Source organism: Lonchura striata, chromosome 6 (genome assembly GCF_046129695.1).
Source record: "Lonchura striata isolate bLonStr1 chromosome 6, bLonStr1.mat, whole genome shotgun sequence".
Taxonomy (NCBI): Eukaryota; Metazoa; Chordata; class Aves; order Passeriformes; family Estrildidae; genus Lonchura; species Lonchura striata.
In genome coordinates this window covers 18,152,993-18,225,081 of record NC_134608.1, presented here as the reverse complement: position 1 = coordinate 18,225,081, position 72,089 = coordinate 18,152,993, and the positions used below count along the sequence as shown (strand labels likewise).

General features: G+C 38.6%; 1 long non-coding RNA gene across 1 annotated transcript; it reads right to left on the bottom strand.

Moving 5' to 3' along the window:
• Positions 1-12,444: 12,444 nt before the first annotated feature.
• Positions 12,445-69,883, bottom strand: LOC116183669 (uncharacterized). The gene is made up of 3 exons (XR_013340094.1): positions 69,829-69,883; positions 23,377-23,480; positions 12,445-12,522 (listed from the first exon to the last, which is right to left on the bottom strand). It is a non-coding gene; the product is annotated as an uncharacterized LOC116183669 (long non-coding RNA).
• Positions 69,884-72,089: the final 2,206 nt, after the last annotated feature.

Genomic DNA, 72,089 nt, shown 5'->3' with positions numbered 1-72,089 from the left:
GCTGCAATATCCCTGCATAGAGGCATGTCTAAATGCTGCTTTTCTTTTCTTCCTTATCACTGACACAATGTGTTGCTGAATTCTGCATCACAGCCACAGCAGTTGCCCCCCCAAGAACAGTGAAAAGAGTCACAGGATTTTTCCCTTTAATTACTCTAAAGAGCAAAACATCCCAGTTTCCCCTGGTGGTATTATTCCTTTGTGATGAAGTCTAGATTGGATTTATGCTTTTGCTCCAAATGGCAGATTAAGAAATGTATGAATATTAATTTGCAGTATGTTTTGTAGACTATGTTTACAGTAATTCTGTGATTACTCTCTGGTAATTGTATACTAATAATGCTAGTTGTTTATATACAACTTCAAAAATAAATATGAAGCAATTTCATTAGCAATGGACTCTCAAGAGATATTCTATAATGAGGATAAATTTCCTGTATTTAATATGGAGAGGCTGCAGATATATTCAGATACAAACAGGTGTAACATCACTAAAGCAGACAGATGCAATAAAAACTCACAAGCATTTAGGCTGGATTTGTATCAACTACCTTTTTAGGCATTTAACTGAGGCACATAAATTAGACATCTGGCCTTGTTCTACAGTCAGCATAGATCACTATAAGACAATTTAGGCTATGAAAAATAGGCAATAAAATCAGAGAACAGAGCAGAAATTAAATATTCAGGGTGCAGGTCAAGACTTTGTTTTATCATTGTGGTCAATTCCTTTAAACACCAGGAAGAATACAAAGAATTCTCAGGGTTAGTGTGAATGCCAACCTTTAGCAGGAAATTATGACAATGGTAGCTCTGAACACATCACATATTTCTGCACCAGTGTGTCAGCAAGGACCATCTAACTCAAGTGGCATGTAAAATCACAGCTTGTAAACTGAGATTCATAAATGAACCCAAAGAAAAGGTGGGGATGCTATTACATGACCAAGTTCATCTTGGAGTGATACCCACACCCCCTCACCTACTTCTTTTTGACCTTGGACACACAGCAAACTCCTTGCTTTCTGCACCAATCTGATTGCTACTGAGTAGTTGCTATGTAGTGAACAATTAAATAGCTGTCAGGGGTGGCAATGCATAATGATGGATTAGGCAATTTTGACAATTCCTTACTGTTGGCAATTTTGGTCAGTGAAATTTGGAAAGAACTTCAGCATCTTTGGCTGCAAATGCCTCTATTAATGCCAGTGATTAATTATTAGCAATTGTGCTGTTATTATTTTAATAAGCCTCTCAATATGGTTATTGAGCTGTGAAAAATCTCACAACTCTCTTAAAAAGTTTGCTTCAAAATACAGTCACTCATTCTGTTTCCAGAATAGCCTGTATCCATCCCAAGGGGATCTGCTGTGCCCAGATGACAAGCCCCACAGTGTGTCCATTTTACAAGAGCACCATGAGAGGTCACAGCACAGCAGATACAGTCACCCTTTCCAAGTGCAGTCTGGAGGTCTGGATACAAACAATTTATCCACACATACCTCACCTATTGTGTGAGGATTTAAAAAAAAAGCCCCGAGATGCTTTTCACTCTGCCAGCAAGGAAGGTCCCATTTTCACTGCCAAAGGGATCTTGAAGCAGCCAAAGAGATCCAGCTGCCACAGACTGAGCACCAGATTTGCTGTGCCTGAATTCCTCCATCCACCTCCTGCACACAGGAACTCTCACACGCACCAGCAGGAGCCAAAATCACACACTGCAGGAGAAGGAGCAAGGCTAGGCACTACACTCACCTCTATCCATGACATTTTTCCTTGAAAGAGCCCATCCCTTCCCAGTTGGTGCTGACTGTCTGCCAGCCACTGGCATCCTCAGCCCAGCCACCTGCTCATTGCAGAGGCCATTCCTGAGTGCCCAGCCATGTTCTGCTTGTTCTGCTGAGGGGTCTGGGGGCTCAGCATGGCCCTGGCAGGTCCAAACCCATGCAACAGGGCTCCCCTTTGTGCACAGCCCTTGGGGTGGGCTCGGGAATGGGCAGGAGCCTTGTCCTGGAGCAGCCCCATTTGCTGGGAGGCTCCAGCAGGAGCAGAGTCAGGCACGAGGCACTGCTGGACTGAAAGCTCTGAATATGTGCAGCTGTCCCAGGCTCTGCTGCCCACTATTCCTAGAGCTGCAGCAGGGCTCATGGATGATGTTCCCTCACCAAGGAAGGACAGGCTCACAGGGAAGTTAGGGTGATAGAACAAATAGTACCAGAGGAATTTTTATTTGGCTCCCAAGCAGAGTGTGGTTGACTTTCCCCCTCTGCATTTCATCAGAATCTACATGTTTAAATTGAAATCCACCAGCAAAGGTTATCCTTTAAATATTTCAGGCCATCTTGACCCACAATACTCTGCTGAAGTCTCCATGAGGCATCTTGGAAAGGCCATCATGTTTCCCAGGATGCATGCACCCAGTCCTGCTGTGAACAGTGCTGACTTTGACTCAAGTGTTAGCACCAAGTACCTCTTTTGCACAAAACTCTGCAGACACCATGGTGAGTGACAAAGGCTGCTTGCCATGAGGACATTCCTTAGGACTCAGCCATACCACTTTAGTCCCAGTGTCCCCCCCAAACATCTAGCCAGTACTGTTATCTTCCTTAGAAAATTACAGGCATTTGATTGATCATTTTGGCCAGTTCATCAATAAGGACACAATAAAAAAAAGCTCAATAATTTGTCCAATGCCACAGACAAAAACCCCAGTGTTTTGGTGAAGATTAAAATTCCCCGGAAAGTAATGTTTATCTTGTCCCTTTCCACTTACCTTTAGTTCATCCAAAACTCCATCCAAAATTCATTAATATTTCTAGCTCATCACTCCAACTACATGTTACTCCATCCTTTCAGTAATTTTATCTCTCCTCTCTTGTGTATCAGCTAATTCATGGAGTAACTCCATTCTATGAGTCCCAAATGTCTTGGCTGGAGATATTCACCTTTTTAAAAAATACACTGGGAAAGGGGAACAAAACTCTGTAATAGATGTCTCTGGATGTCCTGGATAAATGCACTGTGCACTTGGAGCTGTTGTTACCACTCTTGCAATTCCACTTGCACCTTTTGCACCTGTTTACATGGCCTATCTGTGAAATATAGCCATACCCTTCATAAAATTAACTTTCATAAACACTTTTCCATCTCCAGATGTCTTTACAGATCTTAACTGACTTTTTTTCAGGCTGTTCCATGTAGCTCTTGGAGGAGATACTGCAGAAAATACCTGAATTCTCCACTGAAAAAAAAGAAAAAATTTGGTCTTGTACCATTACTCGGCTATATGCCTACCTGAGCTTTTATGCTGGATGCTGTGACTGCAGAACACTGCAAGGTTATTCAGGCAGTGAAATGTACCTTGGAGGGGGTGTCTGTCTTCTAACCTTTGCAGCATGCTGCATAAGAAGTTTGACCTCTGTCCTTCCCTATCCCCTGGCTGAAAAAATTACTTCAAACAAGTGGTAAAAATGAAAAATTAGATGTAGTTCAACATTCATCCATAAATCAGTCACATAGAACTTAGCCAGTTTCTTGGCAAAACCCTTGTGCAGCCACAGAAACCACATACACAACCACTGCATATTAAAAGTGCATTAAAGCTCAAAGGAGAACACTGAAAAGAGAAGAGTGTGTACATTTCCATGCAATCTCTTCTTCTCAGAACAACTATTAGCATCATTTAGGAATGCCTGAGCAGAAGTGTCCATGTCACTGTTGTTTTTTTTAGGATCACAGCTCTTTTAAGATCATTAATCTTGTGATCTAACAAGACAACAGCTAATGCAATAATTTGTCCTGGGACATTTTTTTTATAAGCAGCATGAGGGAAAATGTTTGAACTTGGAGTTTGGACAGAGAAAAGTGTGGATGGGGCTACATGTACTGTACTGTGTCAACAGCTATCTAACCAAATACATCTCCTTTCTCAAAAAAAATGCAAGGAATCATCTCATCCTATGAAACATCTATGTTGCAAAAAAAAATTAATCCCCTTAAACAGTTTTTAATTTCTCAAATGAAAGAGTTAACTGACGATCCTCATCTGATAAAAACACAGAAAAAGATGGTCTGTCTTCTCAAATATACGTCCAGGTGGTCATGATTATTAAAATACACAAGAATAATAATAATAATGAACCAGACTCTTATGGACATTAGAGGATCCACTAAGAGCATATAACTCCATCAGTTCTTTCCTCCACAGGCATGCTCTACATTCTCTGTATTTTAATATTCTCACTGGCGATACTCAGACACAACTGCAGCAAGTAAGCATAGACAAGCAGGCAGAAATTTATCTGTAATTTAGTATTTTTTCTATGACTTTTGACTACTTTACTGTTGTTTTTAGCAACAAACAGCAATGTCACAAATGTATTTCATACATGGAACTTTATCAACACATGGGTTTAAATCTGAGTTTGAATCAGATTAAGTAGCACCACTGAACTCAAAATTTGACTATAATGTGTATTTCACTTAGCTGTCAGTTGTGAGTCATAAGCAGCCTTTAAAAACATCCAAATTTGTTCACTGGTATTGTTTCTAGTTCATACTGTCCAGTACAGGAATGGAAGTCAAAGCACAATGCTTATGCAGCTTGCCATCATACCAATTCTAGATTCCAAGACTCAAAAATGAAATCTTGCTTGTCCTGAATCACTCCTCTTAACATCTCTTTTCCTCAAATATTTGCATTCTAACATTCTCAGAAGGGAACACAAGACATTGCAGGACAGAATAATTTGCAATTGATGCTTTTTTCCCCCCATTGTTCACTGAGTCCTAGTTAAGGTCCTCCTGGGAAAAATAATAACGACACAAACAAGAAGACATTTCAATTTTAAAAATGAGAATTAACTATTCAAATGTCTCACTGAAGAGATACTCATCCTGACAATGTTTATCTGAGCTAAGAGAACTATAAAAGGATTTGACAAAATATCAAAATCAATTACTAACTCTGAGAAATGGAATCAACATCTGTAATCTTTGTCTTAAGATTCATGAACAGGACAATAAATTATATAAGTAAATGCCAAAGGAAATATCCACCCTGTGTAACTTAACACGTCTTTGCCAGCAGATCTGTGTCAGAATTTAATATGATTTAATAATGAGATCAGATATTTTTAAATATAATGAAAACATCCACAGACATAAATATAAATACTTAACAATATTCTGGGGAAAAAAGATTTGCAGGTAAGTTCAGTATCAGTTACAACATTCATGAACTTCAAACCCGTGAAATTAATTCTGTTAATAACAAAGCAGATAATGTTTAGAAATTGAAGTTAAATGCAAAAAAGGCAAATACTTTAACAGTAAGGGTCCTAAACAGTGCCATAACTCTAGCAGGAGTATAGTGGATTCTCCATAGACAGAACCTTCAAAGAACCACTGAGTTTTGAGGGAGTTGTAACTGTTTATTGTTGTTTTTGTTTTCATCCTGAAATATTGCAGACAAACCCTGGTGAAGCAAGAATTACTCATGGAAACCCTCTGTATTCCACAAGAGGTCATACTAGAGGGTCAAAATAGCCACATCTCTCTATTAAAAAACATCTATGACCGTGTAAGGTTTGACCTGAAAAATGACTTCTCCATTTTGATGAGTATATCACTCACAGAGAAATACATATGTAAAAAATTGAGTGACTGAAGCCTACATGCAGCTAAATACCTGAGTCGTGACACTTCACTTTCCATTGACCTTTGATAAAATTATGGATAAATCCTTTAATTTACCAGTGCTCTTTGCACAACTATAAAATACAACAATATGTTCCCACTGCTTAGTTTGTTGAGCTGTTTAATTGGTAAATATTTGTAAAGGGAATCTAAGTCCTTGAATTAAAAAGGAGATATGCAAATGATTATTGAATGCAGGTGTTCACGGCGCAGTAGTAGCAGAGAATGTTATCTCCCCTTGTGTGTTATAACATCTTAGAAATAAATGTCAGCTGTCATTTTAAAAGTACTAAGAACAAGCATAATAGGCTGTTCCTGGGCAATTTGTCCTTCTTGGCCCCAGCTGACAGGGATGAATTTTCTGTATCTTCATGAATCACCTTAATGTATTCACCCAGGAGATGTGTAATAAGATTTGTATATTTGTAACTTTGCAGGGCTATAAGATTTGCAGTTCAGTTTTGAACTGTCAGCTGTTTCTTTTCACATTTATTTCAAAGGCTCTGGCAACCATTTTTACAATATATCGCGTGGATATGTCTGTGCAATACCTCTTTCCCCAATAAGGAATTTGTTTGTTCAAGATTCAGGCAAAAAACATCTGAGGCATAGTAATGCACTGTGTTGCATCAGAAAAAGACCTGGACATGCATTTAGAATAGCAAAGACCTCTGCTTTAGGGGCAGCTGTGACTTGGCCTGAGGGTCACAAGTGTCATGTCTGTATCCCCTTGAGGGCTTCTCCAGCATCTCTGGGGCTGGCAGCCACAGCCACCTAATAGCTTTGGAGAAAGAGGGTCCTTGCCCCCTTAGTCCAATGAAGGAGTGTCTTACCATTTTCTTTCATGTTCTTTCCAACCATTAACTACTTGGTAATGGCAATTAATATTAGGTAAACACTAGTTTTAGTTATATTTCGAAAAATGTTTACAGACCTTTGAATCTTGCTTCTATTAATATTACATTCAGTGACTGTAGCTGAACCATTAAGAAATAATCAGCATCACAGTGTTTTTATCATAGAAGTTGAATTAATTAATTTTGCCCTACTTGCTCTTCCCCTTTTTTGTCCTTATTTTGACAGTAAAATACCTTATTTTGGCCTTATTGGAAGGGATGTGGGCAAAGTGGTTAAAAAAAGTCAAAACTGTATACCTGAACTACAAGGTTTTCATCTTTTTCTTAACCAACGAGTGACAGATTAATTAACTCAGAAGTACAGAAGCAGAACACAGGGAAGAATGAACATCATGAAATGACCACCTCCTTCAGTAACAAAAAATTAACTGCACCTATTTTAACTTAATGACTGAAACTTGCCAAATGAACCAGAGTAAATTCCAAATTCCATCATGATGTCTTTCCTTAGTTTCTATATCCCGACTGCTAATTTTATGTCATGCTTGCCATTTTAAAAAAGGAAATCACTAGATATCCAACTGTGTTTGGTTTGCATGGCCTCAGTTTTGAAAGTAGGGGTGGCTACAAGGGCCCTTTCTGTGAGAAGCTGCTAAAAGCTTCCTCCATGTCCAGCAGAGTCAATCTCGGAAAGCTCCAAAGACAGACGTGCCACTGGCCAAGGCTGGGCAAGTTAGAAATAGTGGTAAAGCCTCTGTGATAACAGATTCGGGAATAAAGGGAAACACAGAGGGCTTGTGCAGTTGTGGCCAGAGAAGAGTGGGGTGAGAACATGTGAGAAGAACTGCTCTGCAGACACCAAGGTCAGTGCAGGAGGGGCAGGAGGTGCTCCAGGGGCTGGAGCTGGGATTCCCCTGCAGCCCACGTGCAGCCCATGGTGAGCAGCTGTGTCCCTGCAGCCCATCGGGGTCCATGGGGGATGCAGAGATCCACCTGCAGCCCAGGGAGGAGCCACACTGGAGTGGGGGGATGCCTGAGAGGAGGTTGTGAACCTGTGGGAGCCCATGGAGAGAGGAGTCCAGGCTGGAGCAGCCTGTCCTGCACCCTGTGGAAGAGTGACTGCAGCAGTCTGGGGAGAGCTCTTGCCCATGGGATGGAGTCATATTAAGTGGGTTCAGGGAACTGCTGCTTGTGAGATGGAGCCACATTGCAGAATTCACAGAGAACTGTCTTCCATGAGAGGGACCCCATGGTGGAGCAGGGGAATGACTCCTGTCCCTGAGCAGCAGGAGAAACCACAGGTGATGAACTGACCATAACCCCCATTCCCTGTTCCTGCACTGCTGGGAAGTAGGCAGTAGAGCTGGGAAGTAGGGAGGGGAGGGGGAAGGTGTTCCTAAGGGCTTATTTTATTTCTCATTATCCTGCTCTGATGCTGTTAGTAATAAATCCACTCCACATTTCTGAGTAGGAGCCTGTTTTGCCCATAATGGTATTTGATGAGCAATCTCTCCCTGTCCTTATCTTAGCTCATGAACCCTTAAATTTTCTCTCCTCTGTCCAGTTTGCAGAGGGGAATGAGTGAAATGCTTTGGTGAGTGCCAGGAATTGGGCCAATGTCAACCCACTACCCCAGTTCAGTAGGTGTTTCTGCTGCATGCTATTATTTGCCTGTAGGATTCAAAGCTATGCACAAATTCCAAGGTCCCTGCCAATATTTCCACTGGTTCCAAAACAAGCTCTGCTCCTGCTCCCACTGATGTAAGGGGCAGGGAAGAGTATTCATGCTGAGCATAAATTCATTTTAGCTGGAGAGATACCGAAAAGATTTTCTTTTAAAAAAGGATGGAAATTATGAGCATTAGCTCTAGGATTCATTTAACCAAGGGGACCAAACATTCTGAAATTTTACCAGGAATAGATGAGAAACAACTGTTTTCATTCCCTGCTGAGATCCTCTGGGTACTGGAAAAAGAAACTGCTTCCCTGGGCAGCCTCAGGGCCTAATGGTGGGAACATCTCTACAAATTGATGCCATCAACAAGTTGTGCTGTATCTTTTCTTGATGTCTTCTTCAATCCTGTTCTTTTTGTTTTGCTGGACTTATTTATTATTTGACATAGACTTTTTTTTATAAATGCCAGCAGCACATGCTGTGGCTCAGAGTTTGTGAGTTTGTCTGTAAGGTTACTTTCCAAACTTCATACCAGATTCAGGATGTGAATATCTTTTGGTGTGCCTCTGTGGCTGTTTCTTCAGGATAGACATAAATCAATAGTGGAAACCCACTTTCTCTCCTTAGTTCAGATACAGAAGCTTCTTCTAGGCAAATATTAAGTGCCTCAATGGAAAAAAAAAATGTGTAACAGAACTTAGAACTCTGTTCAGAAAAAGACACTAATGAAAAACAGTTACAATCATTCCGACTGTCTCCAGTTTTCTTTAAAAATTATACACATCTTTAAAAAACTACAACTACTTAGTCTGTTGGTGGAAACTCTTTTTGTTTGATATTTCAGGCCTAGAAAGCCTCTTTCACTGAAACAAAACCCTCAGCTGACTTCTGCCTCACAATTGCTCATCACTAGCATCTCACTCATGTATCAAAATGCATCAGACAGCTTCTCCACTTCATGGCTGCCTTGAATTGTGGACCTGCAGAAAGGTCCCAGCACTGCAGTGAAGCTCCCCAATAAGGAACATATGAGGAAGAGTTTCCCAAGGGGCTCTCCCTCCAAGAAGAGTTGCTGAAAGCAACCCTTTCCACCTGCAGCCTTGACATGTGGCCATTTTTCCATCAAGTGGTGCCAGAGCCCCAACACACAAGTGAAACATATTCCACTCCATGGGCCAGAAGAGCACAGTGTAGTATAAATGCAGCATTGACATGAAGGAATTCCTTCATGTCTGAAGATATGTTACCCATGGCTAAAGATGTGTTACATCTAATTTCTCTCTCCTGTAACATAACAGTCAAAAGTGGAGTCAAATAAAACAAAAATACTGACAAAATACTTTCCACTCCCTCATAAACATTGCTACATGCAAAACACATGGCAGGAGCACATGCAATTCACCCCCGAATATTTGTGCTGTGAATTCAAGCCTATCTGAGCTGAAATTTCAGCTCCTTTTTGATACTGGCCCAGGAGAAGCTGAGCTCTCAATACTCCCAGTGATTTCTGTTATGTGAAAGGTGATAAAAATTTCAATGCATGTACTAAATCCATTTCCAAGCTTCCTGTAGATTGGTACCATAGCAAAGCAGTTCAATTGAATTCATAGAAGATTTATTTTACTCTCCTCCAGGCTGTGATGGTATGGAGCAGACAGAGCAACAATAACACTGTGTGACAGCAAATCAGCCAGTATATCCCACAGAATCTATTCAATTTTGGTAAGATTAATTTTTCACTTTTCTTAGCCTTCCCAGTTCGTCATCTTTGGGAATCTTATGTGAAATTCTATATTTCACTGGATAAATTCATTTTATTATCTTAGCACATTAATTTAAAGCTGAGCTTGTATGCATCTCTTCTGTACTGCAATGTCCTGTATAGGCACATTACAAGAGTTCACTGTAATTAACAGTCAAAACAAAAATGTCCTTCCTCCTTTTTACTCCGTGTATTTGTCAGCTAAATTCTAATTAGCAGAGGACAGATAACACTAGAGAAACTCCACAAATATATAGACACAGCTTCCATAAGTCATATTCTCTACTCATAATATTATTAATAATGAAGATATTCCCCACTGTTACCATGGGACCCCATGTCTGATAAGGCTGAACTGAACTACTGCACATACCAGATATTCATGCTGAGTAAACAGAAGCAGAAATGGTAAAGATGTCAGTCCAAAAAATGATATGAACTCAAACTTGTAAAAATTGGAATAATAAAGTCATACTTGCTCTGGGGATAAAGCAATCTGGCAAGAATAAAGATAGCGAATTCCTGCAGCACAGAGGGAAGGCAAGAATAAAAGAATTTAAAAGTACAGAATGTTTTCTTCCAGACACTTGTAGTCATTATAAGTAACATATATTTCTTGCTTTGTTGTCATACAAAATTTTTTTCCTTGAAAAAACAGTCTAGTTTGGGGTTAGAAAAATACCTAATGTAGTATGTGGGGACAGTCCAATATTTGGATGCCTTTGTAATGTATGGAAATGTCTAATATGACTTTAAAATCTCAGACAATCCTTATAATATTTTAGGAATTTACACTTGCAGACTTAAAAATGAGCAAAAGACCTACATATTGTGTCCAATTATGCGTGGAGAACAGAACATTTTGCTACTCATTGCATCTCGCTCACTGAACTAGCTGAAACCTCCTAATTCAATCAAAACATCCCAGGAGAGCACAACACTTGAAAATTATGCTTGGCAGTAGGTAACAACCTTCCATTCAAATCCCGTCTATTCACAACAGCGGAGGAAAGTCCAGCTGCTCTCTGAATTAGCATGCATCTTGTATCCAGCTGTTCTGGAAAATCCATAGCTAGCACTTGAAGATATTAGATTTTAAGTTATTATATACACACATCATTAACTTTAAAAAGTAGAGTAAATGGAGTATTTTTCTTATATGTGTCAGTCTATGACATACATTTGAAACAGGCATGAATTTTGTCCTTGTTTTAAAGTATCTATATCTCCATAAACATGGATACAATTTTCTGATCATTAAAATGGATTCTTACACTTCTGAAAGGCTGACAATAAAAAATAAAAGTAGCTATCTCAAATAAAAACCACTGGATAATTGATTATTTGGTTATAGCCCTTTTGGTTATAGTCCTCTGCAGAGCAGTCTGCAGAGCAGAGGTGTTTTTGGAACAATTAATTATAATGTCTACCTAAATCGGGCTCATCAGCTCACTGATATTCAATGGAAATCTGTGGTATTTACTAAATGAATAGTTTGAATTACATTCTTTTAAGTAAATTGCCAAGTTTATACAGAATGACAGTAAGTTATCTTGTGCATGCTGCTACACAGATTGCCTTTTCTACTAGCACTGCAAGTGCAACTGATTTGGTTTTGGAATAGTTTTTTGCATTTTGCAAATAGCAGGAGAACATTTTTGCTTTTAACACTACCTCTTGTATAACCCCATAATCAGTGGGACACATGCAAAATGCAACACAAAAAATAAGCTTATACTAAAGATAACATCACTTTAGGATTAGCCAAGATTTGAACCTCAGTCTGACTCTTTTCCAATTACTTGGTTCTATGAAAGAGCTCCTGTGGTTTTAGCTACAGCCAAGTCAAACCCGACCCAGACAGGAACAGTTTCCAGGCTCTGACCCAGATGTATCTGATTGTGTCGTGAAGGAAACCTGAAACCTGATCTGCCAGAAAACCTAAATGCTGAACTCTAAGTCTGTGGCTAAAACTTCAGCAGTGAAACTGTTTGAGCTACCCCAGGTAACTGACACCACCGGCTTCCCAGACATTTTCTTTTTTGGCCATCTGCCACCTTCTCCCTTCCCCAGTTGAGCCCACCACATAGCAGCTAGTACAAACATTTCTGCCAAACCAGCCCAGCTGGCCATTTCAATGGCAGGAGTGAACAGCAGGAGGGAGACACCAACTCCTTCTTCTTCCACGGGCACTAAAAATTCCATTTTGAGGTTTCCCATTTAGCTTTGTTTTAGTTTTTCTCCAGATCCTCATGAAGACTTTACCTACAGGACATACCTGCAAGTATGGCTACAAACAAAAATTTGCCATTACTGAAGACTCACTGATTCTGACAATATAACAGCAACTTGCAACTGGAAGATTATAGAATAGCTGGTAGCCAGAGTCAATGCAAAAGTGCAAAATGTAAAATGTCCTTCAGTCACCAGCAAAGGAACACATGACACAGGAGGACTTATTCCAACATTTATTTTCCAATCCTTTCCAGAGGAATTGAATGAAGATAGCAATATTGTCTTGTGTTTTCAGCCTGTAAAAGAAAGTATATCACATTAGTGTTCACTCTGGTTTGTATCCTCAAACACTGGTAAAACTGAAATGAACTGTGAAGGGAAATGCTGGTGATCCATCTTAACTGATTGACTAATACATCAACCCTTGAAATCTAACAACAAACTAAAAGGTTGGTGTAGCTTAGGGCAAATAATTGAAATAATGTTTTGTGCTATATTTCCATGATGGAAACCTCCCTATAATACACAAAGATCAATACTCAGAATGATAGATGAATGGTTTTGAAAGCTTCAGAAGTCAGCTGGCTGACTTCTAGTTCATGAGATATGAGAAATATGTCAACCACTGCACAATTGCACCATTAGTTTTGAAAACTTGTTTAATGCGTGCCTGTGAAAAAGAACAAAAGGATTTGTGACCTGCCTGTTTAATACCTTTCTACAATTGGGAAGACTTCTCAGCTGTTCTCTAACTCATCAGACTTTCTTCACATCTGAAAATGCAAAACTCAAGTGTAAATTTTCTGAAGTTTTTATTCTACACATTGGGTTCACTTAACGAAACATAAGTTTTATTGAAACAAATAGTAAAGCCAAGGACCATCTTTGGCGGAGATCTGACTACTTGCAAAATGGCAAACTGAGGAGAGGATTTTCCAATGCTCTCAGGTTGACAGAGTAAACACATGAATGTGGAAAAGAAGAAGCATCATTTAATGTAGCTTTCTCATTGATCATCCTGGAGGAAAACCTTGTCAAAACAAAGAAGCGGGGTCTGCTCAAGTTCTTGTAAGCTTGTCAGGCTTTAAGCACTTTACCAATGAAGACTTCTACCCTTGTTCTTTTATTTATTGTGGTAGAACTTAGAAATGTCAAGATATATAGTGATGGCCTCAAAGGGTTTTATGGTCACTCTGATACAGAAGGTGTAAGCAGCTTGACAAATGACCTTTTTTCTGGCTAGACAGGACTTTAAGATGCTCAAAGGTTTGGTTTAGCCTAAATACTTCAGGTAGAATAGAGCAGCATACCTTCACTCCACAGTGAGCAAACACATAAGAGGCTAACAGGGCAGCCTCTCAAATTAGATATATATTCTATAAGTCCTGTGCTTGGGTTGCAATGTAATGGTGCATGGAGATTCTATAGCCCATATTATGAAATCCTCCTTTGTCCTTCTATACTCCATTTAACTCTTCAGTGGAGCATATGCCAGAGTCTCATCTTTCAAAGACTTAGCAGAAAGCATTACACAAGCAATAAAATAAGAGTGAACAAGAAGTCTTGGTAAGTGGATGTTAACAATCCTTGGTGATCTTTCTAAATGAAGACCATTTACCTTCTTGGGACACAAGAAGGTGAACTACCTCAGCAGCTGCTGCTCAAGGTTACAGGGATGTCACCATCGAGATGTCCTTAGGCACCACAGCTACTCTCACACTGGAGGTTACCATTTCCATTTCTCCTCTCCTACTGCCTGCCTTTGTAGCTCTGTGCCTCTTTGGGGAAGGGAAAGGGGAAGGGAACAAGAGATCAAAGTACATCACTCAGGCAAAGATTGCAAAGACTTAAATTATCAGAAGAGAGTACTTAGTAATCTACTTACTGCTGAGGACAAGGGTGTGGCAGCAGGGAAATATGCAATGCAGGAGCAAGAACTAAGGAAACCAGAGATCTTAAGTTACGTTAGGTTTTTTGCTGGGTTTAGATTTTCTTTTGCTTCTTTTTCCTAGTCTGTGATCTTGGTGCAGCAAATATTTAATTTAGAGAGAAAACACAATAAACAAGATCAGATTTAGTGACCAGATTTGCTGCACTTTTTCTTTCATCTGGTGGTCTAGATTCAGCAGAAGATATGAGAGGCTGAAGATTAATGATAAAGACATCATATGAAAAAACTAAAGAGCAGATTCAAATTGCCTGCAGCTGAGGTAAATTCGGACTTCCTGCACATGTTTTCTAATCAAAAGGCACTTCTACCATGAGTATTTCCTCTCACAGATATATGTCTATAAATTTACTTGACTAAGTTTTTTATGATAAGTACAGTACTTCCATGGTGAATTCAGTGTCATCTAGAAAACCCTAACCAACTGGGATCTCCAGGGACCTGTGAAAAAAGAAGTTTTAAATGGAAGTGCTTAAATATACTCTCAATAGAGTTGAGTCACAATAGAGTTACCTGTGATGCTGCACAGCAAGACTTTGGATGCCATATGAATTCTTCCAAGGTAAACATCAAATATTTTTCTTAAAATAGGTGTATGCATCATTTTGCTTTTACTAGATGCATCATTCAGCGCCTAAATTCTGGTAATATAAAGTCTTCTATAGTTAGTAATAGCAGCAATTCTGATGGTTTCTTCAGGTTAAGGAAATACTTCCTAGTGTACCAAACACTATCTAAATGAAGACTTGCAAAGTAGATAAGGTTTGAACAGCACTCAGCAGTCTAAGTCTGCTTTTGTCACAGCTGCCATCAACAAACAGAGATCTGAAATGCTGTTAAGACCTTTTTTCTGAGGTCTGTGTACATCTGGAGAATGATGTCTTAGCTGCAAAGCACAATGTGGTTTACAAATATTATCACTAGCTATCATCCAGGCGCTATTATTTTTATTTACAGAGATACAAATATGTATTTTCCTATCCACCCCTCAATCCATCACTGTGAGAGAAAAGAGGTAAATACTAATTATCAGTTCTTTTTAATTACAGTCTTATTTCTAAATAAAAATTAATCTAGAATTTATGGTTGGTCCAGGCAAACAGGTGAACACATTTTTAAGGAGAGAAGGTATTTGGAAAAGAAAAAATATTACATAATGTGCATTGTAATCTTTATGACTAGAAAAGGATAACTGCTCTACTGTTTAATTTTTGTAAATTGAATGAAAAGGTTATCTGCTTTATAAATTTCTTATATTTAACGCTTCTGTGTGGTATTATACCATACCTCAGCTCAGAGGATTCCAAAGGAATTTTCTGCTTTTCTCCTATCTTATGCATTTGCAATTAAAGAAAATGGTGGAGCATGGAAATGGACAAAATCCCCTTTCATAAGACTTTTAAATTTAACAGCAGTGAATTTTGAACAGTATGCATACAGAAACACACGTAATTCTTCTGCTCATTAGCATTAGGAATCTGTGCAAAATAGATATGGGTTCTCCCTATAAATTTCTGACATTTGGCTCTTTAACTATGGAAAAATAGCAACCTCAGTTTCTTTGCAGATGCAAAATGGATACTCTGTATCTGACAGCTATTAACTCCCACTCAGTCGTTCCTATCTGGTTAATAGGATTATTTCCTTTTCTGATTTTGCTCTTCTAACTTCCTATGTAAATGTCCCTGTTGTTCTTCTAAAAGCAGCACATATTAAGCTATTTTTATCTTACTGGATTTTAGATCTGCCTCAAAACACTCCATGGCCCAGCTATTAGCTGGAATGAGAATTGGATCCAGCTGGTACTTCCACCCCTAGGAACTAAAAGTAGACAAGCTTAAATGTCTGGTATGCAGACATTTGTAGTGGGTCTGATTTTTAAGTAGTGAAAAAATTAATTGTGTTTTCTGTGCAGGAACTGATCTGTTGCATCACTTCAGTTTATTCAGATATCCTGATATCTTCCCTTGTTCTGCCAACCCCATTGTTTCTTTCACTGTAAATCTGACTCATTTTTCTCTCTGCATACATCCCAATCTTTCTGACTTTTTTCTTCTTTAAGGCATTTTTCCCTCTTGACAGGCTCTTCTTCAGGCTTACCTGGTGTCACAAAAAAGGTCCCAGCTGCTTCTTCAGTTTTTAACTGAGAAGCTATAAGTTCCATTTAACTGCTTTGATGAATTTTATGAAGAAACATAGTAGATTGGACCACTGCTGCAGACCTAGACAAATGTTATCCTATAAACCAGATTACAAAGGACAAGTAAACTCTCAGCTTTCCTGACTGCAACATAGTCTGCAGAAATTGTAAGTAAAGCATACTTAATACTTCTAATTAATTTATCTGCTTCCAAATGAATCTATGCTCTGTCTCCAAGATAATGTTAGATCTTAATTAGACCATCAGTACTCATGCATAAGTAGCCTCTACAGAGTAAATTTAAGTTCAGTTACTTGGACTTGTAGCTACCTTTCCAATATAAGACCTCTTGTATGAATGACAAAAGACCCAACAGAGGCCTTGATGAATTATATACTCAAATATAATCGCAATTTCCCAGCTGTTGAAAGATAATGATAATATTGCTCCTTATTATCCTTTGATGATCTTGTCTAGTGAGAGAGATTGATCTGTTTGAAAGAGCTCTGTGCAGTCTTATAAACTAGGAGCACAGGAACTTATTGAAGCCCAGAAATTGCTCTTGTCTACAAATAAAAGTGCTAGCTATGGATATTGAGACCCTAGGTAGAATATAGGGATATGAACAGAAGAGAACAGTTTTGATTATTATAATGAGGAAAATGCATTTTTACTTTGATGACGTCTGCACTGAATTTCTAGCTGATTTTTATTTTGTTCCATGAATTGGTGTTCTATTTCTAATTATTATTAGCAAGGCAGTAAAGAAGCATTCAGTTCCCTGCTGCTAAAAAGTAAAAGGAGAAATAAATTAGAGTTTGTTTATGCAAACAAAAAAAAAAAAAAAGAAAACCAGAGCAAATAAGAATCACAAGTTCAGCCTGCTCTGCAAGAAGATAATCCACAAGTTCTCTGAAAGAAGGAATTGCACACCTTCCTATAGAGTGCAATAAATTTCTTTCTAAAAGTGAAATAATTTTTGAGCTCTTGAGTGTAAGAACTGTACTTACCTTATGAATAAAGTGACAGCACAGATATTAAAATTTGATGTTCTCAATATTTTAATGTTAAAATAAATCAAAGTGTTAGCAGCTCTGAGTTTCCTTCATTCTTTTTCTGAGAAGGGCAAACTTCTTTAATTTGAATGGCTGTTAGCTTATGATTGAGAAGTGGGTTCTTGATAGGAAATTGTATGAATTTGTGTCTCTGTAGCAATCAGAAGCTGCATATATAGTTCATAAAACATGCAGTACATTGCTCTGTCTGTCAGTGCCAACTAGCATTCTGGGGCTTTATTAATACAATAGGTCATGGGGATGACAAGCTTGAAGCTAGAAATAATGATCTAATGATTGTTTTTAAAATTCATGTTCCCTTGCTTCAAGGTACGGTGAGAGATTTTTTTCTTATTAATGTACAGAGCTTTCGAATACAAAGGTAAAGGAAGAATTTCAGAACAGAAGATAATACATTTAGTTACTGGCATTAATTACTGTTAGACCAGAACTGGTTTTTTTGCATCCAAGACACTCAAGTGGAAAGAAGAAAAGGTTCACGATCATATTCTAGTATGCCCACTCCCCAAGAATGCATAAATTGACAAACTATGTTGATAACATGAAATATGCTTGATGATACCTAACGTCCAAGACGAATATTGTTCCAGAAGAGTTTGGAACATCAAACAAGGATTTGCTTCCAAAGGACAGTGCAGATGTTTGTGCTACTCTATACACACTTTGGTAGATGTGCTGAGTGGTAGCAGAATTACAAAATTATTTCCTCAGCAAAATCCTAGATATAAATTAATCACCTCTTATGCTACAATCTTTCAAGTACTGACTTATAGGTATTTTTTGCTTTAAAATTCACTTTTTTAAAACAGAAAAAAACATAGAGAAAGAAACATAACAGCAGAAGTGTCTAGCAATCAACAGTTTTGACCCTGAGCTGCATTTTTCCCTAATGGCAAAAGAGGGTGGAGCATAGCTGAGAGCAGGGATAAGCTATGTGGGGAAAAAGACAAAGCCAAAGCAGAGAGGTAAAGAAGGAAAATATGCAGGTGGTGGAAGAAATGTGTAGGAGCCAGTTAAGAAGACCAGTTGTATAATGGTACCAAGGTAAAGAGCCTGTGCCACAGATATTTGGAAGGTACAACAGCATGCTTGATTTTCATTTAATTCTTCTTGTGAGAATGGCCTTGATATTTCTGAGACTGAATCAGTTACTAATGTTCTACCCAAAATCTTGACATCTCCTCAAAATCCATCCTTCCTGGGAGCTCTCCCCATGTCCACAGCTGTAAATATTGCAGGAGTTCCCAACCCATAAGTTGCCCACCTGTTTTATCATGTCTCCAGAACAACCACAGACTAAACTATTTGAGAAAAGGTTTCAGCAGAAATTAATGCAAATATTCACATTTAAGGGCAGCAGAAGGCATGTTTTCCAAATCTCAAGTTTTGCTCAGTCCCAGGACTCTGCTAAAGCAAAAAGTTAAAACTAAACTTCTTGTAAGTGCTAAGTGTAGGCAAAGAAAGTGGTAGTTTATTCTACAAACATCTGGAGCTGCAAAGAAAAAAAATTATTATTCACTGGCAGTCATTGTTTCTGATTAAAATTGGCAGAGTGGTGAGAGTGATTAATCTAATTCTCTTAGAATTGTACTGGGAAATTAAGATGTTAATGGAGAAGAATCAGAAAAAAATTGCTTCTACATTTCTTAGGAAATAAGGTACCATTGACTCATAGCTCATGTGCCAGGTCAGCCTCTTTCAATCTTTCCTATTCCACTAGATGCTTAATTATTCATTGGAATAGAGGAAAGGGTGGAACAGTTCTGGAATTGAAAGATTAAGGTGACTAATGGAAAGAACATATCTCATTTTGTCTCTTTTGGGGTAAAAATTGAGGTAGCCTAGATTTTAATAGATATTTTACATCTCCCAGTAACTTTTCTTTGTGAGACAAGGATTCTCTCCAAAGCCTTTCTAAACAGCATCTGCTCATACTTCTGTGTGATTTGTCACTCCTGTTCACAGGAACCTTGTTTTCCTTGTGCAATGAATTGTTATGCAATATTTCTGACTTGGGACTGAATATTCTGCCAGTTGATGGCAACCCAGGTTTACATGCTAAAGTTACCTAGATCTAGGGCTAGACGAATGCGAAGATTTAACTGCTATAAAGTGGAGAATCCAACACCCTCTGACCATCAGGAATTGAACCCAGTTTCTCCCTATGATCCATGAGCAGCTGACTGGCTAGTCCTGACTGGCTAGATTAGGTCCTGGTTATCCTGTACTGAGACTCATGGCTCATCAGGATCATGACCTTAGTCCCTGTATTCCTTCCTCCATGAGAGTGTAATGATTCTTGGTATTTACAGGCAATTTCAGAGCAGAGGCTCTGCAGACTCTTGTATTTGGGGAACTAAATTCACAGCAAGCAGTGGTGGATCTTGCAGCTACCACTGTGATTAATTTATGAAGCTCTGAAGTGTGTTCTGATTGCTTTTTTTCCAAAGCCCCACACAGGCTGGTGTAGCATTATCACCTCCATCTTACAGAAGCAAATCTCAATTGAAAAGAGGCCTAGTACTTTGCACCTGGTCACACTGAGGAATTGGGAAATGCTTGGAACTAAAATCACTCCTTCAGTCTTTCTGTCTTCTGCTTTAAGGCTTTGTTCCTTACTGATAGAAATGGGAGACTAGGTAGGGAGGACCCTACACATATAAACACTTGACCTCTTTTTCCATCACCAAACCCACTACCTGACATTTCCTATGAGAAATTCCATAATTTGGAATGGGAAGGTGAAGCTGTTAAAGAGAAGATTTTTCATTAGCCTAACCTACATATATCCCCCAAAGCAACATTTCACCAGCACTGGAATGCAGCGGTATAACTGAATATTTTCAGTAACACACATGTAAATTTTTATAAAAACACTTTCTTTCTTAACTTCACCATCCTATGTGCTCATATTCTAGGTATGATTTATAGAACACACAAACATTTCATCAAACACTGAATGGGAAAGCAGCAGCTTTTTCATACAAACTGATTTGTTAGCAAAGGATAAATCAATGTGGCAGGCAGAAATACAGTGGAGATTATAACACAAATGGTAAATGTGGAAAGCCTCCCAGATGGGAAGGGCTGGTTATTGTAGGGGGAGAAATCAATGATTTATGGTTTTTAAAAGAGGAAGTTTCCTTTGTAGTGATGTTACATTGCCCTTAAACAGAGTAGGAGGCTGTCATGGTTTAAGCCCAGCCATCAATTAAGCCCTACAAAGTCACTCATTCACCCCCTGGTGGGATGAGGAAGACAATCAGAAGAATAAAAATTTTGGGATGATATAAAGAGAGTTTAATCAGGAAAGGGAAAGCCACATTAAGAAGCAAAGCAAAATGAGGAATTCATTCACTACTTTTGATGGGCAGGCATCATCCCCAGGAAAACAGGGCTCCATCCCAACATAATGGTTACTTGAAAAGATAAATGCCACAGCTCCAAGTGTCCTCACTTCCTCCATCTTCTCCCAGCTTTATACACCAAGCATGATGCCATATGATCTGGGACGTCCCTTTGGTCATTTGGGGCAGCTGTCCTGCCTGTGTCCCCTCCCAACTCCTCGTGAACTCCCAACTTTCCCACCAGTGGGGTGAGGTGAGGAGCAGAAAAGGCCTTGAACCTGTGTAAGCTCTGCTCAGCAGTAACTAAAAAGTCCCTGTTATGAGGACTGCTTTCAGCACAAATCCAAAACATAGCCCAGACTGGCTGCTCTGAAGAAAATAAACTCTATTCTAGTGGAAACCAGCACAAAGGGTAGGGGAAGAAAGAAGGAGAAAAAATCTCTCTTTCTAAGACATACGGAGTTCAAGGAGGTGCCTTTTGAACTACTTTGCCACCAAGATTTTATTCAGGCAAACATTTTGTCATGAATCTATAGTCAGAGAAGGGAATAGTCTGCAGCATTTCCTAACATATTTATGAATTGCTAATATGCATGAAATATGAAGACCAGGAAAAAAAAAATATTTGTTAGCACAAGTTGGAATATTCACACAGTCAGACAGTTACTGCCAGGCAATTACATTAAGGAACTGAAAAGTTTTAACCAATCCTAAATCCCCCTAAGAAAATACTGTCTGCTTAAGGCAGGCACAAGCTAGGTATTTTTAATTTCCAAATAATTACAAGACTAACAACTGCTGTTTCTTAGCAATGGATTAAAGATTTCAAAATTAAGAATGGTCTTTGCCTTGCCCAGATCTCTGAAATGATGCAAATGGATCAGCTGGTGATGGAGGGGCATGACACCACCAAATCTGGGTCCTTCACTTAAGTCACAGACTCTGGTAAAACTCTATGTTCTTCCCAGGCTACCTTATGCTGCTCAATCCATAGTCATCACTAGTTAGATACCCTGCATTAATTTTATGTATGTGGAATACTCTAAGGAAGTAAAGCAGTGTCCCCAGTACTGCCAAGGCAATTAAAACCATATTGCCCACAAGCAACTTTACTATGGGGACAGTCATACACCATATTTTTGATTCTAATTTAAATGTCTGAATTAGCACCCTAACCTTCATACAGGCTGCACACAGCATAATCAGGGATTCTTCAGAAGGATATTCATCTAAGATTCAGCTCATAATGTAGAGAACTCAAATGGCTAATTATGGCTCAAATAGCATCTCCTTTAAATGTGTAATCCACCTGTGAGTAATCACTGCTCACAGACTCTTTACTGCAAATGCTGTACAGGCACAACGCACAGTGAGGAGTATGAATTAGAAGGCAAATCTAATGAATTATTTTGCCTTACTACAGCAAACACAATTCACATGGGTTTATTCTGGGAACATAACAGTGCCTGTACTCAGCTGGAACAAAACTTCATTTAAATCTGTCTGCTCCCAACATCAGGGAATGGGAGCAGACCTGGGGAGCACCCAGTGTATAACAAGATGGTGAGCAGATAGTGATATTCCTCCTACCTTGCATGTACCCTCCAGAGCCTGCAGTGTATCATGTTGTTATGGATTTACAGAACAAACTGCTTCCTTTCACCAGCAGCACTTACTTCTTTAATTGGTTTTAATGGAACCTGTGAAGTGCTGTAAAGCTGAGTGCAGATTATTACTCAGCAAAGGGGGTCTTAAGCAGAGCTCTATATAATCTACAGAGACTCTATATAGTCCAAAGAAAAGCTTTTCTGCAAAATGCTTCACTAACAACCCTGGGAAGTCTTTATCTTCTTCTTTTTTTTTTTCTTCTTTTTTTTTTTTCTTCTTTTTGAGTAGTCTTTTGACTTGGGCACAGTCAGATGAGGGGAACTTATAGACAGTTCAAATTTGGCCTTCTTTCTACCAAAATCACATGTTCTGTATGGAGACTGTTCCAAACTCTACTGGCAGTCCCATGCTTTGAATGTATGCTCATTCACAAGAACTGGCCTAGGGTGACCCAGTTCCTACATCGTGATCATCAAACATTCATCAGCAGCTAAATTTCAACATCTAAAATGTCAGGCTGCATTTGCCTGAAACCTGAACTTAAAATGATCTCTGAAATTAAGCTTTGAGTCAACTGGCTCCCAAATTATATTTCTAAATAAAGATTCTGCAGCATGTAAAAGCATTACTTACTCATTCTCATAAGCAGAACTGGGCATGACCTGAGCAGGTTCAAGTAGGCATAACCTTCATTGAAGTTAATATTATAAACTGATTTACATTAAGTTCAAGAACTTCACTTTTCTTGGACTTTGCTGTAAAACTATATTTCCTCTAAATGAAAGTTGAGACTGTACTTTTGAGAAAAGTTGTAAGAAATATTATGTTCTTATAAAAATATATTTTTAGCATAATCACAGCAGATCATCGTGGCAATCTTTACTTTTTATCAGTATCTTTTGAAACACATGCTACCCACCTCAAAACGAATCATTATTTTCATAAAAAGCAACAAAGTTATTCAAAGAGATAAAATATTCATCTTAAATAAGGGAATAATAGAAGAAAAATCAAAATCTTAAATTTCTTACCCTAAGTTTTCTTGTAATGAGAATTCAAGAGTTCACTTCTGTTGTACATTAATCATTTCAGCTACCATTGGGAAGTAATGACCCCTAAATCAGGTTCTTCTCAGCTGTTGGAAGGAACATTTTCAATATTTAGAGAAAGCAGATTAAGGATTCCTCAGTTTTCACCTTCAATGAAAGACTGAGATAGAACCACAGAACTTATTCTGGCCTCAATTTCATGTGTTGAAATGGGTACTTTGCATTATTTCATAAGGCAAATAGAGCTAACATGGACAAGAGGGGATTGGGTGTCACAGAGGAGAAAGTGGTTGTGTCTTACTCTGACTCCTGGACAAAACATGCACAAAAAATGTGGTTTGGCTTTAGTAGAACATGAAACAGGGATGAAAACACACATATATTTAATTGTCTTGGTTTACTTGAAAAATAATATATTTTCTTACATTCTCATATGATAAAATCATAAAAGGGTAGTCAAGGTGAAAATGCGTTATTGTCAGTCTCCATTCAAACTGATTATGAAAGAGCATTGCATTGTCTCTGTAAAGTTATTGCTGCTCTTACAGAGACTGGAGAGCTTTTGCATTTGTTTTTCAATAAGTTTTTTCCCAGACTCTTCATTGGTGACCTCAGAAACAAAAAGAACCCCCACTGGAGGAGCTAAAAAAAACCATTCCTTTTACAAAAGAAAACCTTAAAAAATAATACATTACCTCTCCCTATGCCCACCACCATATCCACAAAGGGGGAAAATTATGAAATATTAAGTTACTGATACCTACTAGGTTACAATTAACTAAATTGTTGTAGAAAATCAGCACCAACAACTGGGGAAGAGAGAGATGTATTTTAAAGTTAGGTTGCAAATGAGAATATTTGTGAGAAGGAATTGTCAAGTGCAGCAATAAAGAGGGAACTAAGACAGTTAAGTAGAGGCTGGTAGCTGGATATATTTAAAGCAAAAATAGAATCCTTCTCAATATGAACATAAAATGAGGAGTGGAAGGTGTGAGAGTTCATTGCAGCAAACATCCAAGATAAATTTTATAATAAAAGTGAGGCACCTGGATTTTACAGTGCAAATATCAAACTGTAAAGGTCTGACTGGGACAGTCCTGGATCTAAGCTCCAGCCTGCTCTTTCATGAACCCTGTCTACATGATAATTAAAAAGTCAGAAAATATTACGTAATAATGCATGATCACAAGTGGGAATAACTCAAAAAAATATAGCTCCAGATAAGCCATCTCAGGTTTTACACAAATAGCCCAATGAATTTTGGGGCTTGCTTCCAAAAGTAGCAGTCCATTATTGGTGGACACAAGGGCCAGATGAAAAACTCACTATTTTCCTAAATTTGTAACTCTAACTGCAGGTTACCTTTAGAGATGTACCTTCTTGCTACCTTGGAGCTTTTGTTGGTTTTGTTGGTACATCTTTTCTTTCTGAACACTTTCCATGAGTATTTGAATTTTGAAAAAGATAGCACAAGACTTCAGGTGAGAGCCTTAAGTCACACTGGACACTTCTATTTTTCTAGAGAATACAGATAATTTTAAAGTTAATTTCCAAGTCTAAGATTCAAATATTAATTTGAATTTTACATTCTTCAAGAATTTGTGAGGAAAAGAAAGGCCATTCTAAGAAATGCCTCCCACTAAAATTAGAATATTCATGGATTACAAATCCCTGTGTGGTATGAACAGGGAATCTGAATGTTTAATAAAAACTGAAACTATTAAAAACACAGCCATAAAATAATTGGAATAATTTGTCAGCCTACTTCAGGTGTCCATGCGAGTACACCTGGTCCTTGAAAGAGTTCTGCTTCACATACAAACTTTTCAGACTTCCATCATTCATTCATTTGCAAACACAACCCACTGTCAGCAAAGGAAAAATTGGTACATCAACTATTACAGGAGCTTGACCCTTACAAATCAATGGACCCAGATAATGTCCACCCAAGGTTATTAAAAGTGCTGGCTGAAATCCTCATGAGGCTGCTTTCCATGACCTTTGAGCAGTTGTGGAGATCAGGAAACACCTCAGAAGACTGGAAGAAGGCTGATATCATACCATCTGCCATACCATCTACAAAAAGGGCTAAATGAAAGGAAATTATAGCCCCATCAGCCTTCAGTCCCTGGGAAAGTACCGGAATGGATCCTCCTGGGGACCATCCCAAATCAGATGAATCATGTGGCTGGGAAAACCCAGCATAGATTCAACAGGGGCAAATATTGCTTGACAAACATGATTGCCTGCTATGACAAAGTAGCCCTCTTGGCTGATGTGAGGCAGCAGTGGAGATTGCCAAGGGTTTTGATAGGGTTTCCCTCAGCCTGGCATAAGGGCAGCTGCAGAGTGGCATCTCCTGAAAGCTGGGTCATTTTGAAGGAGCCTTTTACAGGTGGACCAGAGGATCTGGGTGAATGATGCTGAAGCACACAGCAAGGTGTGATAGTTAAGGATAAGATAAATATGCCTGCTGAAGTGGACACAGTTTGTTGTGAGGGAATCTGATCCTAACAGCTACAAAGAGTTAGGTATATGTTATGATTACTCATGGAGAAAAAGTAAGCAGTTGCTTCTGCTCTTCTAAGTTATTTAATAGATTTATGAATTTTATATTACTGAAGTATTCATAATTATTCAACACTAACTTCAGCAGAAATACACAGGATAAAAATATGGCCATGTCTGACACTAAAAATTTCTAGTTTGAGAAATAGTTGATTATTGTAAAATTAATCATGGGAGGGAGAAGGGTGTATCAAGAAAATTTCCTTATATCTTTTTCTGGTTTGATTTCCATTGACATGCATGGCAGGATCATCAGGTGCTCAGATAAGCAAAAAGCACATCAAAAAAACCAAGTTAAAAAAAACCCATATAATTTTCACTGTAGCCATCAGCCTGCAGCTATTACAAATGAGTAATTTATAAGTGTGTAATTTACAGAATGTGTATGGAAGCACATTTAATGCTGATACAAAGACAGCTTGGATGTGTAATGAGGTTTTTATAGCATATTGTGCTAGGTTTAATGCAGGCATGTAGGTACAGCTTCCTCAGCAATCACTAAGGGTTGGTTGATGGTGCCTTCTTTTTTTTAAGTCTGAAAAATGTGCTTTTAAATAGAACTCTAGAAAAAATTTACATAATTATTTCAAATCTGTCAATGTCTTTTCTTTGGACATGATCACTCTGTAATATATGGAGGCTACATTAGTTATGAGAGGTTTTTATAAACTGTCACAACACTACCAAGATGAGAAAACTAATCCTGTACTTAATGCATGGCTGGATCCTTCTGGAAAATAATGAGAGGCATCCTAGGGAGAAAGGACTACTTGCCATAAAATACATTCTCAGTATATTTCTTCTCCTTTTCTTATTTTTTTAATTTCATTTTTAAGTACATTTGCATGAAAACAGGATCTCTGGCTAAGGACACCCTTTGGATTCCTCCCTCCCCATTGGTATTTTAACATCCTCTTGTGGTGACTAGCGTCCAAGTTCTGTCAGCACCTACAAATTTAACCTTTCAAACACACCCACTGATTTCCTTGAAGCAATCTACTGAACGTGGTGCAGCACATGGACAGTGTTTGCAGGAGCAGGGCCCAGATAATTATTTCCAGATGAAGTGTGCTGCAAAGAGAGTGGTAGAACTAGCACAGCTAGAAGAGTGAAATTTCAAGGAACTGAATTCAGTCCAAAGATATGCCCCTCAACAATTTCTTTGCCTGGAACAACTCAAGCACAGGACAGTTTTCACCAGCAAATCTCAGGAGAAGCAAATGCTACACGGTCACAAAGGGAACCTGTGAGGAACAAGAGCAGCGGTCTCAAAAGGGTACAGACCCTGAAGGGATTGCTGCCTTAGGATGCTGCTGACCAGGATGGCAAACCAGAGATGATTTATGTCTCTGTGGTATGAGCTGACTACAGTATTTATTGAAGAGTTCATTTTTAGCTGAACCACAGGCTAAATTTTGGTATGGTGTTCTTGCCCTCAAGGACAGCTGCAGTTACTGGACAAAATCAGCTCTTCTAGCACTCTTTTGCCTGATGACAATACTGTAAAATAATGTAAAAAAATATTGATGAGGCACATTAAAGATTTTAATTATATTTTCTCCTCATTCAGAAGTGACTTATGTGGGTAATCACATCTTTTTACATTTTGCTCTTAATAAGGAGAATTGTCAGGTTGTTTTCACCTGAGCAAAAATTCTAGAAATGGGCTTAATTGTCCCATGTGCTGATGCATTTTATCTTTGTAGCTGAAAGCCCCAATCTACTGTCAGAAGACATGGCCATTTGGGGTGTTCACAACCAGTAAGGAAGTCTATCCCAGGTTACCAAACTTAACAGAAATTTAGGGGAAAAGCAAAAGGAAGAAGAATCAGGTCTACTTTACTGGTGGGAAATTTGAGGAGACTGCTGTGTGCTTCTGAGGGATAGTTCTGGTTTGGAATTTCATCACCAGAAAACATAGCCATTTTTGGCCCTAGAAGAAGCACTTCTGAAAGCCAGATCATGCTCTAAGTCAGGTACAGACTTGGAGCAAATAACATGAAACTTAGTAGTTTCATTGCATTACAGTGCATGCAAAGCTCCAGTGTACCTTCTGAATCCCAATCTGCCATTCAGTGTTAACAGAATTCAAAATCATAAACTAAAATTCATCCTAAAGTTTCTTCCATTTCTGGGTTTAATTGGAATTTTTATATACAGTTTCCAGATAAAGTCATAAGTCAGGCCATCATTTTCCAACTAAACTTTACCCAAAGGTCCCAGAACCTGAGTGAATCTTTAAACAGACCCCAAGCAGTTGTTCAAGTTTCCTATGCAATATGGAACAAGGTGGATTTCCATTCTGTTGCTTGGGGCTTTGCTGAGGATCTTTCTCGAAGTGTTTCCTTCAGGCACATGCCTTCCTTATTTTGTTGTAGCTTGCACCAATTATAAATAAATGGCAATAAATACCAAGATTATTTTATGAGAAAACAGACATGATCACCTTCCTCTATGTTCTGTGCTCATAAGTGACAGGTGACATACAGTTGGGTTTCACTCAGTTGCTGCCCATTGCACACACCGCTTGCTAGGGAAACCTGACAAAGAGAAGCAAAAGGATGAAAGAGAATAAATTTTGATACTAAAACTAAGCAAACATGACATGTAATATATCAAAAGCATAAATACAAGCAATGCCAACGTGTCTTTTTCCTCTAAAATGATATATTTTACCAGAGGGATATTTCAGATTTTTCACTTAGTGCCAAGGTAATTTTAATACCTTTCTAATCTACAACATATGGGTCATATGATATTGCACATTATTTGCATCACCAATAAAACAGCCCATTAATCAAACATGCCACAATAATCTCCAACAGTATAAGCTAGAAAATGTGCTTAATATCTTAAGTGGAATTATTTGCTTTAAATGCTCTTTTTTGGTGTAATAAACATCTGCTGATCTTAGCGCTTCATCAAGCATACCAAAAATTATTCTAAATCTCTATTTATTTGAAGTCTTCACTGTAAATAAAAACCAGTCTGTGAAAACATTTATCTCCAAATTATCTGATGTGGTTTTATTTCTATTTTTCATCAGCGTTACTGTGCAACTTTAGAATAGAGTAATTGGGAAATAACTAATATGTTATTATTTGTGTAATTATGATATTTCACCCAAGCTTGGTCATTCTGTAGCAAAGTCTACTCTAAATGAAACTCAAATTTATGTAAAAATAGATAATTTTCTTTATTAAATCTCATACACTATAATGAAATATTTGCATGAGGCAGGAAATCATAAACACTGTTCAGAATTCTTAATTCAGCCTTTGGCATGTAGCAGTTTCAGATTTTGAAAACAGGCATAAAAAATACATATAGAATTTGCCAGTATTTTAAAACAAAACACAGAACTACAGAAATGTTTTTTCTCTTAAACAGAGAAAGGCAGGATATCTGAATTCTGTTATTATTACTGTGCTAAAGAAAGTACTTGAGTAATTGTTTTCCATACATTTACATTAATCTCTCTGAAAAACATCAGTGCTTAGATAAATATAGGACTTGTTGGTCTCTATACAGAAAATAAAGCCTTTCTCTCTTTCTACCAGATTTTATCTCCAGCACTCAAATAGGGACTGAATCAAAAACCCTCAAGTGTAGGGTTGGCTTTGAGCATAGTTATTAAATCCTCTTTATAAGAATGAGAAATTGAGGCTATGAGTAAGAATTCTCCAACCAAGAATAGTTTGCCAAATTAAAGTTACAGTTATTTTCACCACAGGTATTGGTTGTAAGTCATGATGGTATATCCAAAGAAATTGGTTTCTAAGCGTGGAAGAAGGGCTGTATGTGTAAGTTTGTGAGGAGCCATCAGCACTGGGGACTCTGCTCAGTATTTTCATTTGTACAACTCACTGTCTCTCTCTCTTTTAGCCCCCTGCAAAACAAATACAAAAGTACCTTTCTACTTAGAGTTATGTGAGACTAAAACATTCACAGGACACTATCAGGACCTACAATGAAAGGCGCTATAAAATCAGAGATTGTTATTGCTTTTTATTAGAAAGCACATTCCATTAAAACTCCCACACTTTCCCATTAAAATTATTATTTAGAGGAAAAAAAAACCAAAAACAAACAAACAAAATAAAAACCCTCAACACTATTCTCATTAAGGAAGGTCAATCTGCTTTCAGCTAAAATGAGAACTGACCTTACAATTTATGCAGCACTCACAGGCATTTTTAAATTTTAGAAGTTCAATAAAGGTTTTTGGTTTTCTTTCAGTCAGATATAACCAAAATGAGGGCCTCTTTTACAAATGCTTACATATGTGCTCAGGTTTAGGGGGTTTCCAATGAAACAAGTTGCTTGTATAAATTTAGGCAAGTGCATTTCTGTTTGTAGACTCAGTCTAAGAAACCATTTTTTATCATTTCTCTGAATCATTGCTCCAAACCTGCTAATAGCAACAAGCTCCTGCTGACTTTAAACAACTAATTCTCAGTAGTGTTATTAATTATTTTCCTGCTGAAAAATACTTCTAATCTCCCTAGATATTTTAATTTCATAAGAATTCATAAAAAATAATATTTTCCCAAATATCACAACAGGTATATTAAGCCAGCCAAGAGAAGATGTAAGACTAAAAAGGGGTGAAATTTACACTAGGTGTCTGCCCACTGTAAATTTTCATTAGGTTTCATGTTATCCAGTCATTGTGAAATAATAAAATACATCCAAAGAGTGTTATATTTTTTTACCTCTGGGTTCTGATGACATGCACAGCCTGTTAGAGTAATAATGTCACTAGCAAGTCCTGATAAAAAAATAGTTTTATTTAATACAGATGGGTGCAGTTCTCTCTCTCCATACTGCAAATAAAAACCAGAATATCACATGAGAGCAACTAAATTATATAACTGCTCATGCAAACCTGTACAATACCCTTAATGGCCCCTCATAAATCTGGAATGTTTTGCTGTTTCTTCCCCTTCTCAAGCCTCCAAACTTGAGTGTATTTCTTTTCAAATATTTTATTTAGTTGTACAGATCTTTTTCTTCACTGCTGTCAGTCAAGGTAGTGATGGGGTGAAGTTGCAGTATCAGTCACTGTGCACGGCAGGAAATCAAAACCTACAGAAAATACTTGCCATCAACAAGAGGTAGAGTCGAGCTGCCTACTTGACAAATGCTTCTTAGACCTAAATAAGGCAAAAAAGAACAAGCAGAATGTTTCAGTGAAACATTCTGTAGTAGTAGACTGGATTTAAAAAGAAAGTGTGGGAGGCCAGCACTCTTAAGTGAAAATATTTAGTTTTGCTATTGTTTTTAAATAGCAGTAAAACACATAATAAAATCCCCACTCTGTAGAAAAAAAATTTAAAATTTTCCTATGAGTGATGGCACTTCTGATAAAATTAATTGGGTTTTTCTTTACATTAGAAAATGGCAGTCTATCAAAACACTCCAGAAATAATATATCAATCTCCATGAACTTTGACCAAAACATGTAGAACTGTATAATGAGTCAAAGCAAGGTGAAGGCTGCTAACAGCTCCATTTTTTCTGGCATTAGTAAATTATGCCATCTGTTTTCTCCAAAGCAATGTAGTTTATAGCATTTTTCTTTTCTGGCCACTCAGGTACACACATCAAGTAGAGGACACTCAGTAAGACCTTGCTTCACCTGACACTTCCTAGAGATGCCAGTGGCACTGGGGCTTTGCTGGAAGGACCCAGGGGGTACCTGCAGTTGCTTCAATGGTAGATAAGTTAGCTGTGGTACACAGCTGGGCTGGAGAATTGTGTCACAAAAATTGCCTCCAGGACTCTGAGCGTGGCCTTTTGTTCTGTGTGTCTGAATGAGGCAAGTTTGTTCTGAATGTAACATCTGTTTAATCATTCTATATCTGATCATATGGATCATCCATGGTCTATTCCAGGGAGCCTTCCCTGTGGGAAAAATCATTAAGAATGAAATCTTACCACTTTTTTTCTGTTTTCTCATTCATCCCTTTGTCCATTTATCTCTTTTTTATCTGCAATAATCTCTCCAGGTGCTGCTCCTATCTTGACAAAGAGTACTTAAATTTTCTTCTGAGATACAGTCAGGGAAATATCTTAAATTCAGAAATTACACCAGTAGTGGAGGAAAAAACTTCTATAGACAGTTCTGCCTCTAATTACTGCACTATCACCTACTGCTTTCATCACATCCTCCCAGAATTCTCAGGTTCAAGATACTATTTTCCTCCTCCCTATCTGTTATATTTTCATCCTACAGTATCATAAAACACTGCTTAAACTATTGCATCTAACTTCATGTGTTTGAAATTGATAAGTACAAGCAGATTAAAAAAAATACCACCTCCAAAACAAATCATGACCAAACCAACAATCAAAATAACCCCCCCCACCAACAGTATTGGCACCTTGTCAGACTTTCCAAGAACAAGCAATATGAGTATCTATATTTCACCCCAATTTTGTAGAATGCTAGAAAATAGACCTAGAAGACCATAAGACCCTGTGATATACTCTCATGTCAAGATCAACCATATAGTAATCTTCTATCATTCTTTCTTTGACTTCCTTAAATTTCAGTTGTACAGATTTCATGCCACCTGAAATAAGACATTGCTAGTTCACTTTCTCTATTTTTCCCTTTTCTCTCTCTTACTTTTAAAGAAAATTCACATCTTTTTGCCTTGAGTGCAGGGACACAATACCAGTTTTGGTACTCCTAGTCATCTGAAGAGTTAGAATGGCTCTTAAGATAATGCTTTTTTTTTTTTTTAAGCTTTGGAAAGGCATTTTTACCTGAAAAACTTGCTTATCCAGAGCAATTCTCCTTTTTGCTACCACCCAGAAGTGAGAAGCCTGAATTTAAGCTATCTTGTTTTGAGAAATGTGTCAGTATTTTGATTGTACTCAAAACCTACTCATAAAATCTCTTGATCTCACAACCCTAATCACCATATGATCAACATTTCTGGATTCTATCAAGACACAATGAGACTGTCTCTCATCTCACTCTGTAAAAAAAATATTTACACAGTACCCTACTTAACTGAACCATTTCCTTATTTATTTTGGGCTCTATTCCAAAACTGTCCTTTGGTAGTGCTGCTTTTGGGGAAGGAAAAAGGAGAAGTTAAATAACATTCTTCATGGATTCTTTCCAATCTGAGACATTGCTAGTCTTTGCTAACTGCCTTTTACCATCTATTCTGCTGTGATAAGTTCCTCCAAAAACATTTTATCATCTGTGCTTACCTATATCTAGATTCCCTTCTATTCTCAGCATCACTCTGTGAAACATTACTCCTTTGTTTTCAGCCATTATTGTTTGACTTCATTTCTTCTATTTCATTTGTTAAATATGTTTATTCTGTAAAGAGGATGGATCTCAACTACATACAAGATAAATCTGCCCTTTCTCCCACAGATGTGTCACTTTCTGCCACCCTCATCATCCTTCTACTCAGTAACAGTAGTTGTCTGGGACCTTAGAGAGAAGCTCCCCAATGGAGGAGAAAACTGTTACATGAAGTCTAAAGATACTTAAACTTAGTCATAAACTGAGCCTGTTTATGCACAGTTGTTAAATGAATGAGTCAGGGTATAGAGCTGCTCGTGAATCTCAGCCTAGGCTACTGTCTGGCACCAAGGGAGCCTTTCTTTCTCTGTGCTTGTCTTTGTGTTTATCTGCCTGCTGACACACCCTCTTCCTGAACCTGCTCAGTCCCAGACCTTGCTTCTTTCAAGTATTTTCATAGTTAATGGTGGGAAAGAGGTAACAATGGTAGACTTAGCAGGAACAAAAGTGAGACAGCAAGGGAGTTAATTACAAAAAAAAAACAAAAAAAAAAAAAAAAAAAAAAAAAAAAAAACAAAAACAAAAAAAAACCACAACAACAACAACAACAAAAACCAAGCAAACAAAACTGAGTAACAACATTTCAGTCACTGGACAATGTAAGCTTGGTGAGTTGTTGACAGCAGCTCTGCTGTATGCCAAAATACTTACAATTCTCTCCTTGTTTGTTAGCTCTCTCTTTGGCTTTCCTGTGCCAGTTCAGATCCATTAAGGCCATATATTTTAACAATGATGATTTTACGGTCAAATATACAATGCATGAATTCATGGTGGTCAAACTCAAATGTACTCTCAAAATGCTAACGCTTAGGGAAATAGTCCAGAGGGGGATTTTGTCATAATATTTATTATAGTAATACCACAGATTCTGTTAGCAAAACCACTGCTGTGTCAGCAAGTTCTGGAAAAAATAATAAAAGGAACTATAAATAAAATACATAAATTTAATTAAAGGTTAAATCTTTGAGAGAAACCCCTCCTTAAAAGGGACTAAAAGTTTTGTGATTTTTTTTCTTTGTGATATATCTTGTTTTCTTCTCCAGTTTATATTATTTTAAATCTTGCTGTTTATTTACAAACACAGTAATTATTCAAATTATGAAGGCTTAAAAAGTCACTGGATACAAAGCTATTAATCTAATAAGTAACCTAACGCCTGCTACAGTAATTGTCCAAAATCACACCACAGAGGCAATCAGGTCAAAAAATTTAATCTTCTACATTTTTTACTTTAAATCTTTAACATGGGATTTTTTCTATTTTGAAAGAAAGATAACTTGTTATTCCTTACATACTTGAAAAGGTAAAACATTTAACAAACAAACCAGAAACATTTGAATATATATTATTGCTTTAATACTTCTTATAATTATTGCTTTAAAACTTCTTATAATTTTAAGACGTTCCCCATGTTCCTGGGCTGCCTTGTTTCAGTATCACCTTATGTTTTTAGATAATTCCATTCTTTCCTGCAAGTTCCTGTGGAAGGAACTCAGCTGGCTACAGAGAAAAGTTATTATACATTATCAAAGCTGTTGTTCTTACAGATATCCTTAAATAACACTGTAGACCTTGCAGATCCATGGTGTAAAAATTTAGGATACTGAGATCCAGTTTGAGCTGCTTACTTTTCAGAAGACAGCCTGCACTGCAGGCAGGTAGACATATGGAATATCTGGTGTCTCAGAACAGAATGTTCCAGGAATCCAAGTGGCCACAGATTAGGCTTCTCAACTCAGGCATGTGACGTGTACTGTCCTGCAGAGATGCCTCTCTGCACACTAAGGCTGTAGGGGACACCAAAGGAATCAGGTAGAGAGAAAGTAGTCCTAATTTTCAGTTAAATATAAAGGGAAAAAGCCCTTTTTAGAGGAGACTCCTTTCAGGATATTTCCTCCTAACTTGTCTCAAACCAAGGCAGTCATCTTGCATTGTGACTGGGACAAGGGTTAAAACTTAGACGTACAGGTGGAAGCATGACACATGTGGAAAATCTCACAGGTGTTAAAGAAGGCCATCAGCTTTAGGGACCAGTGAAAACATGATAGATACAAACAACAAATATGTTATAGACATATGTGATCTTTGATGGGCATCTGATTGTGTAGAACAGTTTAAAATATCTGGGAGATGAATCCCAGCTATGAAGCTTGGGCAAATGAATCCCAATCTTATAATTTCAAATAAAAGCCCAATTAGATCCTGAAAGGACTATCTTGTTAAGTTTTGTGGGTTTATATACCAGATATAAATAGAAGGCTTTAACATGGGAAGGCTTATAGTTTTATTAATGGGATAATAAAACAGAAAAAAGAGTAATGTAATAATATTTTAGTTTGAAGTATGCACAGACAAGGTAATAAAACTGTTTAAGCAGCCAATGTCCTTAAAAGATATTAGTGCAGTCAGATTTTTGAGATCATAGATTATGAGGCAGAAGGTCAAGATTTTATGCTAATGCATTATTTTAATTTAAAATTTAAATTTACCAATTAACAGATAAAATGAGGTGTTTTCAGTATATTATGGATTGCAGAACCTTATATTGCTAAAAATTATTGGCCTTATGTGTCCTTAGGAGACAACTGCATGTTTTCAGGGAAATGAAGGAGCTGAGCACAGTTTTCCCAAAATAAATCTTCTGATACCTATCATTTCTATAGGTCCTGTCAAATCAAGGATATTTTAATACTATGAGGAACTGAAAAGTTCAAATAATTACTTGATTTTCTCAACAGAATAAGAAAATGCATCTTCTTTCTTTCTCCTCTTGAAGTACACAGTACTTGCTCTAATAATGTAACAGTGCCCATTGTAATGTTGAAAGAGGGATGTAAGTATTTAATAGATGTGTTGTTCATTGTTTTCCACTTAGCAGTCAAGTGATCCAGTAGTCATTTGGCAAGAGAATGTGCCTTGCAGTATATGTCCTGATGCTGGGCACTGCACTATGAGCACCAGTGTCCAAGCTTGCCTTAAATTAGCCAGTGCAGGAACTGGCAGCAGTTTACCAGTGCCAGTGTGGAATTCAGCACTAGCAAACTTCCCCTGCAGGAATGTTTCCCAGGTAAGATATAAGCTGTCACAGCTTTTGGTGTCGGAGCTAGTTAGCTGAAAACGAATCACTGCAGCTGTGCTGTACCAGCATTATTAGACACCTGTCCTGTTAAGAGGAAGTCCCTCTCATCCTCTAACAAGTACAGAAATTGCATTAGTTCTGTGAAGAACTTCCACTTGGGGAAAAATCAACTGAAGTCTGACTCTGGTAATTTAGGGAGGTATGAGAAAAATACCCTATGTCAAAAGTTGCAGCCGGGTATGGTTTTCTCTCTCTTCCAATACATCCCCTTTCATGGCACTCTAGCAGACTACACTCCCACCTACACAGACCTGGCAGGCTGCTGTGCACAGCATGTCCCCCCAGCCACTCTCCAGCACCTGCCACTACCACCAGGCAGCCCCACCTCTCTGCAGGGCAAATATGGCCTGATCCTTGAGGCTGCTGCCCAGGGAACATGGCATTAGTTTTACACCTATCAAGTCACATATCTTTGGTATCACCCTGATGTATAAACATATCATCCTTCCTGAGAAGAATATGTGGAGCACTGACCCCTTTCCTGCTTTCCCTGAACAATGGCTTGACCTTCCACTGTCTTTGCTATGCTATTCAAATATTGTCTTTGTTTCTCTCAACAGAGCAACAACTCATCTTTGTGTCTGGCTAGGCTTTGCACATCACCAGCAGGTATCACTGTACACTTTGTTGAGCCTGGGCTGGTAAGCACAGAATGAGGATACCACTCACACAGGGTACCAGGGAGCCTGAGCAGGTGCTGGAGCCAGGCTGACACAATACTGCCACATTCCAGTGCAGAAAAGCAACTGACCATGCACAGCAGCCAAAGCTGAGGTGCTCTAGAGAGTTTCAATATCATTAACACTTTGGTTAGATACTCTAAAAGGCAGGCTGCAGCTGAAGCAGATATTTGAAAAACATAATTTTGACATACAGACCTGAATTGCTTTCAGTAACTCTATTATATGCCTAGACCTGAGCTTTAAAAGATAAAACTATCTCAAAAACCTTAAGATTTATTAGTGCCCACTTCTCTGTGTTTTGCTGTCTCTATTCTACCTAACAGTTAGGAATAGCAATACTTATGATAGATTATGGAAAAAATATCACTCTATAGGTCTTCATAAGAGCATGTATTCTCCTACTTACAGAGGGATTTTGAATAGGAGGACTTGCATCATTACATTAGACAAATGCTTGTCTAATCAAGGCCTCTAAGGATGTGAGCACTACAACTTTAGACAATCCATTCCAGTGCTTCACTACCTCTACTGTTTTGGCTTGTCTTTTTTAACCTGATGGCTAACCTGGATTGGTCTTGTTGCAGTTTAGTACTTCTCCCATGTATAGTGAAACATACAGCATTTTGGAACTGATTTGATTTTACCTCTTTATCAGCAAAAACAAAATACTTAATGAGCTTGTTAAAAGTACCAAATGCTTTTACATTTCTCACTAATCACATTTTTTGAAAAATAGAGAATCATTTTGGTAGTATACCAGAAGTTTTAAACTCTCTCCAAAAAAGCCACTGCACCTTTTAGAGTTAAAAAACACAAATGCCAGTTGCCACAGCTGATTTACCTTCCTGTTTCTATTCAAATGTGCTGCTGAAAAGATGTAGATCTGGGTGGTTAGAAAAAGAGGTAAAGACCTGGTTGAAATAAAATATTTTTTAAATGTTGGAACTCACACAGTGGAGTGAACAGCAATTTTCTATTGTGTAGAAAGACAACTTGAGGAAACTCAGCTAACATCTGTTAAAGTTAGAAAATGTCCCTCTACTGTGACTAAATGGCATCAGGGATGCATCATGTTAGCAGACATGGGATGGATTCCACTCACTACAATTAAACATTTTCCTTTCATTCCACCCTCATCATTAATATAGCTCTCTGCCAGGCTGAAATGGCAAGGTTATAAACACACAATGATAGAACATCATGAGACACCTGTATCTAGCAAAGAAATAGCACAGAAATCAATAGCATAGAGGAGGTTGATCCTGGGAATTCGATGAGTGGATGTGAAAAATAGATATCTGCAGGTATGCCAACATCCTTGTGTCTGTTGTGTGACAGATTGTTTCAGTACAGCTAAAGTGTTCACTTTATTGCATTTTCTCCTATAGCTATAATATCAACTACTGTCTGGAGGCCTTGTATTTGTTTCACTTAAATATTTGGCTTTTTATCTATTGGAAAATACATTTCCTACTTTCTTATCCTCCTGAAGTCACTTGGTTTTCATAACTGAGTAATGTGTCTGTTCTGCAGGAGATATAAACTCTTTCTTATCAAAGTCATTGACACTAATCAAGTATCCTAATTGCCTGGGTAGGAAAAAGTACAAGACAAATCATTTGAGGAAGCAAACAAATTACTTGTGACTTATGTCATTCCTACAACAAAAATACAAAAAACTGAAGCAATGAGAAATTGCCATTGAATTTTGTTACAGTCAGAGCACAATAATCCTATAATTAGCTAGAATTGAATTCTTGCTATTACTAAAATGCATACTAATAAATATACCTTGTATTTTATTACTCTAAAATTGATAAGGTATGGCAATAATTTGGTAAAACTATTCAATTGGATCAGCTCAATTAAAAAGTAACAAAAGGTTCTGCTCAATCTGGAATTTTAAGATTTGCCTTTTCTTTTTTACATTAACTGAAAAAATCCAAGAAATACCATTTTGATCCAAAGCACTGAACTTCTTCATTCAAAAGAAATATGAAAATAAATAATCTGGGGCCATTTCAGAATTGTTTACTGTTTAGGTGAGGACACTAAACTCATTTCCTTGAGAGCAGAGTGACTAAAGCTAATTGGCATTTTCCAAAAGTGAAATTCATTCTCAGTTAGCTGTATTCCAGATGTATGAGAATCACATACACAGCCCTGAACTCTGCCATGCACCACAGAAGAAACATTCAAAGGTAGCATGGGCAAACAAAGCATGTTAATTACGACTAACTGAAAATGAGAGAAGAGATAGATGCCAGCCCAGTGAACAAGGACAAGAATTAGATCAGCTGTTAAATCCACAAAGCAGCCACCATTTTAGGTTTTTACTTCTACATTGCTCTGTTGCAAAGCTTATTTATTTAAAACATTTGTGTAACTCCCCACCTCCTTCATGTGAGCAGTTTTGGAAAAGGAACCTTACTACTGAATTACAGTAAGAATAGGAAAACCTAAGCAAAATACTTTTTAAAATGTCAGTCACAAGAGGGTAGTAAATATGATTGTACCAGCAAGACTGACATTAATTTTTATGAGATCTTCTCATGTGGAACATTTACAGCTTCAGTCTAATGGCCTGAAGTGTATCATGTACCACTGTCAGTAATAATAACAAATTTCTTCTTTAATATTGTTGTACTATAAAGTAATTATTGGTGCATTTGATGTGGGAGTAATAGCTCTGGAGTTTACTTTCTCCAAAATATGTTTGAGTCTAGCTGGCTCACTGGACAGGTGTGGCTATCCACATCAGCTACTGGAGCTGAATTTTGGAATTCAGTTTCCAACATCCAGAGTTTTGGATACCTTTGATTCTTCTGCTCAAATGATCCATTTACAATCAAGTGAACTGGGAATAAGGCCGGACATTTAACCACTGGATCATTCAGTCATACTACATGTCATCTATAATTCTTAATTTCTGTGAACAAATATAATTACAGACCAATTGCTCAAGGGAGAGGAATGATGAAAGAAGTCCTGTGTTGTTCATTGAAGAGTTCAAGAACTAAAGGAATGTTATATTGATGCTTTGAAACCAAGCAAACCACTAAAAGCAAAATATTTTATCTGCCCTTGTCTTCTGACCCTTCAAACAAAATAACACATAACTGGTAACCAAACAGAATGACCCACATCTCCTTTTGTGTGGAGACTAAAATGTATTTGAAGCTTTACTTCATCAGAAATATACTGTATTATCACCCAAGCCTGACTGCAGCCTTACTTGGTAAAACCAGAGCTAAATCCTAATGCTAGACATAGTCTGCAAATTTATTTTATATATGATTTTCTGATAGGCAAGGAGGCATGAATTTGAATGTATCTAAGTTCTCCAACAAGTAAAATTTCTTCTACGAACTTTTGAAGTTTTGTTTCTGTGTGATAAAAGGAGCATCCTGGGAGAAGTTACAGGTGCTAGAAGAGCAGTGTCCAGACAGGTCAGGAAACAAGGAGCCAGTGGGTTTAGGAAGCAAGGGGGACCATGCAATGCTTAGAAGTTCAAAGTTCAAAGTGACAGAGTCTCATGAACTCTTTTTTCTTCTTTTTCTTCTTCTTCTCATCCTCCTCCTCCTTCTTCTTCTTCCTATTAGGAACATGAGCTGATGACATTGACCACCTCCACAATCACAGCTTTACAATCAAAATTTTACAGGGAGTTATGCTGGATACTAGAGATAGAAATAATATATTCCTGTATGTGCATTGAACTTTGTTTTTTAATATTATTTGACCTGCCATGTCTGCTACCTGGCATAAAGGATTAAATAGAAAGTTGTTTTATTTCTCCACAGTCTGTTTAAATGTTTGAACAGGCTTAATTCACCTCTTTGCTTGGTTGCACTTTCATAGCCTTTTCCCATCCACTTGTCATCTCTCTGAAAGGTCCCTCTCAGATTGGCCAACCTGAATGCCATCAAATCATATGGGAAAAAATCAAAAACAAAAAGCTGAAAAAATAAAAGACCTTTCCATCATGCAATTGTGATTTAAATTTGCATGTATCCAAATATTTCCTTTGGTAAAGCTTTTCACAGTCCCCTGTGCAAGGCAGCAATCAGCTGTTAAAAGCAGATAAATGAAAGAATGGAAAATTATAACACATTCCACCTTGCATATTGGCTTTAACACAAACATCAATCATTTTCCAAGGTAATTAGTATTGTGCTGGCCTGCAGGGACCAGGCAAATGAAAAGGGTAAGATTTAATGCTCTATGCAACATGCATAATAAACACATGCACATCCACACATATGCACACATGCATAGTAAAGGAGTTTTCACAGAAAAAGAGCTTTCAATAAAAGCTCCATGTGAATGTGATAAATCTCTTAAGACAAATTAAAGAACTAAAGAGCCATATACTTGATCACATTTATAAGAGGCAAAACCAGAAAAACACCACTGATGTCCACACCATTTCTCAAAGTTCACAGAAGTAAATGAAATATGAATCTGGTGTAAAGTCCTTGGCAAGTTCTCAGGCAACAATACTTTCTTGATTAAGCAAGGCTATGAGGTACAACAAGCTATTGTCCAAGCAGTTGGCAGCACATTGATTAATAATAGCACTAGTAGACATCTGAGACATGCTAAAAGTTATTGAATTCATTAAGCTAAATTCTGTTGCAACTTGAAATGACTAAGAGTCTTGCCACTGATCACTGTTTAGGCAAGCTTGTCATTATTTCCCATAAAAAAAGGCAATAAAGTCATAGCTTAAAAAAAACCATTGAAAACCAAAATTAGACAGGACCCTAGGAAACACACAAGTTGTGAAATCATTTCATTTTAGAAGCTGAGGATGGATAACTCGAATAGCAATCAGAGTAAAAAAGGCTTATGCTACAATTCATCACATACCTTTAACGTAAACACACTATTAGCTAATATAGGAATACACTCATAACTGATGGGTTTTGTCTTTAAAATATTTTTGTTTGTTTTCTGCACACACACATGCACACAAAAGCCAATGAACAAGACATTGATCTCACAGTCACATTAGGTGGTTCTAATATCCTTTCTGAGTCCATGCACAAAAGAAAAATAAAATAACTTTCACTATTGCAGTCAATATTAAAAAGTTGGAAAGTGATGTGCAAGCCATCTTGTAAATGATTGAGGATGTCAGATACATATTTTTAAGAGTCTCTACAGTTTAAATTCCTTTTCTCCCTCTTTTATTTTTCTAATTGAAGTCACAAATGGTTCCTGACCCCAAAAACTGAAAGCATCTTGATGCTAATGCACTTGTGATTATTATTGCCACAGCATTGTCAGTCAGCTTGTGCCCTATGGAATTCAGAAGATGAGATATTGACCTGGTCATTCAGAAGTTTGCCTACAGCCAGCCTAAGCAGCACTTACAGCTGCACAGCAAAACACAGCTCATGCCTAATATAATAAGCTCTGGAGAAAAAGGCCAAAAAAGAGGAGGGATTTCTTGCCTTCCTGAAATGCTGAAATAAGAAAAATTGCTTCTTCAGCTATTTCTCTGGGCTAATGCAGAAACTAAACCAGGGAGTCACTGTTATGCTGTAGATGCCCTTTTCAGGTATAATGGATAAAAAACATATTGCCCAGATCAGAAGGCAGAGCTGATCTTGTGGTCTAAATAAATCCCCTTGTGTGTATACCTGAGCTAGCTCTCAGCAGCCAGGTATGGAAAGCAGCATTGCCTGGTTCAATGGCCTGACAGCCTGTCTAGACTAGGCTGATAAAGCTGGGGGAAAAGCTTTTTGACATGATCAAACTGCATTTGGTACCAAAAGCTATTCCTCAGGAATCGTTCTAAATCTGTTCATCACTGTTACTGGAAGTAAGAAATGGAGGAGGCAGCACCAGATCATCCTGTTCACTTGCAGCATGTGAGACAGCAGCTCTGCAAGCTGCTCTCCATGTCCAGTCCTGCAACTCATAATCCACATGTGGTGTGGTTCAGCATCCAGCACAGGAACCAGGGAGTGGAACACAGGACAAGCAGGCTGGGACTGGAATGTGCATGAGGGAGAAGACCCTAGAAAAGACTGGGTGAGGAGATCAGTGTGAGTGATAACCAGGAAGAGAAAGTAGATATTTAACCTGGGTTTCTGGTATACATTACGTGATTGACAATCTCAGGACACAAAGCTCGTGGAAAGGGTGGAAACTGCACAAGGAGTTTGAAGCCTGGGAATGAGAAACAGTAGGCCACAGGCAGAGAGACAGCAATTAGATGAGGAGGTAGGGAAAAAGATCTAAGGGAATGTGTAAGAAAGAGCCCGGTTATAGAAACAGAGCAGGGGAAATGTGAGTTATGATCCCACATGTTGCTGCTCTTCCAGTATTTCCTCACACAGGAGCCAACAACTTTGTAATTTATGCATCCTCTTAACCCCTTGGAGGTCTAGTGAAAAATAAATTTTGCAGAAATGAGGTCAGCTTTGCACTCCTTCCAGGTCTTAGGCTGTTTCTAGTTTATTCTTTCCCCCATGCTGTGGATGACCCAGAAAAAAGGTCACCTATCTAGCAGTGGAGAATAGTGTCCAGCCTTTGCTGTTGGGCTTGGTCATCTGATGACAAATTCAGTGATTCTAAGAGACATCAAACAGAGAAGTGTAGCAGTTCAAAAGCAGTAGCAGGGTTTCTCTCTTAAAATTCAGATGCTGGTAATAGACTGTGGAGGATTTTTGTTTATATTCTTCTCTTTTGCTTTTATGTTCCTGTTCTTGAAGAAATCTTTGGAAAACAGCATTTTATTCAGATGTCACACAGCTGACAGCCTGCTGCTGCTATCAGGAGATACATCTTATTTCAGTTGAGCTGATTTGACAGACACTTGTGAAGTTTCTCTGCTTTACGTCTTGGCTCCAGGAGACATGCTTACAGAAACAGAGCATTCTATCAATTCCACTTGTGACTAACAGATTATTATTATTTGTTTCTTATCCCAAACAATCAATACTTGGCAGTCTGTCCTGAGACACACTGCTTACAGTTCTTTCTCCTGTTTGCTAGATAAGCTCTTCCCTCTTATTAACTCCATTTTCCTGCACATAAAGCTGGCTGGTGAGGCTCTTTGGGACATTGCTGTCAAAATGATTTTTCAATAGAAAACATTATTTCTGCAAAACATTTTGCTGGGAAAATGGAGTGAGTGCCCAGCACTTAATTTGCTTCAAGGGTCAGGGCAGATCATACACTATGTCACTCCAGAAATTTGTATCTGCAGCCTAGCTCAGGGGTCAGACATCATTATGTGGTGCCCTACGGTAGGAGATGGCAAGGAGGAAACAAGACAAAAGCAAGGACAGAGGGATCTGCAGATTATATTTCTGTGAGACTCTGCTGCGTGATATAAATATGCTTAAGATAGAAATTTAACTGAAATGAGACCTCAGCACCTTAAGAGGTTTTTGGGAGGAACAAAAGGAATCTGTGGTCTGACTTCAAGTAATTTACCATATTTAAATAGCAGCAATATCATGCCAGTAAGCCCTGATCTATTTAAAGTATGATAGCTCAAAATGCAAGCCTGGTCACATGATTTAAGTGAAATTTGGACTTTGTCTTGTTTACATATCCTTTGTGAAGCAAAAAAAAAAAAAAACAGTAAAATTTTCAACCTGTTTTATGATCCTGAACTTTTTTGTCCAGGACAAATATGAATATGCACATCTGACTTGAATCTAAAACCTGTTATCATCCTCATGGCCTCACCCTCCAAAACCCTGTAAGAACTTGTCCCGTGTGCTGCAGGACCTCAAATGGAGTCAAGGCAGGCAAAGCTCTAAAACTCTTCACTGCAGACTCACCTCTGTAGAGTCCTCTCTGACAGTAGTGAGTCACAACATGAAAGACAATTACTGACAATCTCCAGGTATTTGGTAATCAAGTCCCTAACTTCCACCAGTTTAACAGAGCCAAAAGAGACTCAGTACACATGCACAGAGAGAAGCAGACAAAAGCCCATCTACAGAGCCAGCCAAGCCCCATGGGAATGTTCTTTTGTCCATGGCAGATAGTCAAAGGAGATCATCCTGGTTATTTCCAGTCTCCTCATTACAGCTGTGAGACTTTCTTAGCAGGCATTTTGTACATGTTGCATAGGCACAGGGTGTATTCAAGTCCTTTTTTGTTACATCACACCAATCCTTTCCTTCTCTAAGCTTTCATCCCTAAAGGAGGTCCTGTCAAGCTCAGGCACAAAACACTATTTCCAGGAAGTCTGAACAACTGATTCTCTATTCTTTTCCTGTGCTGTTGCTCTATTTAACTCAAGGGCACATTTTAAATAAATGATCAAAAAAGTTGCAGTTATGTTTCCAAAGCATTACAGAAAGCATCAAGTGGCTTGGGGACTTCTGGTCATCTACTGGTAAGTTATAGAAATCTAGATAAAGGCGTCCTTGAGGGTATTTTCTAAGGCTAAGACACTAGAGTATTCTCTTGACACAGAGAGAGGAAGGAAAAAGAGAACAAAAACTATGCTGGATCTGCAAGGCAGAACTGCAGATCAAAACAGCTCCCTCAGCATTGCAGTGTTCGCCTCTTGATCCTGCTCTTGGCTTGCCCTGTGTTTCCAAGCAGAGTCACATACAGTTTCTGGTTTTAGGAAGCTTATGCCACTAGCAACACAATCATAGTTCAGATAATTGGGCAATCACAGTCCAGCTGTCAGCTGCAGAGCAGCTGCCCCTACACACACAGGCACACGGACACACAGACAGACAGACAGACATACACACACACACACACACATGCACACTCCTGCATTCCCAATGGGTCACATGAGGTAGTGACCATATGCACTATTGCTCCCAGCCTAGGCTAAATGTAAAAACAAACTCGACTGGCACAAGAAACAGAATTAGCACTAAGGGAAAAGGTACCCGAAGCCACAATACACAGATGGAGGGTAAGCTGAATCTACAGTTTCCCAAAAGATAGTCTTTGAAGCAGTAGAAAGAATGAGAAAGGATTTGTTACAGTATTGCTGTACACCCTTTGCTTCACAGCTACTCTGTCTGCCCAAGATTTGAAACCCTTTTGAAACTGAAATGGTAGTGATACAATTTCTGTTGGTATCACTATTGACTTTCATGTGGAAGAGCTTTTTTCTACAGGACTGTAGCCACCTTTTTGCTACTCAAAATTAAATTTTATGCAGGAATAAGATCTCTTTGGGGCGTGGTATGTAAAAGGTCTTGTCAAACTTGAGACAGAAGCTGAAAGTGCCATCAGGCAGGGAATGCTGGAAGAGATGTTACCTGGTCTCCTTGCTAAGGCTGTCGAAATCAAGGCTGCTCTGACAGAGCCCTTCTCTGTCTGCCATGGATTTGTCACTCCAGCCTATGAAAGGGCATGAGGCACACTGGCTTTCTGGGCTGTGGGTGCACATTGCTGAGCCACGTCCAGCCTCTCATCCACCAGCACCCCCAAGTCCTTCTCAGCTGGGCTGCTCTGATCTGTTCATCCCAGCCAGTGCTGATACCAGGACTTTCCCTCAGTGAACCTGAGCTAATTATCTCAAATCATATTCCTGTCCTCCATCTGCCTTAGCACAGCCCCTAGGAGGATCTGTTCCATGATTTTCCCAGGCACAGAGGTGAGGCTGACCAGGTTCTCAGGAAATTAATTAATTAATTAATCCTCCTTTATAAGTAAATTAATAATTATCTATTAAAAGAATAGTTAATTTTAAAAGTAGCTGCAGTTAAAAAAAAAAGAAAAAACAAAAAACAACAAAAAATAGTTATTTCATTGTTAGAATTGGTAGAGCAGCATTGGAAGAAATTTCAGGATTATGCAAAAAATGGCACATAATGCTATAAGAAAATAAAGAAAGAAAAGTACACTTCCATACAATCAAAAAGCATATTGTACTTTTTATGCACAAAAAGGTGCCATCTGGAATATCCTTTTTCTGACTGCAAAATTTGAAATCAGTAGGTGTATAGAAGAACCCTCTATAGCTTGCCAAAAGCCAAAACAAGGAATTTTTTTTTAAGTATAATAAGAATTTAAACACACAGAAAAGAAAAACATCCATGATGGTGTTACTAGTCCAAGACCTGGAGCTTGTGAAGAAGATGATCTTAATTGCAAACTCACAAACAACTTCACAGGTAAATCAATCTTACTTCCTCTTGTAAAGATAATCCATTGCCACATACCACATCCGAAATTTAACCCATTATCATCAATAGAATACTCTGCACTGACTTAAGAAGACCAGCCTTGAAAGCAGTGTAATAAATGAAAGATTAGAAAAAGGTGTTTTAATTGAAGAAAACCATCTGCCAACAGGATCTACCAAGAGAGAGCTCTTTAAAATTGTAGTGCTCCTTCACTGACATTCTGGAACAAGTCACAGAAATCTTATTCCACAGAGCTATCATTGCCCTGTAATTTAAAAGCAAGTAAAAATCAGCACTTAATCAGATCAGAATGTGTTAGTCAGAAGACATGCACATAAAGACAACAATACATTATAAATCCATTTAGCAGAGCACCCTTCAGGATGATTTGCTCACTTTCAGAGAATACTGTCTTGACAGGAACCTTTAGAATAGCACTTACAGCTCTATTACATGACATGGATTTTCAACTAGAGTCAGCAGAAATATAATTTAAAAGTACTTCAGACTACTTCATTATTGACATGATGCCCTGGCTACAATATTCCCTCAGATAGCCATTGTCATTAGTGGAACTGCTCTGACATTCTTTGCTATAATTCTCAAGAACAGTTATCCTCTAATTCAGTAACTTATAGAGCAATGCACCTCTTCTATGAGAGATAGAAAGGAAGTAATAGAAAATCATTCTCTCCTGCTTCAATCTTTTTGTTACTTTAGTTAGCCATAGAGATATGCCTTGCTTGGAAAGTTTTTGTGAAGTTGCAAAGTTGGATTTATCTCCACAGACTGTGGGTGGGTGACACCCACTGAATTTATTAACACAGATTCTTCTTCACTCTAATTCCTTGTGTTTCACTCACTGAAAACATCCAATCAGTGTCTAAAGAGCAAACATTTCTGACTAGATTTAGGAAACCTGTCTTCTTCTCACCTTCACTCATGTAAAATACACTGTTCAAGAAGGCAAAGAGCTTTTTGTCTATAACAAAATAGGCATTACAATTGAATTAGGTCCTCAATTTGGAATTCAGAGAACCAAAACGCATATCAGGTGTCTAGGAATATCTGAACAGATGGAAACAAATATTGACATTTCAGAATTATACCCTATTTTGTCATGACTATAACTAGTCAAATTTACTGAAGAAAAAAAAAGCATTCAAGGGGATAGAAGGCCCTTACACGTATAATGCAGGCATCAAAATTGTACCTGGCATATGAACACATGCACAGATGCTTCCTATACTAAATAGGGAAAAATTTAGGAGTTCTAATTTCTCTAATTCCTAGCAGGCAATATCTTCTAGATTTGACAATCTGTTGCCTTTTTGCAAATGGAAAGTGAGAATTCTACAGCAAGTATCTCCAGGAGCTTTCAAACATCCTTAGTGTCACATAATGGTAACAGTGAACTTCCTCAGTGCCTTCCTAGTTACTGCACTTATTTGTCAGCCTGGTCCTCAAAGCAGAGATTTATGCTGCCAGGAAATAAAGATGAAAAAATCAGGGACAAAGAGTTCCTTCTCCTTTTTAACCAGCACATACAATAAATAATATGATAAATAAAAGTGTTTTGATACAGCTTGGCATATGCAGTGGTTCAATAGAGTGAACCACTGCAGATCACAATTAAAGTAGCTGGCATGTGAAGATCCGAAATATCAGAGAGAAACCAGCAGTCAGCCATAAAAAATGAATAAAGACACATAGCCTGAGCTACATCTTAACGAGCAGGACTTTGTATGAGCTACAAAGGAATATGGGATATTGTGGGATTTTTTGATTAAAAATTATCCCTTTTCCCAAAGGGATTCCCCATTCAATCTCTACCTAAGTTTAATTACATAACATGATGGTATAACTGACACCTTCAGAACAGTGCTAACAGTAGGTCAACTGTCCAATGAAAACTATCATTACAGTGAGAAAAGAAGATGAAAAAAATGAAGATGAAAAAAAGAAATGGTTTGTAAAAACCTATTTAAACACAAAATTAATACTAAATCCACTAATTTGCTGATAGAAATCTGTTCTAGAAAGGTTTACCTTTTAGTAAGACCTTCAACACTTTTTTTACCAACCATGATTTGTGCATTCATACATGCATATTCATCAGCTCTGGAATTAAGTGCAGCACCTTCAGCTCTAGAAGTTCAGTAAGTGGAGAATGTTTGGCTGGCAGCAAAGTGGGGTCACAGTCAGCCCACAAACACATGTACAAATGTAAGCCATGCCTCAGTCAGGATGGTCACTGCTAACCAAAGACCTTTTCTTACTGGCTGTTTCAGTCAAACCCCATCAAACCACGCTGTTGTTAACAGAACTGCTGCAACTCTGATGCTCAAATACCTCCAATATCAGCATCTCCATCACATGTTTGCTTTAAATTAAGACTGTCTGTAGTTTAAATGTAGGTATCAGCCTTTAAAAAAGAAATTACTGACTAAAATTTGATGGCCAGCTATAAATTCGATTTGATGATCCTGGCCTTAAAAGCTTACCAATTTTTAATAAAAATGAAGTTTAATCAAACTCTGTCTTCTCTCTTATGGTGCTGCATTAAGACCAATTATCAGGTTTTGCTATGCAAAATACTTCAACACAATCTTACAGAATAACACCATAAAAGAGCATGTCTATGGACAGAAGTAGAAATGTCCTTCATTTTTTAAATTTTGTTCACCTTATAAAAGACCTCTCCCAACTTAAGCCTCAGTATCCATAAATCAGTACCTAGAATATTGTACTATATACATGAAAGTGTAAATGAAAAATAATCTGCTACATGAAATTTCCCAGCTGCTTGCAGCTTACTGGGCAATGTATAATGTTTGTTCCTACCTGATGATATCATAGGCAGAGAAAGAGCACTTCTTCCGAAGTCATGCAAATCTCTCACGCTGTTCATGGATTTATTAAATAACTCAAGGTTTCCAAAAATCTCTTATCTGTGAAGTCAAACAATAATGTATTTCTTAAATTAACATAAGAATCACAGATTCAGAGAACTAGCCGAGCTGGAAGGGACTCTCATGGATTATCAAGTCCAACTCTTGGCCCTGCACAGGACCATCCCCAAGACTTACACCAGGTGCCTGAGAGAATTGTCCAAATGCTTCTTGAACTCTGTCAGGCTTGGTGCTGTGACCACTCCCCTGGGGAGCCTGTCCCAGTGCCCAACCACCGTCTGGGTGAGGAACCTTTTTTCTAAAATCCAGCCTAAACCTCCCCTGACTCCACCCCAGGCCACTCCCTTAGGTCCTGTCGCTACTCACCAGAGAGAAGAGATCAGTGGCTGTCTTCTTTCCCTCACAAGAGCTGCATTCTGTGTTAGAGCAGAAGAATAAGGCCAAATGTTTTCAATAAGTTTGTAGAAGCTAATCTCTCAACATATTGCCCTTTCCTCCACCCATCTTTCTCTAAGCATAGTTGCATCTTACTTAATTATTTGCCCTTGCTGTCCCATCACGAGTTTTCCAAGTCACCTGTAACTCAGCTTTTCCCTCTGATCTGTCTCAAGGTAGACAACCTAGGTTAAAACAGGAAATCAATAAATTTTGTGCTTCTATCAGACTTTCAAATCCACAGTAGTTAGATGAATTTTAATTGGTTAACCACAGAGTGCAGAAAAATCCATTAACATGTGCATAGGCCCTCTGGATACAATGCTTCATCTAATCAGTTTTTTAGCAACCCCAATGACAGTATGATGATAGCCACTGTGTAGTGAAAGAGCATTAACAGCATTTTACGTTTATATTTTTACTGCACCAGAGATTTTTTAAATTTAATTTCAATTCTCATTATATAAGATCTGATTGAAAATAACAAACCTAAAAGGAAAGTGATCCCATTTAACTGTAGTGCTTGGTTACCCTTCATTTTTAAAGGTTGCTTTCACTTCATTTTATATAACTGGTTGGGGGGAAGAGGGTTGGTTAATAACAAATAGTAAGCGGGGGGGGATTACATTTAAAATCCTACTCAGCAACCTGATACGTCTCACTACGAGAAAGTGCAAATAGTGAATGAATTATGGGCTTCATTTATCTTTCTCTTTTTATCAGCCGTGTGCTACATTAAGAAACTCACTTACTTTGAGTGCTGTTGGCTCGAGTCCTTTTGGAGCTGGCATGTGGCACATTGCAGTGACTGATCATTGTGTACTGCTGCAGCACCATGACAGGGGGAGGAATAGCAAATGAATGAATGCCTCTGGGAAGGGAAAGCCAGAATATCCACCAGTTTAAGACTAAATACAATCATTTTTGTCACTGAAGATTCATGAAATAGAGTCCAAGAGCATAATGACAAGCAGCCTGGTCATTAGAGATCACACAGTACTGTCATTTAAAAAAAAAAAAAAGACATAAATCTCAACATCCATGCAAAGTGGGTAAAATTATCTTAATTCTGAAGACAATTTAAGACATAGAGGTTAAACAAATCAAGTAAGGTGATGTAGCAAGTCACTGACAGAGCCAAGAATACAACACCAGATTCCTTACTCTACCCCTAGTGCTCTTATCACTGGAACACAGGCCAAAGATAATAAGACGCTCCAACCTGATAGAAATTAAAACATCCCATAAGTTCTACTTGCAAGCAGGGTTTGGAATGTGCATTTCAGTGCAGAAGAGGTGGTTCACATCAACCCCTCCTCCTGCTCCACAGCTATCGCAGAGGTCATGACCACTTACTTCCTCTCCTCTCATTCCTCAGCCTGATAATAATCTCTTTAGGGATAATTACATATGGCTATGCTATACTTTTCAAAATGTGGAAAACTCATGTTTTTTTTCACTGTGCAGTGAAAAAATTGTATAGTCAAACAACAAAGATGTTTTCTTCATGTAAACTCTACTACTGTTATACAGCCAACTAATATCACAGAGTCTTCCTATCTCATAAGGCAGAAGAACCACATAGAAAGAATTAGTACTATTAATATATTAATGAAAGGGGAGAAGAAGCAGCAGCAAATGGATTGAAAAGCCTACACCCCTCACCCTTTGTGAGAAGTGAGATGAAAAAATATGAGCAATAATGGATAGCCAAACAGATATTATCTTCATTGAAATATGACATTTCCTCAGGTGAATGGCTTTACTGGCTGATCAAGATTGGCACTTTGCCCTCAACAGTAGCCATTCCTGAGTGTTCAATTTATTAGCAAAAGAAAAGAAGCTGTAATACACAGAGCCATTGAGAATTCTCACTGGCATGTGATGATCATTTATCTCTCTGAGTCAAGAGAGGAGCACACTCTTGAAAATTTTCCAGCACATTTCATTTTGAAAATACAACCCTCCAAACTAATTTTAAGTCCAAGTTCAGATTAAAGCCATCAACAGACTCAGAAGTTGATATAAACAGGAAATTTTAATGCAAACAAAGCATAAAAATCTAAACAGGGCAGATGAAGATAAAATCATGGAAGTTTTTGGTCCTCAACTAGTAACCCAGAAAGAAGAAATGTACCATATATGTACCATATAGCCACAGAATGAGAAACCTCCAAAATAATTTTACTTCCAATCAGCCACAGTTCTTCTTGGCTGCATAGATGAGAGACAGGCAAAGACAACTTGTTGTTGGACAAGACATCCATGAGCCAGAAGTGTGCCCACAAGGGCAAGAGCCCAGTGGTATCCTGGGATACATTAGGAAAAGTGTGGCTGGGTAAGGGAAGTGATTCTTCCCCTCTACTCTGCTTTGGTGAGGCCACATCTGCAGTGCTGTGTCCAGTTCTCAGCTCCTCAGTACAAGACAAAGAACCACAGGAGAAGGTCCAGCAGAAGGGCACAAACAAGATTAAGGGACTGGAGTTTCTCACTTATGAGGAGTGTCTGAGAGAGTTGGGCCTGTTTAGATTGAGAAGGGACCTTAGGAATGCATGGGAATCCAGAGCTTCCCTCTGGCTGCCCTGGAAGGCCTGGGACCCTGGCAGGGGGTCAGGAATGCCCCTGTACAGAGCCCCCAGAGGCACTGTCTGTGATCTCTGTCCATGGAAGAGTTTTCAATATTACAGGATGCTGTCCATGGAAGAGTTTTCAATCTTACAGGATGAATTACAAGTTCTGAGTGTTTGATATGAGTAATAATTAAGTGTGGCACAGGTGCAAAAGTAAAATTTTAAGTTTCTAGATTAGGGGTTCAAAGGGGACGAGATGGAGGAAATTGGGTGTGTCTTGTCCTTTTTCTTCTCCTTCTTCATGCCCTCCATGTTTCACTGTAGTGTTGGCATTATTCTATTGGTTTAGGCTGGGGTCGCACTGTTCAACATAGATGATAGATATTGGCACATTATTGTAAATATAGCACAGGTAGTTTCTGGTATTTAATGTTTGTAACTTCCCACTGAGGGGCAGAGCCCCACACGCTGCCCTGCAGGACAGACCTGCAGCAGGGCAGCAGAACATGTTAGAGATAAACAGAATAAACAACCTTGAAATCAGCACAGATGAATTATGTCTTCTTCTCTGGCAACTGGGCTGACAGACAGAGACCTTCTACAATCTCAGAATCATAAATAGCACAGATTCTGGCAGGAATGCTTACAAATATCTTAAAGGGAGAAGTCCAGCAGACAGGGTCAGACTCCTTTCAGTGATGCCCAGTGGCAGAACAAGGAGCGATGGGCACAAACAGGGGTACAGGAAGGCCTATCTAAACATGAAGAAATACATCTTCAGTGTTTGGGTGCCTGACAGGTAGCCCAGAGAGGCTGTGGAGTCTCCTTCTACAGACATTCAAATCCTGTCTGGGCACAATCCTGTGCAATCTGCTATAGGTGAACCTGCTTTAGCATGGGGGTTGGAGCGGATGATCTCCAGAGGTCACTTCCAATCATGACCATCCTGTGCTTATGTGAAGGTCAGGCTGTAGGAAATGAAACTCAGAAAAGAAAAACTATTTTAATTAAAAAGAAAAAGAGTACCAGAATGGGGAAACTATTCTTAAACGTTTTCTCACACCCAGAAGCAGACTGCTCCCAATGGGTATTTTTTGCCCTAAGATTTTTCAAGAGTCTGGATGTGGATTGGAAATCTGTGCTGTGAGTTTTTTGATTTTTAACCTGACCAAGGAGTAATTTCAAGCATTTCTTATTTCTTCATATTGCAGAAACCTTCAGTAGCAATGTTTGAAGCAATTTTACCTCCTTAATGATGTCCACACTGTAACAGTATCCCAGGGACAAACCTATCTCTTCCCACTGACTTATTAAGGGTGGAGAGGAGTGTAGGTCATGTTTCATCAAGACACCTTGTGTAGCATAACTTTTTTCTTATTTGTGTACACAATGAGACAGGTTTTGGAGCTGTTAAATTGGATTTTAAATGCTTTGACAGATATTACATTTTAAATGGGATTAACCTCTCTCTTCAACCTCCAAAGTCTGAACAAATTATTACGTATATCCTACAATGATATCAACAACAAAGTTAGAATCTACCAGGTGAAAACTTCAGTGCTGGAGCCTTAGACAATGCCCAGCTAGAATGGGAGCAGAGAAGAAAAATAGCATGCCTAATTATGAAATGAATTAATAGACTCAACAAGCAACAAAAGTGCCGTGCTACCATAACAAGATGCAACACTTGTTGCATCAGAGCAACAACTGCTCTGATGTGCCAGGTATAGCATAGGAAAACCAGAAGAGTAATATTTATGCAAGAGAAGAAGTCCCAGAAAAGAAATCAGCTTCTTCTCCCAAAAACCTGTGTCAGAAACACAGACTGATGGAAAATTAGTCTTTCCTATGCATCTGATTTTTCTTAGGACAGTAGAAGGAAACCCTTTGGAGTCAGCCAATATGTAAGATTGGTCAGAAAACAATATTTCTTCTATGTCAAAAAATCAGCTTTTTAAAAGGACTTTTCCTTGTATATCAAGAGAAGATGTGGGGGTGTAATTCTTTTAAGAGGGGAGAAAGTTTGCATTCTACATTATCTTGTTTTTATTTTTTTGATGGAAAATGGTGTACTTCCTCAGAACACCCAGCTGTCTATAGGATATGTCAGTTCCATTAATTTGTGCAAACTTCAGGGTTTAATTCAATGTCCTAAGGATGAAGCTACTGGCTACTTTGTCAAGAATTGGTCGTTCACTGTTCTGTGGAGGTCTGACCCAAACTTCACACCAGAAATTTTCTGGAGAAAAGAAGTTGGTCAAAAGATATATATTTTTATGAACTTCAGTTTTCAGTGAGTTCATTTTAAGAAAAGATATTTTGATGAAAACTTCTTGCTCAGTCTTTTCATGAACCAAAATTCTACATTTTTAATAGCTACAAGATAAACGTCTGCCCTCACCAATACCAATGTTTCTGCCAAGCTATTTCCAGGCAAATCAGAACAAAGCAGGGCAAAGGCTATCACTGTTTTGAAAGTCTGTATGCATGCCTTTATTTCTTCCTGTTGTTGCTGCTAGAGATAAATGATCTCAAGAGCTGTATTTCTTCAAAGCAAGATGAAATTATCTTCTTGAAAACAACAAAACAGAATAACTTTTAAGGGAAATAAATAAAAACATAACCTCTGTGTCACCTCCTTTAGCTTCTCCCTATTTCTTCCTTTAAGCTTCCCAAGTTTTGCCTTCTCTTTCCAACTCCTGCCTGAAAAATTGCTGGTTTTCACACTTTTATGCATTTAGCCTCACAAGACTGTGTTTATCTCTGTTTTAAAAATGGCTAGCAGGCTAGCAGGAGGAAAAAAAAACACAAACAAAACAAACAAACAAACTGCAACAGAAAGCTATAATATCTGAAATATCCAAGCAAAACAACATTTTTCATAGCTAGGTTGGTTAGCAACCTCTGTCCCCAGCAAACCCATGTCCACAGGCACAAACTCACACCTGCTGCATTGCCTCTCCACTGGCTGTCTCTGAAGATTGAAAAAGCATCTGAGCCCACAGACCTGACTGTCATCCCCACCTTCCTTCAGGGAGGAAGCACAAAGGGAGGGAGGACCTTATGTGTCTGTGCAGGGATGAACAGAGCTGGGAACAGCTCAGTGACCCTGGATCAACAGACTGCACCATGGCAGGACTCCTGAAGCACAGGTACATTTGTCACACCTGCCTGCCTGCCATTGCCAGGGTACTGGGACCTGTCACTTCCAATCTATCCACAATGTATTTCAGATCTGTAAACAAGTTATTCTGCAGCAGCTTTGTTTCTTGGCTTAAGGGACAGGCTCTTGGGTGGATTAGTCAGATGTGAGGCATCAACATACTGTAACAGACGACTTAGGAGTCTGCTTGCAAACTACTGCTCCAGCCAAGTATGTCTCACTTTTTTTTTCTAGCACTTAGACTATAAAATAACTTGCAACTATTGACATAATGGAGTTACTCCACTAGCTAAAAGTGATAGGAATCAAGCCATACATATGATCTACAAAACAGTTACATAGCTTTTATAGAAATAAGACAATATCAAACATTAACTGGGTCAACAAAGGTAGTGGAAAATCAATACAATTATTTTACACTGTTTCAGGAACCTTTTGTCAGAAATTCATCTGATAAGGTTCACATTCCTGTTGGCAGACTACCACAATAGGTGTTATATATTCAAACCAGTGTCTGGGAAAAAAAAAAATTATTCATTTCCAAATCTTTTAAATTGCAAAACTGAATGTGTTTCATGTTCAGGCTTCACAGTAGTGTCTTCTGTGAGGAGTGTAGCATTAGCTGATAAAATGCTAGGCTTTGAAAATATCTGAAGTTGATAGAAATAGGGATGAAAGAAAATTTTCTCATGAAAGAGAAAGGTCATCAAATTTCAAGAAAAAAGATGGTATTATAGTGTCATGACTAACTGTCCACTTTTATGATTCAGTTCCAGTATGGGAATAGAACTACAAGTGAAGAGTCCTAAGATAATCATATGTAGGTAATTCTTTGTACACATGATTTAAAAAATCTTTAACGCAGCAATCCCTAGGGAAAAAAAATTGCAAGTGGAAAAAGGTCTTCACTTGTAAAATAAATTGTTCATTGTGTATTGTTTCTTCAGATGAAATTTCCATTTTGAATAACTGATTAACTGATTTCATTTCTTCTCACTTTTCCACGTTCTTTTCTTCTCTTCCTGTGAAAAAAGAAATAGTTTTCTTCCTTTCGCACAACAAAATATGTAAAGTCAAGATTGTTTACTACCTGATGTACCAATTTGAAAATGAAACAAAGGAATGTATTTTTTAAACAATAAATTTCCAGTATGTTTACCCTTTGCATAAACAAACAGAACCAGAGTTTGCAAGAAATATTAAAGTTAATTTAAATTGCAAATCTGACCTTATTAAAATGGCTTTGCAGAGAGCTATAAACAAACTGTATGTGAGCTGGTAATGTAGCCAAAATAACACATTCTCAACCAGCATTATAATTAAAGCAAAAAAAAAATTGTTTTCACAGTTCTGAAAATCTCAGAAGGGGAGGAGGAGTTAGGAAAATGTTATAAGGAAATCTTAAGTTTTGGGGGGTAAAAGTGTCCAGTTGGATTTCTCTTTAAAGAATTCTTGTGACATTTACTCTTCCAAACTCAAAACAAATTCTGATGAACAGCTTGAAAATGAAATGTTATTAAGTACATATTAACTTAATGTATTTTGAATGCTTTTCTCCTAAAACCACTACATTGCTTCTTAATGTTTGAAGCACAACCAGTAAGATTTACTGCATCTTCTGTGAGAATAAAAATGGAGCAATTAAGACTGTGCTTGTATCTGAAATGAATGTGGAGCGCTAATAAATTTCAGAATTAAAAGCCAACAGATAGGCTGGGCTGCTTTCTAGGTTTATGGAAAATCTATACCTGAAAGTCTATTTAAAACAGCATAATGTTAGCAAGCAACTTGTTTCCTCCTACTTAAAAACATAATACAGGCTTCAGAAGACCAGGAAAATTAGATGGAGCAGAGGTGAAATTCAACAGGAGACTTCTACCACCCCAGAAGTCTAACATGATTATGCCTCTCTGGTACAGCCTGCACAGCTCCAGGTAAGTGGAAAGGAGCACGAGCTCCTTTACAGGAGTAAGGTGTTTTCTGTTACAGGTGTGCAGGTGTTTTCTGATCACAAAGGTGTCTATACTCATGTTCATGTCAGAAGGGTTTGTTTGTGCATTTATTTCACTGAAGATCATCTAAAGTAAATATATGAAATGCAATTAAGTTAGTTACTTATCTGTATTGCCAAGAGTGCATTCTCATTTGGACTCAGTACATCTGAACACAAAATAGTCAAGGACAATTTTACTGATGGAAAAAGAGTAAACCAAAAACTAAAATGGACAGTGATCCTCTAAGGCTGCTTTAGGCAGGGATCCAAAACAGAGGTTCTCTTTCTTTCAGTATCTATGTGGGAATTTTCAGGATTTTTTAAGACTGGGTTTGTTGGCTGGTTGCTTTCCAGTTTAAGCAGAGCATAGAGGGAGGGAAGAGAGTCAAGATGCTGTTTCTCATGGCTTCACAACCACTAAACCTCCCAAAGCCCTACAGCATGCAGAGACACACATTTCTTCAATACCTAGAGCTGTGCCTGAAAGCAGAGACCACAATCTCTGATGAAAACTTTTCAGTCCTTCTTGACAAAAGCACCATAGTAATTCTTTGCAGGACTTTTCTTCATGTTATGGTGGTGCCCAGTGTGAGTATGTATGGCTATTCATGTGTGTGGCTGAGCTTTGAGGCATTTTTCTGGATCTTCAGGGAAGACTTACATGAGACTCTTCACTGCTCTGCCTCTGCTCAGAATGAAATTATCAGGATCCATTTGCAGCAGTTCAGTGCTTTCTGTATCAGCACAGACTAATTCCAAATGCAAAACAGGAAAAGATAAATCAGAAAAAGATAAGAAAACTGTTGTAAATCTTGAAAAACCTAGCAAAACTAGTGCAGATTCTGAATTAGGCTTGTGGCAGGTCTGTCTGCAAAGGAATTCCCAAAATTAATTTTTTTACATGCTGCAGGACTCTGAATTACAGTAACCAAAGTTGTTTGTGTGGATCATTCTTTTAACAGTGTTGTTACTTTGGCTAAAAACATGCTGGTTTCAGTCATCAGCTCCATTTACCACCGAACTGAAAAATTACCCATTTCCCTTCAAAAAAAAAAAAATATATATAGGCAGGAGAGAGGAGGGAAGCAGTTGTGCTAAAAGACATAGGGTTAGAAAGATAATATTGTATGTAAGTAAAGGGCTTTTCCCCATGATCCTTCTGAGTTTAAGTTTCAAATCCCCCATCAGCTATATAGAAATGCTGTAAAGCTGGGTTTGTAAGATTATATGGATATGATGAATGCCCATCTGCTTTCTCTAGTCCCTGTATGCAGAACTCGGATCGACTCCAGCTGAGCCTGGAGCCTGATCTCTCAGTGAGAGCTGCTCTGCAGTGAATCTCACCCTGCACTTCCACTGGGCTATTTTTCAGAACCCTTCAGTGATGCTGTCTTCTACCACACCGATAACTGTGCATAAAGGCTGTGAGCAACTAGGCTGCATCAAGCTTTTGGTTACTTATAGCATAAAACCAACAGCAATCACAGTTTGGTGAGCTGCAGAATCTAGATAACAGCATAGCAAGATCAAACACAGCTTCTGAGTGCTAACAGTGAGTTCAAAAATTTTGCTACCCCCTGTGTGACAAAGGAGCTGAGACTCCTGCCTTGTTTTTTATACTTTAAATTCTTCCTGGATATTCTTCTCCACCTCAAAAAGACATTTCAGTTCCTGCTGGATTCCGAACACATACAGCATCCTTTTTAGATCAAGAATAAAGCAAAAGGAATTATAATTTAGAACAGACACCCCTCTTCCCCCAATCCTTTGACTGAGAAAGGAGAGCAGCAGACATACACCAGTGCCAGACATGCCGGAATGTGATCCATATGGGGATAGATCCAGAGACTGGAATGGCGAGGAAATGTAATGTGAGCCAAATCCTCAGCCAAGGAAGTGCTACCTACATCTGTATCACTCTTACAAGGGAAATTCAGCCTAAGAGATTATTCTCCATATAGCAGATGGAATCACTGTTATGGAAGACACCATGTTTTAGGGGTGGCATTACTAAAAGAAGCCTCACACATCTTTAGCTCCCTTTTCTTCTTAGATTTTGTTTCTAAAGGTTACCAGGTGAATGTGAAGTAGCCCCAAGCAAGACCACTAATATACAACCAAAATTAATTCCACCTTTTTGAGTGGAAAATAAAAAGATTCAAAATCAGGATTGCAGGTATAGGAGATGAGACTACACGAATCAACAGGTAGTCTGTCACACTGAGGAGGTCCTCAAAGACTTAAACTGATGTCACTATTATGCAGACACTCTGATTGCAAGTCTTGTAAGCAGCATGAAGTAGACCATCATATCAGTGCAAATATCTGAATTCTAGTTCAATTTCCCAATAAAGTTGATCTCATCATAGACTGAGTATTTTCACATGGGAAAAAGGGAAGATAGATGTTCCCAGGCTGGTAACGTCCATTGATTGTTTCCATTTATCAGTGTGAAAATCAGTCAAACAGCTACAAAATATTTCCTTTTCATCATTTTCCTGCAGCTGAAAAATTACACCTCCTTCCAAGTAGGATGTCCAACAGATTAAAAAACAGTTTAAAGTTTCCCTCAGTCACAGATAACATTTATATGACTATCAGGGCAGAGAGCTGAACTGTGTTCTGACCTGTTACAGACCACTGAACCTGTCGTGTCATGATTAGGGTTGGGCCATTGATGGTTATCAGTGAGGTCACAAAGAGAGAAAGATGCTAATGTCAAGCTCTAGAGGTGAGAGAATCCTGAATGGTGATTTCATTTGCAGGCTCCCATTTGGCCCTCTCCTGTATCAGTCTCATGATGGAGTCCCAGATCCAAAGCCCTCCCTCTACTCTGCTGTTGGGCTCCCTGCTCAACCTACACCGGAGTTCTGCCCCACCTGCACTTGGATCAGCGAGCTGCCCCACAGCAGCGTGTCTGAGAGTCACAGAGAGTTCAGAGCTGGAGTCACACTGCGTAGTGTGACTGGAGCACGCTTTAGGAGAATACCAGGCAGGTGAGTATTGTTCACCTGAAAAAAATACAAGCCAATGGAGAATGCTCAGAGAGATTCCAAATTGCCATTTAAAGCCATAATTACTTGTGCCCTGGGCATGGAAAATGAATTATTGCCTTCCTTTTGCAGCAGTCTTTTATACATATTAGAAGATCAAACAGCTACACATTAATTTTTTTTCTGACAACCCATATTTCTCATTGCTTTTCAATTACATTCACATATTTCTTTGCAAACATACAGTTTATACTAATAAGAAGCAGAAGATCTCTTACCTCTGCAGTTAGGACAGGATGATCAAACACTCCAAACTGAAGAAAGAGAACAGCTTTCAAAAAAGACTGAATTTCCTACTTGGGCAATAGATTTTAAGGTGGGAACTCTTTCTACTGTCAACAGTTATAATGATACATTAAAAACCTCTCTGGACTCTTTTCTTGAACTGATACATAAAACAATTCATCTGAAGGTGAGAGAGCCACATGAGAACTCCCTAAATAGGGAAAAACTGTGAGGTATTTTACTTAGAGCCATAGAGAGAATAGAATAGAATAGAATAGAATAGAATAGAATAGAATAGAATAGAATAGAATAGAATAGAATAGAATAGAATAGAATCCTTCCATTGGAAGTGACCTCAGATTATAATAGAATATTTTATTTGGAAGCTACCTATAATAATACTCTAGTCCAACTCTCTAATTAATTCTGATTAAAAGTTAAAGTAAATTATTAAGGGTGTTTTCCAAATGCCTCTTAAATACTCCCAGGCTTAAGGCTCCAAACTCCTGAATTATGGGACGATGATGCCCACACTTTAGACAGATGATGTCTGCAATAATATGCAACCCCCTAAAGCACTTGATGTCTTCACAGCCCTGTGTGTGTGTTCACCATTCTGGAAATGAGTCCATTGCCTGAATCCAAAGTGGCACATGCCTGGCATGCAGATGTCCCTGAAGATACATTTAAACCCTATGTTGAACTGATAAAAGCTCTTACCACCTCCACTGTTCTAAAGCTTTCCCCACAAGGCACTGAACTGGCTCTCAGGCAAGATGAGTGAAACCACATGTGTGGTTTGCCCTGCATACTAACACTGCTTCTGAGACAAAAACACTGCAAGCACTATCAAAACAAACACTCTGAGCAACTCTCATGTCTTTTGCTGCCTGTCCTACAGGCTTCTTTATATTTGCAGGGATTTGGAGAAGTCAGGGAAACGCTGTGTTTCCTCCCCAGTGCTTCTCTCCTTGCTTTAGATTTAATAATAACAGTAAGTCACTGTCAGTATGTACAAGCACATAGGTTAAAAAAACCCTCTGAATATTAATCTCTTCAGAGAAGTAAATTTTTAGATTATATTATAAACCAAAATATATTCTTTATTCTTATTAAGTTATAAATCTTCTACATACTCTTTTCCTACTCTCCAACTTTCTTTGTGCTGCCCCTACACCAGACTGACACCAGAAGTGAAGGGGAACAACAAAATCAGATTTCTAAAATTAACTCAGTACATTGCACTGCTGCAAAGCACATTTTGCAGAGAGCACTGAAAGCAATTTGAACACAGGCAAAAAAAGTCCTCCTAAATCATGGCAATGAAATACAAATATTCATCACTGGGAGATTATACACATGACATGCCAAAACTGAGTGAAAAATTATGTTCAGGAGCAGCCTCACAATAACTCTGACCTTTTCTCTATTACTACATTAGATAATTATCAGACCAGGAAAACCATCAATTAACACACAAAGGAGGCAATGCAATGCTCACAGCTCTTTGCTTTTTACTTCATTGGGTTGTCTGAATTCAGTCAATTATTCAGCAAACAGAAGTCACCAGTTACAGGCTAAAGAATAATATTAGTATAGTATATAGCCCACAACAAGTGATAACATCAGCAGAAAGAACATGTATCTTTACTATGAAACTGATTACCATTTCTTAATAGAGCTGGGAATATATTGAAGACACAGTACACATATCCTGTGTAGCAGTAGCATGTCATGCAGATTGTTGTGGAAACACATTGTCATTTGCATGGAAACTCATAAAGTCCAGGGATTGCTTGCAAAAAGCAACAACAGTTAAATCCTTACATCTCAATATCTGAATTAAGTATGAATCCCCCAGGACAACCTTGACATCAAAGAAAGGATGCATACTGTAACAGGGAGACAGGCAGAGACCTGTAAGGAGATTTACTTTTGTCTGAGAACCCCAAGTACTAGGATAAGTTCTGATACCTCATGACCAGCAAAGCAAAACATGACACTTTGAGGATACTTTAGGGTAAGAAAGGTGATGGAAAGCTGATGGTGATTGACTTAGACAGGTACTAAATATAATGCAAATAGTTACTCTTTGATTAATAAAGCAATAGCTCAGGCCATGAAATAAAACCAAGCTGTCACATGCTCATTTTGTGGAGAAAAACTGAGTCAATAATAGCTTCAGGGGGCTGGAGAGTTCAGTGAGGAGTAAGACAGCAGGACAGACTGACCCAGAGGGCTGTCTGGCAGTGAACCCACAGAGACAGCTCAGATTTGATGGTCAGCAGCAGAGTGAGCAGAACACGATGTTTCTCTTCACAAGCAGTATGTGGAAAGGTTAACACTGAGCACTGTTTGAATAGTGGGAGAGCTAGCAGGTGTGGATTTGACATTTCTGAGTATAAAGCTGGGAAGAGGAGCTTTCCTTGGGACAGCCAGTGGGAATTTCAGGCAGTGAGAGCTAAACATTTCACAAGCCCATCAGGCAAATATTTGAAAGAAAGATGACACAATAAATGTGGCATTTTATAGCCTCAGCTAATGAGCAGGCTTCAGTACCTACTGCTCTAATGTAATTGAAAAGTAGAGTACTTCTTAACCTATTTCTCATCAATGCAGGTGTTTTATCCTCAAGTTTAATCTCCTTTCCTCACTTTTTCCACTTGTGATCAGCCAAGAGTATTTTCCCCTTTGCAAGGCTTCTGAATTCTGTCATCTGTAAAAAGCAGGACTGTTGAATGGAAAAACTCTCTCTGGGATTTACTTCTGTTCCTTGTTTTGATGGGTAAAACATCAAGTCACAGTGACTTTTTCCCCTCTCTTCTGTGTCAATATAAATTACATGTGCTGCTTTTACAAGACCTATCAAAAGTAAAAAGAAAAAAAAAAATCCTACAGGTTTTGCAGTAGTCCTATTTGGAATAAAAATAGATAAATAGGCAGAATAGAAAAGCTAAAGGAGACAAAAGTGCAAGGCATCAGTCTGATGAAATATAGTTGCTACAGTTTGACAAGGACTGAGGTGCTGTTTATCCCAAATCTCTTCCTGAAATCCATGAGTTGTGGATGTTCAATCTATACATTTATTTAATCCTACAAATATCTCCTGAATCAAATTTGACCAAGTTTTTAAAGTTCTCAAGATTTTCCTATCACTCTGATATTACAGTGCAGAAGAGCAGCTGCTGCTCAGTTCCTGTAAGAGGGAGACCAAAAACATTCTTGAGAAAATGTCTTGATTCAGAAATCCTGAAAATGAAGAAAGCATCATTAGAGAACCAGACCTTGCCTCTTCAATTATGACTTTTCTAGAACCACTAGAACCCTTCTTATCCCTTCCTTACCTCTTTTCTTGAAGGAAATTTTCAGCCAAACCAGAAAACCTAATCTTAACATTCCCAGCATCGACAGGGATGGAAAAAACAATTAGAGAAAATGTTACTTTTTTTTCTTGATGAAAACCTTTCATCTCTGCCCTCAGATAAAGATATGAAAAAGAGGAGAAACTTGATTCTGCAGGTCACCCTTACAATCCTGACTTAGTAATAGACTGCAAAGGTTCTATAGCGAAAGGATAAAGAAGGTGGACATTACTTTTCTCCCTCTGTCCCGAGTCACCTGCTCTGCCATGGAGAGAAAGTGATTTTTTTATCTAAAGTGGGTGGGTTGTTCCTATAATTTGGAATGAAGCATCACAAAGAATTTAATGCATATCAAACTTGCAATCCCAGTGCCCTGTATGAAGGAGGCCTTGCTCACCACACCCACTGCTGGAGCACAGCCACACCACAGAGATAATAATTAAAAAGGAGATTTTGTACCCATGATCACGAATCAGAGCAGGTAAACAGAGCACAGTGAACATTACAGGTTACAGGGCTCAGAGCCTGAGTGCTGCAAAGCCTGACATTGACTAATCAAGTCCTACAAATTATGAGGACTTATCTAAAACCAAATCTGACAGACAGTTATTGAGGAGGCACCTTGCATCCTAACATTTCTGTGTACCTTTGGCTGCTACATAGGCCAGTGAGAGAAATTTCCCACTCAGAGCCCTACAGCATCCTGGGTTTCCCTCAGAGGCTTCCTGTCCAACTTCTGGCCAGGGTACGAACATGATGACCTGAGGGTGTCCCGGCATGTTCTGAGACTGCCAAAGGCACCTGCTCTCTCCCTCAGGTGGCTGAACCAGCTGTCACAGGAGAAACTGTGGTCGTGCTGCACTACACAAGGAAAGCTGTTCTATCACTGTCTAAGGAAAAATGGCACTCCTGTAAATACACATTGTTATTCTGGGGGAGGATTGGTTTTTGTGATTAGTGTTCAAAGAACCCACCCATTTCACTGAGCAAAGCACACCTCAGAAAACATTCTGCCCCAAAGAACCTATTCCTACAAAAGCCAAGACTCAGAGCAGGAAATACAGTCACATAAGCAGAAGTGAAGAAAAAGGAATTTACTGAAGTGTTGTGCAGAAAGTCTGTGGCCAAGACCAGCTGCTTTGGGACCTGTCAATCCTAAAGCTAAGACACAAGATACTGCTTCCTTTGCGAGCCTGGTCCTGACAAACCTTTAGCTTGATTTTGAGCTTTTCATTTCACTTCACTTTCACTGCTAAAAGTAGTATCGATCTCCCAGGAGGAAGAAAATATTTCTTTGCCTCTCTGAGGTGCCATGGCAATTAAGATGGGTATAACTTTTTAGGAAGCTACCGAAATGGAAGGCACTTAGAAGTTCAAAGCAATATTATTATATAGCTCAGAAAATGACACAATATGCTGACAGAAATTATGCAGTATACTGCTTAATAAACTTACAGCCAGCATAGTAAAAATTCTGTCAGTAATAAACTCCTTTCCCAGCTGACTGCAGTCTTGAGTTGCCAGAAATCATCATCATCTTGCAGGTCCTATAGCACTCCACCTTCATACTCAGTAAAATGGTACCCCAATGACATTGGCAGCCATATTATTTATTATCTACAGTAATGAAAAATACAAATAATTGACCTTGGAATTTTGGGCTTACTGCTAAATTGACCCATTAAAAAAGTAATAATATTTTATGCCCACTTAGGTGAATGTGTTTCCATCTAAGTGGGTATGCCATCAAGATATGGATCCACCTGTATTTAATATCTTGGAGGTAACCTTTGTTCCCCTGTACATTTCTCTTCCTTGCTGCTCCAGATGTAACTTACACTTATTGTCTTATTTCAGAATCACCTGAGCAATCACCTGTCCCTGCCTGGCCTACAAAGTAACCAACACACCCAGAAGGCTTAAAAACAGTACCAATCAACAATAAACCATTAGCTGATATTTGTTCTACTTTAGCACAGTGTTAGATATTCCTGATATTTAAAAAATGCCAATAAATTATGTATTTGTGTACATAGGTAATTTGGGAGACAAAACATGCCACCACACATGCCAATGGCCAGTAATATCATTGGGACCCTTTTGAAAGGCCTTATCTTCCTGTTAGTCATAAATGATCTGGACATCGATTATCTGATCAAAAACATCATCTTGTCCACTCGACTGTCAGCACTTTCTAAATGGAGAACAACACAATCTGAGAGTAATTTGTAAATAACAGAGCGAAAGCTGTTCACGTAAACAGATCGATGGACAAATGCATAAAGGGAATGGGGCCTCCTGACAGATTACTCATAAAAACAAGTTATTAGAATTCATTAAATAAGCATTACCAGTTTACCAGCTTTAACTATCACACCGCAGCAGACGATGGATTTCAGAAGACACGGCTCAGTAGTCTGAGCACAACATATTTGAAGTATTCAAATGCCCATGAACTACTGGTTTGAATCCAGGCATAAGGCATCACATTTTGTCCCTTTATGGATGATAAGCCACATATTGGGTGTTTACAGAATGTAGATAAGACTTAGAGAGCAGTTCTCTCCTGCTGGGATAATAACAATCACATATCAGCTTTTCATTAAAGGAAAAGAATTTGTCAACAGTGTCCTTGGCCAATCTTCTCAAGTCCAGCATGAGCATGCATGACTCACATCTTTCTGCTCATTGCAAAGCTTTGGAGAGTGGCTCTTTTTGGAGACTATCTGTAAACTAGCCAAAGCTGAGTGCCAGAGTATGCCTGGTAAAACTGTATAAGTGGGAATAGCAATTCATCACAGGGTGCCAACTGTGCAGCCAGAAAGATGCTATCACCAGTGGTAGAGCCATAAATCTTCACCTGAATCCTACCAAAGGGTTTAAGCATCGTCCTGATGAGATTCTTCTTTTTTGCCTTTGTTATGAGAGAGCACTCATGACATGAAACTGATTCAGAGAAAAATTATTGTGTGAAATGCACAAATTCTAAGACCAGCGTGGTTCTCCCTTGCACTAAAATTTGCCTATGAATCCTTAAAAAGAGCACACACACAAAAAAAAACCAAAAAAAACTGAGAACTGAAAAAGTCATTTTGCAACAGATATAATAAAGGGGGAAGTTCTTTTGTAACCAGTAATGTCTCAAGAATACAAATTCATTGTAGTGTGGGATATTTTTTTGATATATGTCCAGTGCTGTTATCCTGTGAATGTCTTCTGAGAGTGTGATGACCAAATGCCACAAGGCCTTCTCAGAAATGTAGCATAGACCTAATAAATACATAAATAATCCAACATTTCTTTGACACTTTTTGACTTCTCAGGGGTTCATGGAATATGAAAGACCAGAATTTTAAGCAGTGTTGCCTTGTGGAGTTGAAAGGCAAAAGATGGAAGGACTTTGTTTACCTGTAGTCAGAGGTACAGAGAGAATATGAGAAGCTGAAAGTGGAGAAGTGGCTACTGAGCTTGTTCTGAAGCCAGAGATAACATGGGTTTAGATCCCTGACATAGAGAGCAGAGAGCTCATAAATTAAACCTCATCTGTCAGAGTAAGTTAGGGTTGATGTTTAATATTCATTTTCCATAAAAGAAGAATTTAAGGTTGAGAACAGTTCAAGATGCCTTCTCATGTCAGAGTACCTGAGATTTCTCCTTTGACCAGCCTATTAAGATATGGATACTGCCCCAATCATTTAGTGTAGAATGAGGAAGAAGCGTTTTTATCCCCTACTACTTGACCTCTTTCCCAAGCCCAGCATCTATATAAAACAGTGGTAAATTGGAAACATATTTTGCCATTATTCATGTATTTAGTCTTTCTACAAGATACGTCTTCCAACTGGCTTATAAAGTACTCAGTTTGGAAAAGGAGGAATATACTGAGGAGGATTTTATGAAGTAAAACTAGCTTTATTGGTGATAGCTGATCCAATATTGTGCTGTTTGCTTAAAATGTATTGTTGCTGTAAGCAACATACTGAATTGCAAAACTATAACTGCAAATAGTTTATATGTCTGTGTGTGTACACATCAGCAACAAAGCAGAATGCAAAGATGTTGGAATAGCTCAAACTCTAATTTAGCTATCACGCTTGCAGAGCTTGATTTACTGTTTTAATAGGGTGTCTTCTCAATGTTGGAGCTGTCTTAAGCATCATTAAAATACTAAGATTTGTTGCCAGCTAAGAACATACATATGTTTTTACAGCAGCTCATCTCAAATATCATAACTCATCTGACAACAATTGTAAACTAGCATAAGATGAGGCTGACTCCTGAGTCAAGCCTCATGTATCCCCCCAAAAGTAGCAATCAGCCGTAACATTATGGAAAAACAGACTGTCAGTTTAATTTCCAGGACTAAAGCACAGAGAACAAGGGTCCAGATCCATTACCACTGACTCAACTGCCAGGCTGTGGGTTCCTCTGGTATGAATTTTTCTTTCCTCTATCTGAAAAATCCTGCTCTGCTCTGGAATGGTAATATATACGTCTAAAATCAGCATCTCAAAGGGCTGCCCATGTCTACCATTAAATACTCATAGGAAGTCATGTCTGAAGTCACTTGTTTTGGTGCTTTTGGTTGAACCTAAGGGGGATGTGTCAGATACACCCAGTGAATTTAACAAAGAATCACACTGAAAAAGGTTCCTCTAATGCTCTTCAAGCACAAGAAAATCCAGGAACATTATTAGACCTTTTATCTCACTTTTGCACCTTTTTTTTCGTTGTTGGGTTTTTTGGGGTTTTTTTTGTGAACTAGTTTGGCTTCTCAGTCTGAATCGGTCGCCAAGTGAGTTGTAAGGACAGATCACACAAAAGAAGCCTGACCAGAAGCCACGGGACTGATCTGCAGAAGGACTCACCATGCTCAGCTCCTGCTGAAGGCCTTCACTCCCCTGGGAGCCAGCTCCATCTCCTCACTTACAGCATCCTGCAGCTGGCAGGGGGCTGCTGCTCAGCCAGCTACCGGGACCCTGCCGCAGTCCCTCGGCCGGGGGCTGCCACATCCCCGCTCTCGGTGCTGCTTTCCACACTACGGCCCCGCAGCCTGGGCACGGCTTTCCGAGGCCTCGGGTGGCAGCTCTGTTCTCCCAGCAGAACTCCTTCTCCTCCTCCTCAGCTTCCCTGCTCTGCTCTGCATTAGAGCCCACAGCGCCGCAGCGCTGCTCCCGGACTGCGGGATCTTCGTGCCTGCTGGGGAATCCAGCAACAGGAGCTCTCACCAGCAGCTGGCAGGGAGAGATTTACAGCAGCATCTCGCCCGGGCTCTTCCTTCTCTCTCAGGAGCTAAAGGCTCTGTCTTAAAAAATTCACTCACTAAATAATGCAGGAGGAGCTTTTCAAAATTGCTCACAACATTGGTAACAGGCTGCCAAGCTGCATGCCTGCACTGGTTACACACAGCACAGTCATCCTGGTGTTATCCTGCTGGCTGAGACAGCCGCCTATTACTCACCTGCTCCAAAGATACTTGCAAAGAACCACTGTCCTCAACAGGCCACATGATACCTTGGGATCTCTCAGCTTCTTGCATATCTTTCACTTATCCAAGCACGTTTTTGGTAAGCAATTTGCCTTCAAAGCACTGTGGGTGAAAGGGAAAACCTGACAAAGTTCAGTAACCACATTTCTTTCTCACTTTTGCACAAGAGACTAAAGTTATAGCAAGGAAAAGCAAAACGAAAACCTGAAGATAGCTTTCTGTCAGAGCAAACAAGGAAAAGAGCCATGACCCTGAAGCACAGAGCACCTAAAGGCCTGTAAAAATAACCATCACTCAGAGGAACTTCATAAAGGAAACAGACAAAAAATACACGGACAGTATAAAGATTATAAACCAATAATCAAAATTTCTTTAGTTTTTCAAAAAAGACATTACCTCTCATTAGATAGAGGGGCATGACACTCCCACAGAAAACATTATCTTACTCTCCCACAGAAACTCATATTAAATAATGGTCTTAGGGGTCATATAAGACAAACAAGGCAAATAAGCACCAAGGTCCTTGCCTTGTGCATTCTCCTCACCCCACATATGATATATCCACCCTTTAAAGAAGCAAACCTGCTACATAAAAGCAGGACTACAGAACGCTCTCCACTTCAGTTTCACACATCCTCTTGTTATTGCAACAATCTCTGTCAAAATCAGAAACATTTCTCACTTTTTTTTTCCAGAAGACAAGGCATAGTAATACTTTTTCATGTCAGGATCTTGTATCTTTGTTTTAATTTACACAAAGGCTTTCTGCTTCCCAGTCCCTGCATACATCCAGGTAGGCTCTTTCTAGAATAATGCAGAAGGTACAGAAAGAAAACCAGTGAGGCCATAACTGAGGATTTCCTTGAGCAGGGTGTTGCTGGAGAGGCTGAGCTGAGATAGCCCATACTGATGGCAGAGTCGTGCTGCCTGACCGAGGGGGTCTGTGAGGGACAGGGAAGGACATCACCTGGAGAAGCCTGGGGCTTAATTCAGAGTGAAAGCAAATAGCAAATAGCTGGCTATTAACCTACAGCACATAAAGCTTTTGAAAACCTGGCATGAGGGAGTGAATTGCTTTCCCGGTAATCACTGCTCATTTACCTCTCCCATATTTCAGATTATGATGTTCTGAGACACTTGGTAATGGACAAACCCATCCTCCCTTTCTGCTTTCACACTGTTGACCTCTTTCTTTTCATAAGTTTCTCGATCACCCCAAAGTCAGTCAGTTCCAATTTCAGATGTGATCTTTGTGTCCCCCCTTCACATGTTTACAGGCTGCTGCCCTTCCTTGTCTCCAGACCCCTTCGACCAAAGGACAGTCCTGCTCAAGTCTAAGCTGGATGACAATTTCTCTCAGCAGAAATCTGCTGCTTCTTTCTTACAGTGTCTCCATCTCTTGCAGCTGTCCAAGCTATCAATTTCATATTTTAAAACTTCAGCAGAAAAATGAGCCCCACACCTCAGAAAACCTCAAACTGCTGGGAAATAACCATCTTGCAGCTGTACACTGTAAAAAGCTCCTGCACAGCATTCTCCTCCACTAGTCTGGGGTTTCACCCTGTGATCCCCCCTGCACAAGAGCACAGCTCTCCCAGAAAGCCTCAGAGCACACACAGCTGCACACAGCTCACAGGGAGA